This window comes from Lonchura striata, chromosome Z (assembly GCF_050655825.1).
Source record: "Lonchura striata isolate lonStrDom1 chromosome Z, ASM5065582v1, whole genome shotgun sequence".
Classification (NCBI taxonomy): domain Eukaryota; kingdom Metazoa; phylum Chordata; class Aves; order Passeriformes; family Estrildidae; genus Lonchura; species Lonchura striata.
This window is the reverse complement of record NC_140740.1, coordinates 43,212,449-43,284,537: the sequence shown is the minus strand read 5'-3', so window position 1 is coordinate 43,284,537 and position 72,089 is coordinate 43,212,449. Positions and strand designations below refer to the sequence as shown.

The window sequence follows — 72,089 nt, the reverse complement described above, 5'->3', positions numbered from 1 at the left end:
CCCAAATGAATCAAACAGTTTAGAATGTACAGAGGCAAACTCGGGTATAAGCAGTGGTGCCATCTGTGCCAGGTCACAAGTCTGTGAGGCGTGAGTGCTCTGTGCCTAACAGGCACCATTAATGCAGAATGACAAAGGACTCTCCCATGACATTACACACCACAGCCCTGAAACACCAGGCAACCAGGCAGACCTGTAACAAAGAGGTGTTTCAAGTGCACAGAGATAAACGTGCATAGCATCCACTCAGCACCCATTGCCTGCTTCCAAAACACCACACTTCTGATTGGGGGTGTAAAAGATCAGCTTCAGAATCAAATCTGATGAGATATTTTTTCACCTGAGCTCAGAGGGAATAAGAGCTCATAATTCTGAAAAGATACAGAAGAAAAAATAAATTTAAATTTATTCCACCAAGAAAGTTTTCTTTTTTTTTTTTTTTTTTTTTTTAATTGCTGTCATTATTTTGTTTGGATGTTTGGAATTTTCTTTAATTTTATTTTATGCTATTTTACATCTGTTTTCCAAATTATCCCTAACATATCTGTCATGTTGCTAATAAAAGGCTGAGTGAAGCCCCCAGTGATGTTACCTCTGCTCTGTGATGAATGGTAACAAACTGCAGCATCTCATCTCTGTGTTTGATCTCTACCCACAGAGGCCAGATGGTAACATTTTCTTGCTAAAAACAAAAAGAAGATTTCTGAAAAATCTGAGCAGTTATGAATTTGGTTGTTCTCTTATCTGCATATTTCTTATGGAAGAATGAAATATCCATTTTACAAAAAGGGGAGTTATGGTTTTCAACATGAACTTTCTAGGTATGAAGGATCAAATTTTAATATCAATAACTTGATTTTTAAATTATCTATTAGTAGTTCTTTAGTTATTTTGACCATTAATCATTTAATTGTGTAATTGTATCCCTTTTTTGAGAGCTATCTATCCAGTCTGTGGACTTGCCAGTCTGTGACATGGAACATTATTTTAAATACGTTATTTAATTGACATAGGTACAAGAATCCTGGAACAGAAGTGTTCCAGAAAGTATGCTTGCAATTCTTACATCTGACTAACAGTTATCCATGTCTCCTAACCAGCTTTGTCACAAGAGTTGAATAAAGGAAAAGAGTAAACTGTCCTGATAGTTATAGATCTTCCAACATATAGGGTTAATACAACTATAAAAATATTTTATGGATAATTTATTTCTCTGTATTCCAGGAAAAAGGATTTGGAAGACTGTATATAAATGCATCATCTGGTGACATTTACCCTAATAGTATAATTAAGACAGAACTAAATTAGTAACGCTCCTAATGGGCTTTTTCCATGTCACTTATTATTTATATAACACTTCCAGTTCTGTATTTCTTCATATTTCACATTTATATTTTGGAATCATTGGAAAACATTCTGCTAGGCATTGTACACAGTCATCATGCTAAAAAATATCTTTTGCAAGTAATTTTTAATCTGAAAGAATACATTTTGTCTTACTCTCCCTTCACAATCGTCACATTAAGAACATAGTCTTGGTGACTTTGTATCTGTGACTGTGCCCCCAGCTTCTCTGCATGAAAAAAAGACTAGATGTGAAAGCCCACAGTGGTAAGAGACCTGGAAGTGCTTCTGGAGATAAAAAATGTCAGTAGTCCAAGCATCAGCCAACTCTAGTTATTCTTTCCTAATGCCAGGTGAATTACAGGTGGGAGTAAGGACTGTAGAAAACAGAGACCTAAATAGTTTTCCAGTTTTTTAATCTCTTCTCATGTGGAAACCTTAGTCACTCTCATTGCTTTTCCCAGGACTTCTCTATTCCTGCCATGTTGAGTTGACCAAAGGAGAACACAGTGTTCAAGGTGACAGCAGACTACACCACTGATTTATCATTCTTCTCTTTATGGCACCTAGTACAAATGAAAAAGTTACAATCATGAAGTAAAGTTGCAGCTTTCAGCTCCTGGTATATACTCCCTGCAAATATGGCCTGTGAGACTCCAAATAAGAAAAGAAAAAAAAGAACACGCCATGCAATGGATATTTAGTAGATCAGAGGATATTTTGAATTACCTTTGGCCAGTTTCTTTCAGCAGATAAATCAATATTCAGCCTTTTCTTTTGTCAGGTTGTGATGGGCTTTTGTTTACATCTTAAGATTAAAAGCAGCACGGTGTTAGAATATTCAGTGGAATTACTGTGATAGATAGGATTTCAAGGAGAGCTCCAGGAACTACAACAATGCTTTAAAAAGATAAATAAATATACAATGTTATCTTCTGAGTTGAAGCCTCATACAACTTCACTTGTATGTATGATCAGAACCACTTTTGTTTGTACATTTGTGGATGTTCTCTTACAAAGCAAACCAGCAGAGGATGGATTAGGTTACCTGTAGAAGTAGCCCCCATACCACAGCCAAGTGGTAAAAACAGCCATGAGGGTGGGCTGTAATAAGTAAGTGTGTTTAAGAGGACCCAAGGGAAATCTTGGTAAGCTTTAGGGTTTCTGTCTTTGGTCTTCCCCAAATGACTGACTCTGCACTCAGATGGCAAGACCTCATCAGCATCTGAGGGAAAAAAATCTTCTGTATTTTTGAGGAAGATCTCATATCTGTCTGTCTCATATGTGTCATATTTTCTGCTGTTTTTCTGGCATCTTGAAGAATTCAGAGTTGGTTTTGTGTGTCTGGTTTCTCCAGCTGGGGTAGCCCAGAGGTGGAGGTGATGGATTGATGAACAAAAATGAATCAACAATTATGGACAAGCATTCTGCCTTGGAGAGTATTCTTCAGGCTATTTTTATATACACACTTTTTGTTCTTACTCTACACCTCATACTATGGCTTATTTTCAGATGCAAAATGCTAGGAGAAAGTAACTTGAGTTTTAAGTTAGCGTAATTTTAGTTTTTTACAGTTTTGGTCTTAAAATGTGGTGATGGAAACAAAAAGGAGATAATGAATTTACAGTTCTTTCTTCCTGTGGGCATATTATATGTTTTTATTTTTCTTTTTTCAAGTAGTTATGCCCTCTGTCAAAACATACACAATATGCCACCTGAGGTGTTTAACAATTCAAATACCATTGAATAAGTAATATATTCCATTAACATTGATATCTCATTGGTGTCTCATTTGTAACATAACAATAATACATGTTGCAGGAATTAAAATTCTTAGTCACATCATTAGAACAACTTCCCATGCATCCGTGAAACACTAACCTATTCCCTCTATATCAAAAGATGATCCTGGTTTCTTCACTATTCAATGTAAATACAGCTGTTATTAGAAAACATGTTCATAACATGAAACTTTACACAAACAGGCTGTTAGAGATGTGCACAGAGTAATGAAATGGGAAATGGTCACAGTTGAAGTGGAAGGAGCCTTCCTGGACATGATCATTCTTTTAATGTGGACTAGGAGACCAGAGAGAATTTGGCTTCTTACCACTTCTGAGTTGGTTCTGAACTTGTCCCATAGTTGCCAGAACTCATTCTATGGGGCAGAAATTTCCACAGAGTGCTGGTAACAAGAAGTATGGTCAGGTTTAGTGGATGAATTTGAAAGTCACTCATAGCTGCTTGGCTTCTGCAGAAACAATAAAGTACCAGCTCCTGCCCCAAAGGGTTAATTATCTAAGGGACACCTGAGTGCCATAAAATGTGCAAAGGGAAAGCTTGCAAATGGTACCAGATTCTGTAGTTACAGGAGCTGCCTGAAACTCTGCCACAACTCAGTTCTTGAAAGTGGTAGTGTTTTCATGTCAAAATAAAAGAGTTAAATAACTTTATCACAATGCAGAACTCTCTTTGAGAGAAAAAGCTGTTTCTCAGTAAAAAAGACAATATTTTTTTTCCACCCTCCACTACATCCCCTTTAAAAGTATGCAGAGAAATCAAGGTTAACAGATCCTTATTATTTAATCAAAAAGTCCTTCCTATGATTTTTATTGAAATAAACAACTGATTTTATTATCTATGTGACCTCCAAGAAATATATTAGAGCTTGCCCCATGCAGTGCTTATGATTTCAACTGAAATGAATAATTCAGATATCTGTCCTAGCCACTGTATTTTTGTCATCACTTAAGTCATCTTTGGCTGTATTTTCACCTCTCTCTCAGTCAGAATCTTGCCCTCTCTTACTCTTTGCTTTCTATAGCCAGAAAGCAGATAATTTAAGAATAGAATATTCAGCAAATTGGCACTAGTGTTAAGTTAAACATTACAATATAGGCTGTGTTCTTTTTGGTCCAAACAAATATTTGCTTTATTGTCCATTTAAATGTAAAATCAGGAGAAAAAAAATGAAGCAGAAAATTTGGATATTACAGCATGTAAAATGAAAATTTATGGTTAATGTATTGCATATGTAAAGGGGTCAGACACATTTCACATTTGGCAATGCCAAAACACAAGTAAATTCAATTGACTTTACACATATCACATTTATTGCTCAATCAATCTAATGTTTATTTTACAAGGGTGCTAAATTATTTGGTCAAATCAGAGAACATGAAGCTTTCCATGGGAACTCAGCTAAGAGTATGCTTCAGTTCAACAGAGTTTTGAGGCAAAACACAGAGCCAGCCAACAATTCTGGGGGGGAAATAAAATAAAGACACTACAATAATTTGTATAAAATAATACACTACAATACTAACATATGTTTTGCATGTTGATCATATTTACAAGACTTGAGTAATTTGAACATATTTATTTGATTCTGGAGAGTTTGTTATGTGTCCATAACACTGTGAGTTTGCCAAGGGAGGATAAGAAGCACTGCTAACTTAATTAATTAAGTTACAGGCTGACTGACCCCAGGTGTTCTTTGAAATCTGAGGCAAAGTCTTTAAATTGTGAAGTTGTTTCCTGCATTTTGTGGATTGAAAATACATGAAGGATAAGAAATTAACTTCTGATGCACTATCCAAGTTTAACTGAACTAATTTGGGGGTTCAAGATAATCCTATATTCATATTTGTAAGGAGGAGATATAATTATATTTCAAATATAATACCCTATATTTGTATTTACTTATCTGAAAGTTATAGAAAGTCACACCTACAATAAGCTTAAAGTAGTATAAAGACTGCACAAACTGGCACCATTACCCAGACTTGCAATAATTTAGTAACCCAGAAGAAATCTTATCTAAATCACATTCTCTCTTTTTGTTTCAGTTTGGTCATCAGGCTCAAACAATCTGTGGACATGAGAAGCAGGAGAGAGATATGGGTGCTACCTCAATGCAACTGATCTTTATACGGTACAGAAGGAGATAAAATATCTTTCCTGTTTTCTTTCCTTCTAAGTTAAAACACAATGGAGATAAAGAGAGATATAACTCTCATGCTTGAACCTTTGATAGAAACCACAAGGGAAGCAGAAAAAGACAAATATCCCCCTAATGACAGGCTCCTGATAGCAGAAGTCCAACTAATTTATTTTCCAATATACCCTGGGAAAAAAAAAAAAAAACCTTAAAAAAAAAAAAAAAACACCACCAAAAAAAAAAGGGTCCATTTGTGGAGAGACTGGGAGAAGGAGAGGAGGCAGACAGCAGAAAAGAAATGAAGAGAAGAAATACTTAATTATGAATTAGCATAACTCCAGATGTGCCTTGCAGTTCACCATCTTTTCATTTACTGGGATCAACAATCAGGGATTAAAGTACACTCTGTGTTCTTTATATGAAACCTGTGGAGCAGTTTAGAGAGGTTATATATAAATTTAATTTAAGGGCCTACACAAGTAGCTTATGTTTGTCTCTCTAATCTTTTGCATATCTCAGTATCATTTCCACATGGCCGACACTTGACCATCAATCACCTTTATTCCTTCTTCATGTTTTCCATGAAAGGAAAGTAAAGCAAGAAACAAAGAATGAGACAAACAAAGAGAGAAACTTAAAATGGTAGAGTACTGATGCCTCAATAACAAAACTTCACTTGATGAAAAAGTAGTTAGAACAGACACTATCTGACTTTGAAATATATAAAGGGCTGAGCTGGGCTGTTAGAAGTATGTAATGACTTAGAGTTTCAAGTTTTGGTGAGGCTTTATTTGTTTGGTTTGGTTTTGTTTGTGTTTTTTGTTTGTTTGTGTTTTTGGGTTTTTTTTGGTTGTATTTTTTAGGTGGGTTTTTTTTGTTTATTTTCGTGGGTTTTTTTCAAATGTACCCACTTTACAGCTAAATAATTATTTTAATGTTTTAGCTGAAAAACAGTAGTGTTGGCTTCCACAGAAAAGCTCTTAGATCTCCTAATGAAACACATTTTGCCAGAGGTGTTATCCCTTCTTAGGGGCACAGTCAGATTCAGAGGGGGACTCTTGAGCACTGTAGCCATGTTTTTGTAACACCTGCGATTCAATCCCTGGGTCACCCGAGGTGTAACAACAGTCTTTGTCTCATGTCACCATGGCAAGGGTAAAGGGAGACAGGAATAGGGGATGGAGATGTGGAGGACAAGGAAAAAAAAAGAAGGGAAGATGAGTATCTTCAGATTGAGGCACTCATGATACAAAGATATTTTTCATTCTAGTCCTGCCTTCTTTTAGAATTATGGATTTAAAACAGATGTAAAAGCATTGTCACTGAGAGAGCTCTGTACTGTCACTTACAAGCTCAAGTAATAAACTTAGGAGTAATGTTCACATAATTTCTCTTAGTAATAGCATGCAAAATGGACAGTTTTAATATAGACAATTGAGAATACACCCATACCTACCTCAAACATCAGAAAAATCTGTAACTAAGATGAAATTTTTAAGTTTCTCTCTAAAACAATGTGGAAATCAATCTCAAATCTATTCCTGACCAAGTAAGAAAACCATGGATTCAAAGAGGCTTCTCTTCAGCAGGCTGTCCTTTAGTCATGTCCTCTGAAGTGCCTGGTCTGTCTACTCTGTTAATCCCAGAAGAGTTTAGGAATGATAGAGGAATGAAAGGATAGGAATGATGGAGAAGTGAAAGGATAGATTGGGACAATATGAAAATCATGAGGTAGTTTCAGAAGTGTTAGTACATGTGACTGGAGGAAGCCAACAGTTGGTCAGCAACTGGAATACTGTGGTAGTGTTTTTTAGTTATATTTGTTTAAGTCTTTATTCAAACTGTTTGTAATGGTTCATTCTTGTATACCCTTCATTCTTTTCAAGTCCTAAGTTGTGCCTTCCCCTTTCTCTGTCAATCAACCCTTGTACCTACTCCTCTATCCAGATCTTTCTATGTCAATCCTTGTAACCCGGCCCCTGATACCCATCCATCAATGTAAACCTTACCCTGTTATCTAGAATCTTCCCTGTCATCTATGAAATCCTTAAACTCCCATTTGCTGTGTGTGTATGCTCTCCTCCCCTCATGTATCTCCTTGGTTAGGTGCTGATGTGAATCCCTGCTGATGAGCCACCCTGATGCTAGTCCATTGGTTGTAAGGCCTTCTTCTCCCCAGAGACAGCCCAGTGGGATAGAGTGTGCTCCTCTTGGCCCCTCCTGGGACGGTCCCAGCATGCTGGACGAACCGCTACCCTGTGCTGCCAGTGCACGAGGCAGGTAGCAGCCACATGAGGAAAGAGACTGAGCTAGCTGGCTGGCCCCTTCTCCCAAGATCAAGGCATGGTGTCAGAGTACAATAAAAATATTAGTGCGTACCTGACATTTCAAAGTGGAAATGTTCTGTAATATTTTACCTTCATTGTGTCCAAATAAGTTTCACCACCTCTCTGTTTACTCTTTATATGTAGTGAAGCAGTGAAAGCTTTTTCCAGAGAGGGAATCAGATTATTTTAATAACTGTCTGAATGGCCCATCAAAACCTTAATGAAACAACTCAACGAAGGTGAGGGAAAAGTACCGGGTAAGGCAGACTTAAAATCAGTATTTTGGAATATTTGTAGACAAGAGATGTTAAAAGCAGTTATGAAAATATATCAAAAGAAAGTCAAAAAAGGTTACTTCTTCTTTGTCGCTTAGTTACTGGGTCAGACTTATGCCTTCATTTTTTTCTGTAAGAAAAGATTTTATGAGCTTTATATTCTGACCCAAAAAATCTAGTTTGCTTTAGAGTTGCTGGCTGTTTCTTACTCGGACTAAGTTCTCAGTGCAGACTACTTATAAGCCTGTTTAAAGATAAAATGAGTCTCCACCTGCTTGAACGGGGATGCTTGACTTTATATATTCTCACTGGAAGGAACTGGGGCTATTCTCCCCTGTATTGCCGCTGTGCCAGAGGCAAAAGTGAGGAGCAGTGAAGGAGAAGACAATGAAGATAAAGGAAAAGAGGGAGAATGAGGAGGAAAAAATAAAAGGAAAATAAAAAAGGGGAAAAAAAAGAAAAATAAAAAAAAGGAGAAAAGGAAAAAGGAATATGGAAAAAGGAAAAAGGAAAAAGGAAAAAGGAAAAAGGAAAAAGGAAAAAAAAAGGAAAAAGGAAAAAGGAAAAGGGAAAAGAAAAAGAAAAAAGAAATAAAAAAAAGAAAAAGAAAAAGAAAAAGAAAAAGAAAAAGAAAAAGAAAAAGAAAAAGAAAAAGAAAAAGAAAAAGAAAAAGAAAAAGAAAAAGAAAAAGAAAAAGAAAAAGAAAAAGAAAAAGAAAAAGAGAAAAAGAAAAGAAAAAGAAAAAGAAAAAGAAAAAGAAAAAGAAAAAGAAAAAGAAAAAGAAAAAGAAAAAGAAAAAGAAAAAGAAAAAGAAAAAGAAAAAGAAAAAGAAAAAGAAAAAGAAAAGAAAAGAAAAAGAAAAAGAAAAAGAAAGAAAAAGAAAAAGAAAAAGAAAAAGAAAAAGAAAAAGAAAAAGAAAAAGAAAAAGAAAAAGAAAAAGAAAAAGAAAAAGAAAAAGAAAAAGAAAAAGAAAAAGGGAAGTTCCGGGAAGGGAAATTCTGGGAAGGGAAGGGAAGTTCTGTGAAAGGAAGTTCTGTGAAGTTCTGTGAAGGGAAGGGGAGGGAAGGGGAGGGAAGGGGAGGGAAGGGAAGGGAAGGGAAGAGAAGGCAAGGCAAGGCAAGGCAAGGCAAGGGAAAGGATAAAAGAAACACAAACAACTTTCAAGGATTGAGCTGATGAATATTTTGCTGTCTGCTCTTGCTCATTTTTGCTCCTAGTTTAGCTAATTCTAAGTTGAAATATCTTTAGTACCTGTGACCCTGGATATTGTCATAAGTATCTTTCAAATTAATTTTTTTTTCCCAGCTGATTCTAGCAATAATATAACACTGTGTAAGTTCTTGCTAAATGTGTGGCAGACTTAGGCTTCTGCACATTCTAGATTGATAATATCATCCAAATTCTTGTTGAATAGCAATTATCTGAGAGTAGGAAATAGCAAAAAAAGTCAGTAAAAACAATTCTCTGCTGCTCCCAATACATAGTCTTTTGTTTAAACCAATACTCAATCTTAAAAATTATATGTTTAATTGACAGCTCTCTCTCAAAGTTACAGATATGGAAATGACTTCTCTCTGCTTAATTCTCTGGGTTCAAGTTCAGGATTTACAGCTCTCTCTGTTTTAACTAAACAATTTAAATAAAAATCTATGTAGTCAAGTGCTGATCAAAACATTAGCCTGAGTTCACACCCTTGGTCTGCCACAAAATATTGTTGAGAACCTGGGCATGTCACTTAGCCTGTATTTTAACTTGATTTTCATCTCCCTGATGTGAACCATAAGCCATATTGCCTCTCTGGGGTGTATGTTCGGTAATATTTTCAGCGAGCTTCTGTGATGGTTTTTCAAACCACATTATTACCTTGATAGATTTCAGATTGAACTGGTGCAGCACAGTAGGTATTTCTATTGTTTAGACAAGTTATCTTTGTCAAGCTGAAAGGAAAGAAAAAGTTGAGAGAGAAAATGAAACCTACACCTCACTAAATAACTGGCATTAGGGATTTTATAATTTTTGTTTCTTCTCTAAGAATGACTGGGGTGTTGTTCTTATAATCCTTCACGTAATTTTCATGATAAGTGCTTGACTTTTCTAGTTAGCTTGAGTTTGCCCTGGGTGAGAGATGTGCATCACCTTGGGAATAATATCTTTTTGTTTTATGCATATTGCTGGTTGAATACCAGTGCTGAATGCTTTTCACAAATCCTGTATGATTTGAATGCTCTATCTGAATACTGACCTGCCATTGTTACTTGTGTCTTTTATTTCTCCTTTTAGTAGCACTCAATGTCTTATTTAATTTTTTTTTTGTTTGTTTGGCTGGTTTTGTTTTCCTTTCTCTTTTTTTTTCCATGCTTTTATTATACCTATAAAAATGAAAAATTATTTTATTGTATATATACACAATTTCTTTTGAAACTTTCTCACTCATGACTGACTAATCACTGCTAGGGGATTTGGGAATCACTCTCAATAATGTGTTTTAAGAAGGGTATAAAACTACAGTGGAACAAAGAAAGAAATATTTACCACAATACAATTTTGCTAAGATCTCTGTAGCATCTTAGTACTGGCAATATTTTCTTTGCTGGCATGGTTATAACTGTATTACATACAACAGGCACACAAACCCACCAGCACAGTCACATTTTACCACCTCATGTTTCTCAGGAATACGACCCCACTAATCTGTCAGTATTTACCTATGTCAATGGCTGGGAATGCATCTACATATCATTTTCATTCCAGGGGACAACCTCAGTGGGGTCCTGAGGCTGCACATCTGTGGGCATTTGCACTACACTGGTGGTCTGCAGGAAAGGTTTAAGTATAACCATCATCAGATCTAAGTAGACTGGCAAGGGAATGCCAGGCAATCCACTGAAAAATCTGACACAGAAATGTGAATGTGGACAAACCATGTCATCTTGGAATTCACTTACTTACTTTTAGATAAGTACTTTCTGGATTTGCAACGGGATTTTAGCATTGTACTTCTATTTGGATACCAAATACACATTTAATTTTGTAAAATAAGAGATTTTAATAAGTCTGAGTTAAAGGCAATTTTTCCCAAAAGGATAAAGAAAGTCCCTCCTACTAGAAATCCTGACATTTTTGAAATTAGTTTCTTCTGATAAGCTGTGACTTTTTTGTTGTTGTTGTTTTCATATAAATATTTTTTTTTCAGCATGGAAAAAAGAAAATCTGAATCCTAACACCTCTTTATACCGTCACATCCTCCTTATTTTTAAGGAGGAAGTATTCGAACAGAACATGCTCAATGTTAGGCATTACTTTGTATCAAAACTACATGTGTACTGACAGAAATGAATGTTATTCAACATGTGCACTTATATACCTTTATTCTAACAGCCAGAAAAATATGAATAAAATAATAAAACCAAATTAATATTTTTCTGCCTTTCCAAGATGATATAATTTAGCCTACAAAAACCTAATGAGATTGTCTAAGTTTAAGGAGAGAGATGGGCATCTTGCAAGGGTGTTTTATCTTTCTAATCTCAGACATCAGCCCAAGATTAGAGCTTTATGAACTGAATCCACCCAGGTTTTTTCTTTTTTTTTTTTTTTGTTTTTGGACAGTTTCCTTTCTTGACTCATAGAATCACAGAATGCTTTGGGTTGGAAGGGACCTTAAACGTCATGTAGTTGTTAATTCTCTTGCCATGGGCAGTGGTGCCACATTCTTTATATCCCTTAGAATGTAAATGAGATTCCATAAGGTAATTTTGAATTTCTTTTTTCCACTCTTTCAAAAATATTTAATTTTCCTTATTAGGGGTTTTACATATCTTCTCTATGAGATGACATCCTTTGAAGTCTCTGGTTTACAAAACCACAAGAGTAATCCTCTTGTCCATGCTCTATCTGCTGTTTCAGTGTTTGAAGCAGATGCCTACCACAACCTTTGGTGTGCCCAACACAGTGAAATGAATGCCTGCCCTCCCCTTGATGACATTGGAATCCTCTCTGTGTGATGTCTCAGCCACAGAGGAAGGTCTAAAGTCAAAGGTCTGGCTTTGGTAACAACTGCCACAGAGAGCATTTTTAACCAGCAGTTTTAGCAGTGCTCCTGGAGGTGCCAGTGAGCCTATCCTACACCATTCCGCAGAAGCTCGCTCTGCATCTATTTCTCTATTGTTTTGTTTCTTTTTATGGTTGCCTGTTCTCTGCAGGTAGCTCAGTGATTAGCAAAGCAACCGACTCTGCCTTTTTCAGCTCATCTCAGGGTTCCAGGCAAAACAAGCCCATTTGAAGCCGAGCCTGGTGCTCACAATAATTCTCCATATGTTGATTTTCACACCAGCCTTGGGTGGCTGCACCTCATTATTTGATTTTCTCTGCATCAGTTTTGTTTGTGAGATCATGTGCATGTGTGCCTATGCATGTGTGGCTTTTTTGTCTCCAGTTTGAAGTCACTCTGACCTAAATAGAGGAAAGTGTGGGTGGCAGTTTAGTTGTAGATGCCACTTCAAAGACTCAAAATGCTACAATCTGCAAATGAGTACTTTCAGGGAGGGGTGAGGAGTAGAAGACATCAGTGTATATTGAGGGATGTTGCTTCTGACAGGACGAGCAACAGAGGAACCCCAGAGGCTCTGATTTCTGTGGGTATCACACCCCCTATGTCTCTAGAGCTTAGAGGGTGGATTTTTAAAGGAATCATTTGCATATCACTAGAACTAATACAGTTAAGTTTATAACTTAGTAAAACTGAGCTGAAAGGGAAATACAGCAAAAAGAAAATAAATGATTACACTTAATTAAATCAAAGAAGAATCTCAGCTTCCCAAAGAGCATTGGATTAGAAAAGAGGGGAAAAAAAAAAAGAAAAAATGAAAACAAAAAGCCAAATATTCTTAAGAACCATGATCAAATACTTTTAAACCTAGAGTAAGAATTACCAGGAAAAGCAAAGTACATTAAGCAGACAATATAAGTTTGTCTTCTATACAGACAATATAAATATCATAAGATTCAGCTGTATACGTAAAGCCAAAGTATTCTTGGGATTTGCAGATATGTGTGGTTAAGGATGACAGTCACTTTAAACTGTTACTGCTGTTAAGTACAAGCCAGCCACTCGGCCACATCTGCTTACTCTGTGTAGTGGGCTGTGACTTTTGTGAGTTTAAAGATTAGTAGGAACACAGAAAAAAAAAAAAAGACCTGTGGGCAAGTTGTTGCTTGGACTGGGTCACAGAGCTCTCCACAGCTTCCTAGTTGTGAGTCCAATTTATCACAGTTAACTTTCACATTTCCACTTTCCCTGCAAATTCCTTTGGGAACACCAGGCATTACTTGTCTTTCAATTCATGTTTTCCAGTCACTTCCTCAGAGAATCATTTTCACTGTGTAAGTCACTTGATGAAAAATTATTCTTCAGGAAATTAATACTGAGAACATGTTTTAGAAGCTGGAATTGTAAAACTAACACTGAGAAATGTGCTGGTTTACTGTGAGAGAAAGAGAGCTGCAGCCTCTGCTGCTAGGTGAGAGAGACAAGCCCATTCCAGTCATAGTCACCACTGGGCTGCATCCTTACAGTTCCTCACTTTTTGCAGCCACTAATACAATGATGTGACAGGAGTGACCTCACCTTTAGCTGTAGGTGACTCCATTTCAAAGCCAAGGGGGTATCCCTTAAAGGTGGCCAGCAGATGTCCAGCAGGTCAGCAGGGTTATTCTTTCTATCTACTCTGCTCTTATGAGATCCCCCAACTGCAGTGCTGCCTCCAGCTGTGGGACTCCCAACACAAGAGAATTGTGGCCTTGTTAGTATGACTCCAGAGGAGGCCACTAGATTGGCCATGGGGCTGGGGCATATCTTCTAAGAGAGCTGGGATTGTTCAATCTGGGAAAGAGAGGGACATTCTTGTACATTCTGGTACTAAAGGGGCTATCAGAGAGCTTGAGACAGAATTAATAAATTGCATGTTGTAACAGGACAAGGGGTATTGTCTTTAAGATGAAGGTGGATAGAATTAAATTAGATATAATTTAGACTGTGAGGATGGTGAGGTCCTGGCACAGGTTGCCCAGAGAAGCTGTGGCTTCCCCATCCCTGGAAGTATTCAGGCTGGAAGACCAGGCTGGATGGAGCTTAGAGCAACCTAGTCGGGTGGAAGGTGTTCCTGCCCAGGGCAGGTGGTTGGAAAAATATGATTTTGAAAGTCCTTATCAACCCAAACTACCCTATGACTCTGTGAGTGAAACTATCTCCTGAGTATTCCAAACAATTTATCTATGCCAATCTAGGCTTGTTAACACTGGTTTTATACTAATGTATTTATCTTATTTTTATTTATCTTCCACCCTTTTTATGTCTATGTAAAAATTTGATAATATAAACAAGCTTTCATTAAATAAAGCAGGGATTTTCTTTACAACCATACCTGATGGTAAGTGCTTGTGTGTGATCTTTTTGTAATGAGAAGCTCTTTCACACAGGTGGGGGGAAATACAAGTTATACAACAGCTGTAGTAGAGTTAACATATTCTTGGGTGGATGCCCATCTGCATTGTACTTCAGCTTGTATTACCTTGTTTGTCTTTCCCTAAATGTAAAAAAAAAAAAAAAAAAAAAATATCAAGTTTAGGTAATTCAGGGGCCATAAAGACCGTAAAGCAGGATTATATTAAGGCCAGCCATTAAGGCATTCAGGCATTCTCATGAGTTCTGAGAAGTAGAAGTTGGAAGTTTCTGATGCAAGGGAGGGACATCTGTGTAAAACAAAAAGTGAAAACTGACTGCTGCAATTGGTGGTGTACACTGTGCACTTCAGAACAAGACAGACTGTGATTTGTACATAACCCAGCACTGCTGCCTAAGCAGACTGAGATGAAAGCAGCTGCTGGACTGCTTATCTATGTCAAGATGATGGCTTTGGCTACAGGCAGTAATGGAGCTTTATGGAATTCTGTAAGTCTTGTGACAAAAAATTGGAGACACCTGTGAATAGTGAGATGTCCAAGCAGTTTGGATAGGGTTTTGTGAGCAATTATAATAGATTTAGATGTTTAAACTGTGTCTAAAGTTAAATTTTTCAGTCTACATTGTTGCATGTATGAGTCTTACTGGTTCTGTTCTTTTACAATGGACAAAATCTCTCAAACATCTATTTTTGTTGTCTCTTTGACATTTCTGAACGTTTACACAATATCTCTTTAGGATAAAGAAAGAACAGAAGAAGGTACAACACTAATTCTCTGCTTTTGAGTCAATAAAGAAGGCAACAATGATTTCTCCTAATACTCCTAAAAGCTTCAGATAATTCATTTCCTACCAAAACTACAAACTCTGCTGGCACTGTCAGTGTAGTGCAGCCCCCTTTTGCTCATGCAAAAAGCAATGCTCTGCTCTGGTGCATTTTGAGCGAGCTCTGTTGTCCATCAGGGATGCAGAGCTGACAACAACACTGGCTTGTCTACAGAGTGAACTCAGCAGCCAGCAGGGAGGGAGATTGATGTCTCTGCACCAGGAAGTTTTGGCCAGCCAAGTGCTTCTGCAGCACGACAAGACCTCAACAGCAGCTGCTTAAGTTACTCTGTAGAAAGGGTCATTTTTAGCAAACAATTTTGGTGGTATAATGGGCTACCCACTGCCATGGTTAGACAGAAAATTATTCAATTACATGGAATTAAATTATTATAGTTGCTGTTTGTTTTTGTTGTTGCTGCTGTCATCATTGCTATTTATTATTTACTAAGTGCCAAATTAGCTCACTAATGTTCATATCTGCTAAATGTAGAGAGGGGAGTTACTTTAACACATACACAGGCAGCTACGTAGGTGTGCACAGCCATTTGTTCATAAAGGGCTGGGTCAGGATGTTCTTACAGAAGTCACCATAGAAATATCTCCTAAATGTAAGCTTAAATGGAACACATGACAAGGAGAAATACTGTCTTGATGTGTGTACGTGTGTGTGTGTGCGTGTATATATGTATATAAAGTATTTTCAAGCTTTAAATAAGTAGGAAGACGAAAAGGGTTCTTAGGACCATTCTCTGGAAGAATAAAGAGAATGAGGCAGAAGAACATGCTCCTGTAAAAAAAGGCTCTGCTGAGCTCCAGAGGTCTCCAACAGTAAATGTTTGATACTCCTCATTCTGTGATCAGGCCTCCTGTAACAATGTAGGGAAAATATTCCTTCTAAATCTTAATATTCCCAGTTTGTTTTGGGGTGGAAGGCTGTACAAACTAAAAGATAAGACCCTATATCCATAACAAATCACAGAAATATTGTATGAAGTTATTTTTCTCTCTACTTCCTTCATCTTCTGCTATTTAAATTTATTTGAAACTGGAACTTATGGAAGTAGAGGTTCTTAAGCCTCACATCTTGCTTTGAAAGTTTAAAAAGTGCTGTAGTGCAACTCAGGTCAGTTAATTACCCAAAGCAGTATTTTAATGCTTTTAAGCAAAATACTCACCTTGTGAGAGGTTGAAATACAGAAAGAATTCTGCAACAAGTATTAAAAACCACAGACTACTTATTTAAACAGTTAAGTCACTCTTCATCTTTTTATCTGGTTTTTTTTTTTTTTTTTTTCTTCCTGGGTTTATTTTACAATACATATATCCATCTTTTCAGGAATTGTTTTATGTCCTTTGAATCCATGTATCCCAAATGGTTTATTACCACATTTTGCCTGGGTCACCTCTTCAAATGTCCTTCCTGAAGTTCTTCACTTTGTTCACCCTCAATCTAGTTTCTTTTATCCAGCTCCCAACTTTCCAATTCCAGTTACTCACACAGTTTTAAGGATTAAAGTATCATTTTATTTAATGGAGTGTGCACAGCTATATTTCATTATTGCCAGAAAAATCCATATGCCACATTTTTAAAAATAAATCCCCACTAGAAATGTTGGAAACCTTACAGACTTTGATTGAGTTGCCCCAGGTCAAATTGAGCATCTGGGAAAGAACTTCTGCCTAGGAAATGGTTGTGCATCCTTGAATACTCCAGTGGCTTAGCTCTTGGAATAGGTTTTGGTGATGCTGTGTATAAAATACAAGAATATCATTAAATATTTCCATATCCCATGTCTTTTCTTCTTCACTGTTCTGCCAGCCCAATAGCATACATATGCCATTGTGGTACCAGTTAATTATTAATACATATATCAATAGAATATGGTTAAATAGTGTTCACCAGATACATAATTTTTTATAGGCTGGCTTTTTTCTATTCCTTTTGGCATTGCATGCTATTCACAAATCAGTTGCTAATCTATTCAGTGTTTAAGGATAAGGGTCTGAGCCAAAAGCCCTTTGAAGTCAGTGGAAAAAAACCCCATGGACTTCAAAGAGCTCTAGATCAGCCCCTAACAGAAAAAGATCACAAACACATATTAGACTATCAAGTTACTTATAAAGCCATTCGCATATCTTTAGACACAGTAAACACATTGCTGTCAGAGCAATTAAAAGCTTGCATCCAAAATCTAAATGTTAAGATAGTCTGTTACGGAGAACATCTTATTTTCTTTCTGGGGAAGAAATGTAAATCTAGGTAGGGAACAAATGGATTGATAATATGTACCAGACACTGTATGTGCTTTACATTACTATATATGAAGGATCTGATAAAAAGAAGGCCTTGAATAAATACATTACACTGTGTCATGCAGGTTCATTTGAGTGTTTTATCATACTGTATGTTTGGAAAGGCTATAAAGGTTTGAAAATAATCTGATATTTGTAACATATCCTTTTCCCTCTTTTTTGTATAACATGATATATATATAACTTGTCATACTCTCCTTTTAATATTTTAGATTTATGAAATTAGTTAAAAACTCCTGCTTAAAAATCCTTTTTCTTAATATTCATGCTGCCTCAAAATATCTCATGCACAATGTAGAGCTCATCCACTGTTGCAGATTCCCCATAGAGTTCTAAAGCTCCAGGATTTGGATCTTAGTAATTTTTGTTTGGAAGAATCCCAGAATATTTATTTTTATGCTGTACATTTAATATGGATACTCATATGACTTCTATCTTTACCATAAAGTCACTGCTAAGAAGCCACTATCATTGTCTTTTACAAGTGTCAGAAAACAGTGCAGCTGTGTAAATGGAGAGATCATTCTCCCTTTTTGTGGTCTAGAATTTAGGCATGTACATAGCTGGGGCATAGTGAAGACAGAAGTGGAAGCAGACACAGAAAAAATGGATGAACAGAAAAGAAATATTTAAGCAGATATTTCCAGAAGGTGATTTATCCCTCCCAAAACCTCACACCTTTTAGAAAGTGTGGAAAAACCTTTGTCCGAAGATCAATATTTGTCTAGTCTGGCTCTCAACAGAGTACAACCACTTTAATTTAGTTTAACTATCTCATTGTAAGATAGTGTGAGTAACTAATAATCTCAGCAAAGAGTGAGAAAACTGTTAAAATAGGAAGAATTTTCCTTTACAATTAAGTGGTAAAAAATATAAACCAAGGACATGCAAATAAAGCATAGCTCTTAGAACCCTTAGCTTCTAATGGCAGTGCAGGCAGATGCCTCTTGGCCAGCTGGGCTCCACATAAATATCTATATCTATAAAACTGCATATAAGTATGCAATATTTGTAAACATATACTTTAGATTAAAGGGCAGCATTAAAACACAGGAGAAATGAAGAAAGAAGCCTTCCGAAATTGCATTTTTTGCAGAATGGGGACAGAGATGAGCTGATACAAGTAAATGTCAGAGAACTGCAAACACCCAAGCTGTAATCTACCAGCTCGCGTCTGGTCACACATCTTAGAGAGGAGACTGATAGGAAGGCATACATAAATCTCTGGGACAGGGTTCAGTGAGGAGTGTTTTACACACAAGGGGTTTCAGCACAGCATCTTAAACACTTAAATGCTGACTTGCTTAGAAATATGTGTGGAAACATTTTAAATACAAAAGTTTCAAGGATCTTTCTCTGTGAACATGAATGTTTCATTGTGATTTCCTTGGGAATATACGATTAAAGTTTAGCTTGTGCTTGACCTTTACTGAGCAACAATAGAGCTAACAGAAGTTCAAGTTCAAAATCCCTTTCATCACAATGAGGCTTATTTCAATTTTCATTCTTGTTTTTTTCAAAAAAAGTGGAGAAAGAAAAAAAAGAAAACTATTCAAGTATAGTACTATAATCTATGTTCTTCATTTTAATGTCTTTATTACTTATTTTGTTCTTTTTTCTCCTTTTTCTCTTTTTTTTTCCCTATTTTTTTCTCCTATTTGGCCTGCTTTTCTTTTTTATTTTTCCTTACCGATACTCACTTCCCCAATCCCAGGAAAAAGGAGTAAGTGTAAGTGAAAAGGAAGTGAAAGGGAAAAATAAATTAAAATGTTGAGGAAAAAGAAGCATTTTTTAAAAAATAAAGACATATTTAAATGAAGAAAAATTAAAATTCAGGGGGAAAAAAATATCTTTGGAAAATACTTCATTGTATTTTCTCCAAGTCTGTCACCTTCTCATAATGTAATATCATTTTCAATTCCATTGCATGTTTTGTCCTATAATATTCTGGACTGTTTGAATCAGTGAATATTCAGAGAGATGTAGGGTGTGTTTTTGACATCAAGAACTCATGCTTAGCACAAGATTCTGCTAAAATGTCTTTAGTTTCCAGCATACTGCTAATCATAGCCTTTGCCATAGAGAGGGAAAACCTTTCCATTTGCTAAAACAAACATTTATTTAATTTGCCTTGTTAAATTTAAGCCATTCCCCATTTTAAAACTTCTCATTGATTTTACATTCACTCCTCTGATGTAAAATCATCAGCTACTGATTTTACATCTGTCTTTTAGCTGCTGCTGCTCCTGAGCTAATCTCAGTGACTGGCATATTGTACCAAGTTAGGATTTCTCATGCTATTGAAGCTGTGGGTGGAATTGAGACAGGCTGAGACACCTCCAGCCCCTCACTACTGCAGACACTGCAAAGAAGGAAGCCATGAACAACAATTGCAAAATATTAGCACAAAACATCACCCTACTGCAAGTAGCGGGGGGGATGATATTTCTTTGCTATATTTCTTTGCTGGTGTTTTGTCATGTGCCTTGTCTCTGGTTCCTTAATGCAAAGTCATTAAATAAAATGTAAACCTCCTGGGTGAGATTCATCTGCCAAAACACAGCTGTTGACATCTGAGGCAGTCACTTGAGTCTCTATAATTGATGGAGAATCAAGCACATTTAAGGCACAATTCATCCAATCCTAAGGTGCAAGTCAAAAATGGGTCATTGAATTGTGCCCTAAATGTTCCTATTTCACTTTATTAATGGAAAGAGAGACTGAAGTATGGACTCCTTTACTTATTTCTGCTCTACAGACACTTCACACAAGGTGAAATGCCTTGCACCCCTAGGCCAGGCCCTGGAACAGGCTTAGCTGAAGGGAAAGCTGATGAATAATTAAAGCTCATTGCAAGACAGTATCCTCAGAGACAAAGTGCTCTGAACAGGAGAGGATGATCACCCGAAGCAACCACATAAGGCTCCCGTGGATTGTGCTGTGGTGCTGCAAGTTATGAGCAATGATTTCCCACAGTAGGTTCCAGAGGTGGCAAATGAGACTAGTGTCAGAGATACTGCCTGAGCATCCAGAGAAACTCATTCTCCTGAAGAGATCTGAAGCTCCTGAGCTTCTAAATGAACTCATGCAAGTCTCATAGATTTTGGAAGGTAGGTAGCTTGCCAAGAATACTCATGATTTTTCTTTTAATAGCTGTATATTTATAAAGAGAATGCTTTTTAATGTTCAAAAGATTTGCCTCAGAATTAATTGGAGAAAAATAAACCATGCGAATGCATCTATATTTTTTCTTGCTTTTTTAACACATTCTAAGTCACTGGCAAAATGCTACAGTTGATTTTGTCTAATCTTATGCTTGCCACAAAATAAAAAGCCCAGGGTATGACTCACATACTTTCCTTTCTGAACTTCAAACAGTAGAATAAATGGGGCATTTGGCCACAGTGATATGTAGGTGTCATTTGGTGTAATTGATCTCATTTCTTATCTCTTCTCTGAAAGAATATTTCTAAGAAATGGTGCTTCCTGACATTAGAAGTAAAATTTATTATTATGGCACAGAGATATATTACAGATAGTTATTTAAAATGTCTAATGATACAGAAATCATTTATTTGTTGTGTGTGTGAATTAAACCCATCACAATGCCACAGGACTAATAATAATGTATCTCCTATTCCTGAACCTTAGATTTCTTATACTTTCCAATTTTTGGCTTATTTTTCTTAGAGAGCAGAAAATGTTGAAACAGAAAAAAAAAAAAATATATTAAAATGGGTGAGATGCTTTCCATTCTGTTTAATAAAATAAGTTTTTCAAAATAATACTGAAAGCTTGTAAACTGCTTCTATACAGTGATGGAAAGAATACAGAGAAACATCAGCTGAATTGCCATATTAAAAAGGACCTATTTCCTTACATTTTTCTTTCCCAGTTCTGTTAACTCTTGTACAAGGTAACTGCAACTTATGCATCTGAGCTGAAAGAATCTGATCAGTGGCATGTGCTAACCAACCTCGACACTAAGATATTTAGGGCAGCTGTCAAGCACCACAATGATATTTAGGGCAGCTGTCAAGCACCACAACTATCTTCCATACTTCTTTTCAGAATTAATTAGTAGAAGAACAGCCTTTAATACACATGTTCTTGCCAAGATGAACTTGGAAGGAATCTTGTTCTACTCCCCACTACTTCCTGTTCCCAGCAAACCTCTAGAGGAGATAAATGTGCAAAATCTTAAGCTATCCACCTCCTGTTACTGCAGGTGTAAGCCAGGAGTTACAAGAGGTAACTTCTAGCAAATATTTCTGCTGCGACAAAAGAAATCAGCCAGTTTGGTAATACCTGGCTTCAGAAATCCAAGCAATTAACTATTTCAATTGATTATATTGAAAATATAGCTACTTGCTCCAAGTACTAATTTAATTTGCTTTAGTTGTATTCAGAGTGTGAATCTGAACATCTGTCTTGTGCCAAATAATTTAAGGAAGTACTACAGAGGTTTCAAAACTCACCTGTAAGTCTATGGTTAGAAGGGAGGACTGCCTGCACTACCCTCAGTCTCCATTTGCTTCACAGGCTGATGGGACTGCCTTGAAAATTTTCAAGACCTCCCCCCTGACTTTGGCTGATCCTTGAAATACCAGAGGTCTTCTCAGTACTTCAGCAATCTTTTTTCTTCTATCTCATCCTTACGCCAAAGGGCACTGACAAAGGAAAATAAATAAATTTAAGGAGGTAAGTTTGAAACTTGAATCAGATTGAAGCTGGTACAGATATTTGGAATAATTTTCCTTTTACCTGAATGGGTGACTAAAATAATTCAGACAACCTTGCTTTTACTGGAGTTGTTTTGCTGTTGTCTCATTTTATTTTTGTGGTTCCATATCAACTTGTTTTTTTTTCAGATCCACTCAATCCCATTTTAGTTCTATGTGTATTTTATCAGTCCTCCTTTGGCTCACATTGTGTGTTTTTTCCTGAACAGTTTTATTTATTTATTTACATGCAAACAGACATATTTCAGGATTTTTTTCTAGTCCTGTGTAGTCAAGGAAGTGGAAAAAAAACCTTGTTCACATATTGATACAGAAAACAGTTGCCACCATAGTCAGACATGAGCTAAGATTACAACAGTCCAACTCACATGATTTAATTTTAGCTGTCTATAAATTATAGGCTCCATCAAAACTGGTCATCTAGTCTTCCTTGATAACAAAAAGAGACATGTCAACATCTCCACATAGCAGTTAATTTAAACTGTTTTATATGCCTTGTTTTTTTAAGATTGGAAAAGTCATCCAGAAGCAAAATTATTGCTCTCTCTTGACTGAAGAGGAAATTTGTACATGGCACTTTTATCTCTTAGAAAACGAACCTTCAGTGAAATCATTCCAATGGTACAGACAGGAAGGCACACAGGAATTCCATTTCACTCTCCTGACCAAAAAAATGCTTGCATTTGACTTGATTGGCTATTTTAGTAGCTCCATTTGTCTTTTTTTTTTTTTTTTTTTTTTATTGTGTCCACCTGAGATTCTTGTAATAAAACCATATCATTCTTGACAAACTTTATTCTGAAGGTCTTGCAGTAGTTAATGATGTAGTTCTTACATTCCTGTTCTCTTTTTGGCCTTGCTGCTTTAAAGCACAGTCCTCAATGCAATCATGTCAGAAAAAGGAAAACATTATCAACTACCCAACACCCTCAGGATTTAACAATGTCACAAATGTTGAGTAGAAAATTTTAACTGCCTGTCTCCCTCCCCCTCTCACCACACCCTTTCCCTAAATCTGTGGGTACTTGATGCTAGTTAGCTCCTGGTTTGGGTTTTTTTTTTTTCCCTTTTTCCTCCTCAATTTCCATGCCTAATGAGCCTGAGCTGAGTTAATAATGGATGTAATAAGTAATGACTCATTGTTTTGGGGCCTGTGTGTCTCTGTGTGCAGTAGAAGAGGAAGCCAGGGCTCCGATGCCATTTGTTCTGCCATGTCACTTGCCGCCAAGCAATGCCACTCATCAATAAAAGGCAAGATGACGGATGAGTTCATTTAATGGAATTCCTCCGAGTGAGCTGCAGCCACTGCTCTTTGTAGGCTTGTTCTCTTGTTCCTTGAGCCTCTCTCTTTCTCAGTCTCTCTTACCCCCTCTCTATTTTTTTTAAATATTCAGGACAGTTGGAAAGTGTGGCTGGCTGAGACAGCTGCCATTCTTGCCAGCAGCTCCTTCTGCTCTTAACAACTGCTATCCTAAATCAAATCAAGAGCTCTGAGCAGGGAGATTAGATCAGCACCACCTCATAATGACATCCAACAGTGTTGCCTGCCCCTCTCCCACTTCACTGGTCAAGGTGAGTATGGAGGGAGGCTGGCTAATCATTTGAGGAGGAAAAGGGTTTGAGTGTTCTCAGTACGGCCCTGTGCATGCTGAACAGTTAACAAAATCCTGTTTCTTTGGAAAAGTATCAGGCTCTGTCTTCATGCCTAATCTACAGTACTGCATGTTTCCAAAACCCTTTTAGATTAGCTAAACAGGGTATTATTTCAGTTCCCACATACATGCATCTGCTCAAAACAATGAATGAGGTTTCCTTCTGTCTCCCTGTTCCCAGGTTCTTCTTCCTCCATCTGCTTCTTCTGATTTGTCTTTCCCTATTTTTTAATTCCAAGTATAATTTAAGAAAATATTTTTTCCCATACTATTTATGCAGGTGAAAAATGCTGCTGGAACAGACCTTTAGCTCAGGATAATCAGGAGAAATTCACATGTCTGTAGGTTAATGGATGTCTGGTCCCATTAAGTTCAGCAGGTTAGGATAAAACATGTAGAGTAGAAGAAAAGTCAGGACAACTTTATCCAAAACTGTCTCACATCTAAGTTTCCAATTCAATAAGAAACTTTGTTGAACAAGAAGTTCCTTCCTTCCATTCCTGGTAACATAAATAGAGGTAAAACCATCTGCTCTCACTAGTTTTTACCTGTTAGGTTAATTCCAGTACAAACTGGGTATCAGTAGATAACTCAGTTTGTGATGGAATTAATATTTTGTTGAAGCTAGAATAAGAACTTTGTCCATTTCTGTTAGTAAATTCAGAAAGTTTATCATGTTGTGTTGCTTTTTCATTTTATATACGTATGTACATATGTGTAATATATGGTGGGTGTGTGTATATTTACATAAAATAAGTAATAATACTCTGGTTATTTATAATTTCTGGGCAGACACCCAGCTTGGGTGACCCTGCTATGTTATCACTGTACAATAGTTTGAGATATGTTTGATGTGAAAAACCATAATATTTATTTTTAACCCTGCATTTTTATAGTATAATGGTTTGGACTCTGATCACAGAAGGCCAACAATCAAAAAAAGGCAAACTTACCAATTTTACTCTGTCACAGCTTAAAATTTTCTGGGTCACCAGAGCTGAATCTTCCATTTACTTTGCTTTTGTGAAACCACTTTTGCAGGTGCTAAATCCGGCTCTTGGGGCTTCAACATAGGAAGGATATGACACTGTTGAAGTGAGTCCACAAAAGATCACAAAGATGCTCAGAGGGCTGAAGCATCTCTGCTATGGAGACTGAGTGTAGAGTGTGTTCACCTGGAGAAGAGAAGGCTTCAGAGTGGCATTAGACACCTTTCCAGCGCCTAAAGGGACTCCAAGAGAGCTGGAGAGGGACTTTGTCCTGTCACTCTAGGCCCTAGTGCAAAGGGGAATATCTTCAAACTGACAAGAGTGTAGGGTTAAGTGAGGTATTAATAAGAAATTATTTACAATGAGGGTGGTAAGGCACAGGCACTGGTTTTCCAGAGAAGTTGTGGCTTCTCTGGAAAACCAGTGCCTCTGGAAAACCTGTGCCTTCCATGAAACATTCAGGTCTGGGTTGGCCAAGACTTGGAGCAACCTGGGAAGGTGGAAGGTCGTTCAGCCCATTGCAGGTGTTTGGACATTGATGAGTTTTAGGGACTCTTGTAATACAACCCAACCTGTTCTATAATAACTATAGTATGGTGTACAAGTGCAAACAACTTTAATTAAAAAGAAGATACCCAGATTCAAGAGATTTCTGCTCTTTGAACAGCTAAACAACTGTAGGCTTGTGCAAATTTTCATGTCAATGTAGATTTTTTTTAAGTATCAAAAATCTGGGAATGAGAAGCAATTCCCCAGTGTCAAAACTGGCTAAAGAGAAGGTGTTGGAAACTGCAAAGCTTCATCTTTGTTTTCTTGTTTATCATGATAGTGCCTTGGACATCACTAAGAATGACATAGGTAAGAACTTTAATTAATCAGTGGGAAAAGGGTAAACTATACTAGGGTGGATAATTAAAAGGAAGCACTCGTGGAAGGAAATATTTTCTTTGGTCTGTAGCACATCTAAGAGTGCTAATTAATAACTTAAGCAGTCAGCTTGGGAGATTGTTTTATATTTCCTAGAGCATGAGTGCACGTTAGACTCAATCTAGCTGCCTTGGAAAAAAGATTGTGGGTTTTTTTTGAGAAGGGTGTGTATAGGTAGCTTAGCAAGGAATAAAGGACGATATTAAATATCCCATGGACAAAAAGTGTATTAAATAAACTATATAGTAATATACAAAAGTATATTAAAAATCCTATGGAGTATAGACAGCCAAGAAAGAGATTAACAGAGCATCGCATTTTATTGCTGAGCACAAATGTTCCATTCCTTTCTCTGAGCTCCTAATCAGCATTTTTCATTATTTCCCTTCCCCTGTATTTGGCTCCTGTGCCTCAGTGCCCATAGCAACACTTCCAGTAGTGTTAAAAACTAGATACTGCAACCACATTCCCAGGCTGAGAGCTTTGCCAAGGCCTACATTTGATCCAGCTAGGAGCACATGCCTGCTCGGTGGTACAAGGTCATAATAATAATTCTCCCTTCAGGGGCAAACAGTCTTAGGAATGATCCCCCACTATTATCCTCTACTATCTTGGCTCATTTTGATCTCAGTTGTTATTAAGCTCATTTTATGCTGCAGTAGGAGCAGCTTGTTTACTTACAGAAATGGTTATTCAGAAAGTGGATGCCTACAATGAGACCAGAAGCCTGTGTGAGTGTGTCTCTTCAAGTGTGTGTGTGTGTGTGTGTGTGATGTATGTAGGGAGAGAAAATTGGTTTGTTTTAGGGACACACCATTCCTTTGAACTCCACAAAAATACGAGCCCTTTCTTTGATGGGCTTTCCTTTGGTTTTGGTTTGTTTCATTTTTGCCTTGCCCCAGTTTTCTGTCTGTAGTGTCTAATGTACATTTCAATGGATGGGAATGATGACAGAAGGCATTTTCAATCCCTTGAGGCATCGTTGCAGCCTCTGAAATGCTTTGGTACTGAAGCATTCTGAAGAGAAGAAAAGAAATCTTTTATTCTTTTATTTTTCTTCTCCCCCCACCCTGCCTTCTACTTATATCAAGATGGAATCTCAGTTGCTGGGGAGAGAGAGTGGGGTGTTCTTTTGATTCTAAATGGCATCTTTTTCCTCCCCAGCCATTTTCTTGATTGAGTTTTTTTCTCATTTCCCCCTTTCTCCTCCACTCCCCAAATTTTGACCAGACTGGGTCCCACTACTGAGCACTCAGTTGTATAAATGAATACTCCATCACAACTGTCTCTTCATCCAAAGGAGTCAGGAGAATATTTAAGTTTATTACAATGAAGAAACATGGTTAACAGGAACACTGGGGGTCAAGCTGAGTGTAGGAAATGGCACAGTAGCAGAAACTATTGGCAGAGAAGACAACAGAAGCAAAACTGGATGATTTTGTAGTTGACTAGAACAAGGAGAGAGATAGCTGTATGATCGCATTTGTCACTGACTCAAACTTAACCAAAATATTTGCAAGGTTGGCAAAAAGAATCCACAGCAGGATTTGAGCCAGTAAATAAAAAAGACTTCCCAAAATCTTTGTAAATGAACAAAATCACTTAAGATGAGGCACCAAGACCCAGCAACCAAGTCACTTCTGTTTGAAGCTACATCACTTTTGTTTGTGCAACTGGTGGTGGTGGTCCCAGTGTATACTAAAACAATGTATAGATTTGAAAATAACACTGACATGAATCTGGATATAGCCTGTAAGCTGGCTCACAAGGTCAGAACTCAGTATTAGATACAGGTAATATCTGCAACATCGATGGTCATTTCCCTTCTCAGATCTAGGAGGAGAGAGAAGTCAGTCTCCTTTTGATTTCAGATTTCTGCTTGTCACTTTTCTGTAGAACAAATCATAAGGTCAGAGAGTTTTCTTGACCGTTGTGTTTCATCCAACTAGATTGCATCATTATGACAAGAATGTTTAATTTCCAGCATGAAAGCCACAAAAGACCCTGTTTACATAACCGTAATATTTCACATGTGTGTATTTGCAGCTAAGCATGCAAAGTAGGATAAAGCTGTAGATAGTTTCTTAGCCTTTGTGTGGATGAACAGAGATGGTGTTCTGGGTGGTCTTGAAGGCACTGACATGTCATAATCATGTTGATAGATAATGGCCCTGTATAGCCAGGATAACGTCCTTCTTTTTTCAGTCTGTTCTTTTATTTCAGCTCCTTTCTACAAAGTTTAACATAGGATAACCTGAGGTAGCACAGCATTTCTTCATCTTTATTTTTAAGGCAATTTAGGGATTTATATAGTTCAGATGTAATTCTGACAATTACAGAATTGATTTCTATAATATCGCTGTGTTAATACACATGTGCAAACACATTTGTTGTAAGAGTTACTATACATTTGAAAAACAAAGGATGGTTCTGAGCCACTCTGTCTCTCCACTTTTTTGCAAAAAAAGTCCATACCTGGCTTGTGTGTTAGAAAACTTGAAAAAAAGGCATCTTCCTCACTCATATGAAAATATATCAGCCTCAATTTCCAATCTGTCACATATTGTGTACTATATTTCTTAGTCATACAATAGTGTTTTTTAATTTACTCCACATACACTGGTCATAAGAGTTGTTTCATATTCTTAAGTCCATTTACACCTTCCTTTACATTGAACATAAGCTTATTTCTTACTACAGTTTTCCACTTAAACTTGACCACTTAGCAGAGTGATCCAGAAGAAAGCAAGATGTGATCTCTACCTATGTCATTGAAGTGGCCATATTTGGAAGCTAAGATTGTCCTCTACTCCCAACATATGGTTTCATTGAATTTTTCAGATCCTCAAGTTTATTTTAGCTCTGCAATGTGACTCCACATTAATGGATGATAATCAACAGAGTGAATTTCTCCATCCTCACCATCAGCTGCAAGACCAAATTTACACTAATGGCTCTGTGACCAACTAAAGGAGCCCAGGCACTCATGAAGAACATCAAGTTAATTGAATGCATCAGGAATATTGCATGCAAGTAGATGGACTCCTTTCAGCTTCGATTAGTTAAATGTTTGTAAAAGATATTAATTTAATTCTAATGTGTATGCAAAAAGAAAATGCAACATCCAACAACTATGAAAATATTTATGCACAGTTTCCTTATTTACCTTCTATGTCCCTGTGTCTGAAGAAATAATGAAATTATCATATACCCCAATCTAAAATATTTTTTTTATCTGCCTGGGGTTTATTCCCACCTTTCTTTCTTCTTTGCTGTGCTTTATGTGATGTACTGTTCATCCCTATTACCTCTTTATAGCTGTTTTGTTAAAGTTCATACCACAAAGACCTGTAAAAGAAATTTATGACTCTTGGGTTTTCAGCAAATTCTAAATAACCATAACATGAACATGAAACATTAATTAAAGACACTGGAGTCTAAGTTATAACAGAGATGCTGACATTTAAGCCCCTTGTACCATGTAAATTAAAAATGGTATGACAAACAGTGAGTAATTTGATGGTCAGGGGTTCATATAGATAGCTTAATATCTTTGTCATGAAAAACAGTCCGTCCTTGGTTTAACCCATACTGAACAGCCCAGGGGTCTGGTTCATAAAGCATGACACTGCCTAAACATTTTTGCAGTAATTCATGCATCAGTCTGAGACTAAAGTCAGACTTAGTCTCATCAGTCCTTGAGACTAAACAAATGCACAGGAAATTTCTGAACTAAATGCATTAACGCAAAGCTAAATTCAGTGTGTCAGTCTTGCCTCTGGTTTGGCTACCAAGATTTATGCATTCTTGCCTAGAAAATCCAATTACACACATTTAACATATTTTTCAAATCTGTTTAATTGATTGTTTGTTTAGTTAACACAAGTCTTCCACAATGTATCTGTACCACTGAAACCTCAAATTGCTGGTCGCATCAAAGACACCCCTTGTCTTAATCAAACTACAACAGAAGAGGCAACACATGTTTTTCAAATTGTGGAACATGCATGCTTATATATTCTTTATGTTCATATAAGCAGTGGTCTAGCATATCCAAAGAGTTACTGTTGAGTTATTTCATGACATCTCCTTAACCAAAGCAGATCTGAGTGCCTGAGCAGGGCACAACAGGGAGGCTGGAATAGAATACCTCTAATAGTCCCATAACCATTCTTTGATTCTGTGATTTTATAATCAGTGGGAATGCAATTTTCTCATATGCTAATGATATGAGGAATATACGCATGAGATACATAGATATCTAGAGAAGACCAGATCACAGTCATGGAAACACAGAACCATTTAGGCTGGGAAAATTCTCTAAGAACTTGGAGACCAGTCCTTAACCTAACACTGCTAAGCCAAATCTCATTGTCTGCTGAATACCTCCAAGAATGATGACTCTGCTACTTCCTTGGGAAGTCTGAATCATGGAACAATTCAGGCTGGAAGAGACCCCAGGGGGTCATCTAATCCAATTTCCTACTACCTCTACATTCACTTTCATTAGGGTCTTCAGGGGTTTCTCTGATTCCCTATAAAATCCTAAAAGTACTGATACCTTATCCTTACAATTAGAATTAAAGAAGTGAATTTGAACAAAATGTGGCTGTCAGAGGAATGGTTCTTCAGGCTACAGGCCATGTATATATTCTTCCTCCCTTGGAAATGACAGCTGAAAGAGGAGATATAAGGGAATCTAGGTTAACTGAACATTCCTCACAATTTTCGTGAAGCAGGAATCAGGTCCTGTGTGTTAAGCAATGAAAAATAATTTTCTGAAATAATTGCCTCAACTGCTTGTAAAAGGGAAATGTACCCTTAATCGCATATTTAATTTTGACTCTACAGATAGTTAAATTATAAGTCTCGTCAAGCACTTAATTAAATATTTTGGTAAAATGTAACCAAGAGAAAACCTGAGACAAAATCAGCAGTTATTTCTTGTGCAGAACCAGAAAATGGGTCCAATATGGGTGGTGAGTCCCTCCTAACTCAGAATACACTATGATTCCAGGATTCTAAGTATATTCAGAAAATTTGTTTAAATTCAGTCTAGAAAGAGAAGTACCTGTATTTTTCCAGGTTCATAATGCTTCTGACTCTAGTTGCTGAGCTGGATTGGCATGCTACAGAGACTTTTCTACTGAAGAATCTAAAGATAAGAACTGGAAAACAAGGAAGTTGTCTTGATAACTTATTCTGAGTTCTTCACCTTTACTTCAGATTTGTTCCATCGCTTTCCTTGCCTTTACCTCCTGCTTTGTGCAGTTATTTAATATCACTAGTTCTGTAATTTCAGAATTTCTGTAATTGAATACGATGTTCCCTCCAGTGGAACCCTCACCTTGATAAATTGCCAAATAGTAATTATTATTCCTTACAGAGCCTGAGATATGGAGTCATGGCTGTAATTTCTAAGGCTTGAGTGCCAAGAAATTTATGCTATACTTCTCTTCATCAGAGTTTTCATCTGAGATCATATTTCAAGCCCTTTCCTTTGATGATATGATTAAGATAATTCCTCTATGAAGTTCAAGCCTCTGTGAGATATTCAAGAAGGAACCTGATAGTTCTTAAGCTTTATTTGCCTCCCCTATGAATATCAGCAATGTATGAAGGGAAAAAAGCACACAGACATGATGCCTGATGGTTTCAAATGCTCCTAATTTTTTAATGTTAATTATTATATTAGCATCTGCTAGCCTCAAATATAGGTCCTCTCTTTTTGTGAATGTAATATAAAAGTAAAGGAAAAAACAATCTCTTCCCCAGTAATCTTATCCATATCAAGATTTATTTTGTTTGCATGTTTACTTATTTCTTTTCTATTTTTTATTTTTAAATTAAATGTTGGTGTGAAATGTTTAAACCCATTTATTGAGATGATTATTTGAACTCTGACTGGGCCCAGTTGAAAAGTGTTCTTTTGTGAAGATTGTTCATCGCATCCCTCCTGGGAGAAGGAAAGAAAAATATTATATATGTTTTAACACAAATAATCCCCATTTTCTCACTGGAATGCAGGGAGCATTACACACATCTAGGTATGTGCAGCAAAATTGACATGCTGTTTGAATTGGACCGTTGTGTATTATTTTGGTACTCCTAGTCTGAAGACAACAAGTAGTTTGGGAAATAGTATACCGTTATCCCCATTTTACAGACCTCTACCTAATGGTTTACAGTAATCTGTGTTGATTGCTGCTGGTTTCAGGAGAGCAAGATATTCTGTAGTAAGGGTTTGTGGAACAGTAATAGAACATGAACTTGTCCTAAGCTTTCCAGTTTCTGACTAGCTTATGCACTGAACCTGAATGTTTATGTTCTGTTTTATAATCTTATCCTTTATTCAGTACTTTTGAAATTCTCATTTGGAACAATATAATATGCTTGTTTCTTCAATATCCTCTAGCTATAATGTAAGGATTGATACTAAATCCGTCAAGGTGTTACTGTCCTGCAGATACAAGCATGCTCTATACAGATGTTTTCTCATGAATATAAAATATATTTTTTTAAAAAAATTAACTGTTTCACTACTGAGATGTATAGGAGACTCAGCCTCCTATTACTTCCAAACACTTGTCCAAATAGTCTTCCCACATAAGAACAAACTCATTCCATCAGCAAGGAAGGAGATAAAACATCTCTTTCTTATACATGCAATGTTCAATTTAAGTTAAAAAAAAAAAAATACTCTTACAGTGTTATAGCCTAATCTTAATAATATGTACATAAAAGCTTTCTTCCTGTTATGATCCTGTTTTATAGGCTCATTGTTGATGACATGTCCTTACTGTTCACGTACAAGACAGATGAACACATTTCTACCACAGTCTCCACTACTTTAATAAACTGTAATTATCGATTGAAATACTGTATGCCTCATTATTTATTTATAGCTCTGAAGAATTCTCAAGAATATTTTTCCTCTATTTTGTGTTATTTTGTTTTAACAAAGGTGAAAGACTGTAGAAAACCATGCAAGCAATCCAAAGCCCTTTCTTTCACCATGAAATGGCTTGATGTGTATCGTAGTGTCCTTTCTTCAATAAGCATTATTTCCTGGCACAGCAAAATCTCAATAAGTCATCACTTTGCTCAATGTTTAGGCTTCAAGTCATCAAAGCATTTAAACACATACTTAACTTTAGTGCCTGATTAAGTGCCACTGGAATAGGATTTAAGGACTTGCTTAAAATTTAGAGGGTGTTAACATGCTTTGCTGAGTAAGGATGAAATGCTAAATTGAAATCATATTTATGTTGGAGTTGAAACTATTTCCAAGTTTACTAAAAAATAAAAGAAAGCAGATTTGATCATATTATCTGCATATTTACCTGTTTCATTCTCCACTTCTTCCCAAAAAAAGTGTTTGGACCTTTGATTTATAAAACCAAATGTTGTTCCTAACCTGATCAAGCAGATGGAAATTTGTAAGCAAACTGATGTGAAGAAATTATATTCTTTTGCTGAAGGACTAAATTTTCATGGTGAATGCTGTGCTATTATGTGAGGGGAGAAGAAGACATTGAGAAAAATCATGGCTGGTCTCTGTTGGGAACAAGAGGAAGCCTTTTCATCTCTTCGGGAAGAAGATAGGACTTGAAGGCACAGGTTGGTAGCATATGAACAGAAGATTCATTCTAATTTAATTTCCAAACTCAGTCATCTTGAAGGCATGAGCCCACTGGAAAACATTCTTCATTAGACCTGATGAAGCAGAGGTTCAGAATATATTTGTATGATTTCTTTGCAATTTTGTAGATGGTCATGGCAAAACAGAAGCCGATGCCAAATCTAGCTCTAAATCTAGCTCTAGAGGAAATGATCAGGCATCATTTATCATGACAGAGAAAGTTTTTTAAAGGATCTAAAAAACCCTTACAGAAAAATAAAACTATATTGACTGTGGTCTACATTGATATAATTAATTATTTTCTAAATATTAAAAAAAAAAAAAACCAAACAACCAAAGATATTCCTAAATCTGAAGACAATAATCCTAATTATGAAGACAAATAAATATCACCAAACCATTCCATGTGACCTCAGAGAGCATTTTTTTAAGGAATTTTCTTCCAAACTTGTCTTTGACACCTTAAATTCTGAAAACCTTTAGATACATCTATAATTATCACCTGTATACATCTGAACTCCTTCTCTACCTGTTTATTTTCAGGCCCCATGCACCAATTTCCCTATTCCTCTGCCTACCTGGATGTGGATACAGTTAACTTTATCCACCATTTGATGCCAACAAAATTAATCTTGAGATAATTTCACTTAGAAGAGACTTGGCTTGGAGCAAGCCGAGATTCTGGAGAGCTTCTTGGTCCAGCCCTTTTTTTCACCAGGGGTGCAAAACACCCCTCCTGTCACTGTGTATTAACTGTTGAGCATGGTGAGGTTGTGGGCAAAATCCCTACATGACCTGGCAAGGGCAGTATTTCAGTGTAAGGTCCCTGTTACTCAATCATATTGCTGGGGCTGGGAGAAGGGAAAGTGCAGACTGAATTTTCTTGTCTTTACTCCCATTTTCTTTTTCAGCGTATTAGTTCATACTTAGAAGGATTTTTAACTAGTATTCCTAAGACAAGTTTGGGAGCATTTCTATTGATCAGCAACATGATTACTATTTGTATACACTGCTGGGATGGAAAAAACTGGTTATGATTCCTGCTATTTTGGTTATTGTCAGTATTGTCAGAAAGAGATAAAGATTTTTTTTCTTTCTAATACTTATGTTCTTTTTTTCTCTTTCCTATCCTTCAAGAAAATGTTTATTTTTATTTATTTTTATTCTATCCAACAGTTGCAGCTGATTTTGAAGTGTTGGACTATTATTTGGGGTGGGGGGTGGGAAGGTGTTTGGATGTTAACAATTTTTGCAAAGATGATAAAATCAATGTGACATTTCCAGAACAATGATAGATAAAAATGATGAGTGATCTTTAAAAACACAAGGCCAATTTTTAAACATGTCACTACTGTACTATTTCAGAGTTTGTCAAAGATAAAACAGTAAAAGTTATAGATACGGTAACTAATAATATTTCACTGACTAAACTATAGATAAGCAGGATGTATAGTATACAAGTTCTGTATTCTTTTAAATATAACAGGATAGAAATGCTGCAGAAAGGGACAGAATTAAATCTAGTTACTTTGGGTTATTTGATTAGACAGGTCTAAGGCTATGACCTTGCAATCAGTTGTTGTGAAAGGGACTTACAGCATTTTATACTATCTATGGAGGATTCACATGGGTTGAAGTGATTGTGGTTTGATGACCAAGTTTTATGAGTCACCTGAACAATATAGTCATGCTTTTAAGGCTATTAGTATGTCATGCTGTGAGTGCAAGACTCACTTTAGAATGATGGGACAATGTGTCTCTTGCTTTGAAAGGGTTTTGGGTTTTGATATACACGCCCCTTTAGTGGACTTTTGGCTATAAGAACCTGTGTTCATAAAGTGTGGGAGACTCGTGATTTCCTGCAGCTGACACAGACTTTAACAATAACATGTATTATTACTTCTACAATGGTTCCTGGTTATTTCATTAGCAAGCTATGGATAAAAGTCTGGTTCTGGAGGTAAAGATCTTCACCATTTGATATCATTGGTGAAGTGTTGTCAAATCAGGGAGCTGTATCTGCTCTGTTCCTAACGGGGTTTCACAGTCAGGAAGAGTTGGTGTGACTCAGTTGTGCAAGCCTGGAATGAGCCCTTTGGTTAGCATGGAGAAAACAGAAGCAAGAAATGATCAGTAGTGGGGTTCTTGCAAGAGAGTACTTGACCTAAGTATGTGACTGAACCAAATTTAATAAACCGAGAGGTATGGACATCTAAAATTTAACAGGCTATGCATCCAGAAAAAAGGGAATTGATAATAGCAAATATTTGCCAGTTACTGGACACAAAAAAAAACATGGCTTCTAATGATCTTGGTAGAATTATAGAAATTAATTTATATATAACATTGAAAAAGGTGTTCCATTGCCAAAAATGGGAGCTCTGTGAAATTTCAGTAAACTATATTTCAAGAGAAACTCCAAGAAATTCAACTGATACTTGAACGTATCTCTGAATAACATATTAACACAGTTCTAGTTCAACTTACATAGTTTAGAAGTAGCTGCAAACCAGATGTCAGCATTTACCATGTTCAAATAGATGGCTCATTTTGCAGTTGTGAAATATTGAAGTTAACAAAACGAAAGAGGAAAAAAATCACACATAGCAGTTTAAACATGGTGTTGGTTTTACAACCTCATTTTGGGGGAAAAATAACTTCACAATTTAACTGCAGATTAAATCTGATCTGTTTCCATTCTAATCATCTCATTAGAAGCAAATGAACATAAATTGTGAATCAAAAAAAGGGTGTGGAAAGATTTATGACACATCCTCGCATCACTATACCATAGACACAAACATTAACCAAAATATGAGGAAAAAAGGAAGCACTAAGCACCAGTTTAAGGTCTTGTTTAGCCTTTTTCAAACCTATGAAGAGTCACAGTTTTATCTAAGAGCTGGAAACTTGATCAGTCTTCAAATTAAAGAATCATAAAATATCATGTGCTCCCCTCGCCGCGATTCCCCGAGCGGAGGCGTGCTGGGTGGCGAGAGGGAAGAGAACGGGCGGCCGCTCCCCCGGTGAAGCTCTGCTGTCCCAGTCGGTGGTGGGGAACAGACGGAGGCGACATGGGACTTGGGGGTGAACAGGATGGTTTTATTCAGTGAGCCCCAAGACCCCCCTTGAGAGGGGGAGCAGAGGTTTTATACAAGAATTCAGGGAGACGGGTGTAGGCACAGCAACCAATGAGGGAATAGCAGGGGAGGAGTTTAGGGCAGAATTAACCCATCACAAACCTATCAGGGGAAGCAGGGAAGTGGAATAACACAAAATAAGCAATAGGGTTTTGAGTCTCACTAAACAGACAGGAAATGCTCTGGAAGCAGAGGAGGGGGCTAGGAGGAATGACAGGGAAGGTTCCAGGGAAAGGGGCAGGGTAAAGGAGGATTGACAACTTGGAGATGAGGGGGTTAGGGGAGAGCTAGGGAATACTGACAACTGGGGAGAGGAGGAGATTAGGGATGGGGGGTGGAAACAGATATTGAACAAAAATCAAATTAAAGACACACCACCACAAGATAGGTCTCATTTTTCTACATCACATTCAAAAACAGGTGTAATAAGATGTAAGACTCAATGTGGGTAAATATTGGGATTAATTCTGATTTTATGCACTAGTTACACTTAATTCCAAAGCACTGCAATTCATCCAAAATGTTTCTAAATGTCTACTTAACTATAAAATGTATGTGTTTCACACAATCCACATTTTCTGAAGTTTTTGAACAGCATATGTGCATAATAATGGGATAGTCTGCTCAGTCTCAACTTCAGGGGTTTATCTTCAAATATTTCAAACCATGTGATCATTAACAGAAAGTACCTTTCCTTCCTCCAGGATTTTTTCTATGATTTGAAAAGAAAAATCATGTGTATGTTACCTCATGTACACATTTCTCTTGGTCCATTATAAACACTTACCTCAGCTTACACACGACAATATGCATATGAAACATTTTATAGCAATGTTAAAAGCAAAATAAATGGATTTATTGACTGTCTATTTTTTCTCTTCAAGGGAGTCCCACACAACATGTATTTATTACACAAACATGTGTCTTTGAGTTCACAAATATTTGGACATATCAGAAATTTTCCTTGCTTTTGCTCCTCCCACAAATGTTACAGAAGGCCAAGGAGTACTTGGTTAAGGAGAACTCCTGCTTAGTATTTTCAGGCCTAATATGAAAATCTTCAGAAATGTGATGCAGCAGACAGCAGGAAAGGGAGAGTAGTAGGTGAGAAAATATGCAGAAGGCACAAAAAAACTCCAGAAAATAATTGCTAAGAATTGTTGTCAGTATGTATTGACCATCTGGGAAATGAGAGGCCTGCACATCATTCACCTTTTGTGGAATATGAAGAATTGTGACATGATCACAGTTATACTGCTAAATGTAATATTGTGTTATAAAGCACAAATAGTCCAGAGATTCCCAAATGTAAACATATTAAATTTACATTCCTTTGCTGTTGTTTTCTATTTTTTTAAAATATGGCCAAGAATAGCCTAACCTTTCTTCTCTTACTTTCTTAATACCAATGGCTACATCATTTAACCTGAAACTTAAACAAATAAATATAAAACAAATAATAACATAGACAAAGTTAGACACCAAAGAAACACTAATATGAAAAAAATGAAAAGATAATATGAATTGGTGTAAAATAATGTATTACTACTGAAACCATATGGATATTTTGTTTTGTAACAAAATATGATGTAAAATCTCATTTAGTACTAACGTCACCAGAATTCTCTATAATTTGGTGCCAAAGTTCTACCTGTGGGGCATGAATTACTTCAGAAATCTCAAGAAATTAATCAGTAATACTGTATCTGAGACCAGACTTTAAAATATTAAAAAAAAAAAAATCACTTTGAATAAGATATTTAATTTAATTTTTAAGCATACACCACAGGACAAACAAAAATAGTTTATAGGTCATAGTAAATGTGAAAACTCAAAAACTAACTATATTTTAGTTTGTGAATTAAAATTTTGATTATTAATTTACACTATACATCATCTTCCCATTGAAAATAACCTAGCCTTAGGAAACAGCATTATTTTCAAGGATCTGTCCAAGGAAAAATGCCTATATACTTTGATCAATAAAAAGCAGGGTCCAAAGGGTCAGGAAAAACCGTTGTGTTCCCAAATTAATAAGAAAGACATTCCTTTCTGCAGGACTGGCCATCTTAGAAGATTGTCTCCAGTGCACCTTAGAGACCTCAGTTTCAGGCTGGCTTGATGTCTTAATTGAATTGCCTTTGCTGTGGAGTGGAGAAAACAAAGCCTCAGAGACTTTCCCAGACAGAGAGAAAGAGGTGAGTGAAGGGAATCCATGATACCTGCTCAATAAAAAGGGATCATTTAACTCCAGTCTGACAATCAAAAAAAAAAAAAAAAAAAAAAAAAAAAAAAGGGGAGGGAGGAATTTATTGATCTCTGGTGATAAATTTCACAGTGTGTGTATGATACACAACATATGTAATAACAATAATTACTGCATGACCTTATTCTTACCTAGCTCTTCTCATTATTATGGCTCAGAGCAGCTTATTTAGAAAGTTTCCCTCAGTACTCTGTTATGCAGAGAAATGACTTGATCAAGGTCACCCATCAGTCAGTGACAGAGCAGAAATTAGACTTTGGACTCTCTTCATGTAATGCTATATCTTCCAGACTAGAGCTTTATTTGTAGATACATGTAGATGATAACATGCATATGTGTACAGTATCTTGATATTACCTATGAGCAGGCAATCCAGGATATCTTCTTGTCTTATAATTATTCTCTATGCCAACACCACCTCCTGTGTACTTTTACACAGTCTAAATTTGTATTCCCTAATTTTTGTCCCCAGCTACCTTAGAGATGTTTTCAAAGATCAAAGAGCCAGTACTTCTCAGCAGTGGCAAAAATACGGCGAAGGATGGTGGGAAGCATTGCTCTTTGTGAGTTTCAGATTGGGTACTAGGAAGGTTATGAAATCTTCATTTCTGCATATCTGCAGCACTTGTTTAGGCAAAACCATGTCTGACCTCTCCTTTTGTGGGTTTTAAACAGAAAGTTAGAAGAGATGACCTCCAGAGGTCTCTTTTAATCAACCTTTCTGTGATTATAGAATCATAAAACTCTTTATGTTGGAAGGCACGTTTCACAATCATCTACTAGAAGCCCTCTGCAGTGACCAGAGACATCTTCCAATACATTAATTTCCTCAAAGCCCTATCTAACCTGATGTTGATTGCTTACAGCTCTGGGGCATCCAATGCCTTTCTGGGCCACCTGTTCTGGGCAACCTGTTTTACCACCCACCAGGTAAAAAACTATTACCCCTGTTCCTAGCACAACAGAATGTGCTGCAAAATTTACACCACTCTTTCTATGAGCACCCTTTACCTTCATGATGATTACAACAAGGGATATATTCTGCTGATTCTACACTATTCCCAGATGGCCTCTCCTTTTGTGTCACATGGCTTTCCTCCCTCACTGACTTCCTAATCCCTTCTGCCATGGTGCTGCTCTATTTTCTTGTGTGCCTTTCTCAGCCATCTGCATGACAAAATGGAGTTAGCTTCTCCCAGCAGTGAGCTCCTGCACACACAGTATTCACCACAGCGTGCTACAGCCTTCCTGGCCATACAGATAGCTTAGCAACAGAAACCACTGCTGCCTATTGCTGAGGCAAGTGCTGTGGAGATCTTTCTGTATCTATCAAACAAATTATAGCCATCTTCAAGTGAGTGGAAGCAGACATTGAGGTGGGAATAAGGGGTAAAAGATGTCTCAATACCCCAGAATTGTGTCTTGTCGTGTGCCTGCTAACCAAAATATCTGGAGTTCTTATGCTAAGAAAACTGGTTTGCATGGCTTTGAAGACTGAATTAGAACATTTTATAGCACAGAATGCAAATAATCAGGTAATTTACTCTGTAGATGTACAGTAATTGCAGCATAATTAGAATAATTACATTTTACCTGCAGGACATGCACTTATGGCATGTTGTATTTGCATTAAATATTCAATATATACATTCCAGACCAATTCATCTTTGCAGCAGTTCTATGAAGAAGTCATTGGATACATTACAGGGATGAATTTAACTTAAGTACTTTATCTTATGAAAATTACCATCTTGACTGATATTCCCATTTTCAAAAAAAAAATCTTTTTAGGAGAATTTGGTGATGAAACTTGCATAGCCTGGGAGCAATTAATCTACTCAAAATTTAACTTCAAGTCATTGGAATAACAGGTGAACACAAAAGTACAACAACCAGGTAATCACTCACTGCAGTGAGCAATCAAGCAGTTCATTCTCTATTGAACACAGACCAAACTTTGGGGTCAGGCCAAGGCCTTAACTCCAGCTGCTTTGTGTTAATGAGGAAAGGAAAAGCAACCAAAAACCTGCCTGAAAAGAGTAACTATAAATACCCCTCACTGCGCCAGTGTTTTTGAGTGTCATGGGTCTGCTACCCTTGTCTCTCCTCTTTGTGCCCTCTTCCCTTGGCATAAGCACAGGAACCAGCCGTGACAAAAGCAGCAAGGGCTAAGGGATAATGTGTGGGAGGAAGGATGAGTCACTGCTTAGGGCAGAAGTTTGGTATGCTTGCAGACCTGGATTCAGGTCCTTGTTATGCAAAAATCTTTCCCCATGATCTTGTCCAAATCACTGATAATTAAACCTAGAAAATGTGCTGGTAGAAGTAAGTAAAGCAGGTAAGAAATACCCAGAACTATTGAGAGTTTAAAGTTTCAGGATTATCTAATCTAATGAGTTTGAAGTCTAAGAAACAGAGACAGTAGGCTAAGCAGAGTGATAGTAAGAGAAAAGAACAATTTGGGCAGTATTCCTCCAGATATATAACTTGTTTAGAGACAGATATGGCTGTCCCAGGAGTAGAAACTGTTTTACTTTTGCAAAACACCAGCCTGTTTTTTGGAACAAGGCATAACACTGGTGCTTTTCTACTTCCAACTTCTGTACCCTTGTTGCTCAGTTAAAACACCTTGGGAATTAAAAAAGAAAATAATCCAACCCTGGAAACGGCCTCTGAGGTTAATAGGGATGAGATTAAAATACTAGAAACACTAAGGTTGGAAATGATCTTCAAGATCCTTGAACTGAACCATGAACACGGTGAACCATGTTCACCACTATGCCATATTCCCAAGTACCACATCCACCAGTTCTGTGGCCACACAGTACCTTTCAAATACTTCCAGGTATGGTGATTCCAGCACTCACCTGGGCAGCCTGTTCCAATGCCATGCCTTCAGTGAAGAATTCTTTCCTAATATCCAATCTAAACCTCTGCTGGTGCAGATTGAGGCTTTTTCCTCATTTTTTGTCGCTTGTCACTTGGGAGAAGAGACCAAGCCCCATCTCACAACAGTGTGAGAGGCTCCCTGAACCACTTTTTTCTCCAGGCTGAGCCCTCACAGCTGCTTCAGCTGCTTCTCATCAGGCTTGTGCTCCAGACCCTTCCCCAGCTCTGTTGCCCTTCTTTGGAGGCACTCCAGCACCTGAAAGTCTATCTTTTGAGTGCCCCAGAACTGAACACAGGACTTGAGGTATGGCCTCAACAATGGCCTCAAGATGCAGAAGGGGGAGCAAAATCCTCAAACAAAAGTACACCAAACCCATGGCTCACTTGTTCCCTATCTGTAAAGTTTGCTTCCCTTCAGGCAGAACCAAACAGACCTCACTGTGCTGGAGGCCAGGTGCATGTCATATAGTACATGTCATATTTGCCCTCCTAACAATGCAATCTAAGCTGCATTAAAAGACATTTTGGCTGTCATGATAGAGGACTCCAGTACTCAGCCTACATTAGAGATGCAGAAGGGAAGTATGGTCAAATGGCAGAACACTCATGGTCTTGGGTTTAACAAACAGAACACTGCGGTCAAATAGCCCAGTGGCTATCAGACAGATCAGATATTTCCAAACAGACTGGAAAAAACAGTAGATATCATAAAGTCTTTGTCTCAGAGCTCTCTTAAAATTTTTGATCTCCACTTCAGATCTGACTGCCATTCCAACAAACACTAATGAAAACAATAAAAGAGAGCCAGATCATATAGGGACAAAGCTCTCTTAGCCTTGTTTGTTATGACAAGTGCCCAACTTAGTTCAGAAACTTTTACTGTGAAGTGGTGGACTATGACATTATTTGGCATTCTTTCTCTTCCTTTGCAAATTTTTAGTCCTCCATTAAGCTTTTGTCTCATGTTTTTCAAAATGCTTTCCAAAATGTTTTTTTCCTGCTCCAGTCTCCACTGTTGCACTTTTTGGACGTGTCCATTCAGCATGCTAATTTCCCTGTGTGTGTGATGAAAGAGTTCCTCCAGAGCCTCTTAGATCCTAGTCCTTTCTTAGCTAATTACCATGTGCCAGATACTGGAGTTATGGGGCCTCAGGGTGATCATTTTGTTGACAATGTGCGACAATAACCATATAATCACAGCACAATTATGGAGCATTTATGGAGTTACTTGTGTTGTGTCATAGATGAAGTTAGCAAATGTAATTTATGTCTCAACACTAAAGAGGACAGAGTCTTAAGGTCAAAGGCTGAGGTTTCAGTAAAAATTTCATTTTTTAAAGCTGCTTTTAGAAGGCCAAATTCTCTCAAATCAGAAAAAACTATGTTTGTTAGACTTCTCTTTAATTTTTCTTTCTATAAGCTCTAAAATTCCAATCCAAATTTGCCAACAGGAAATTACTTTCATATGGTGAAGGAAGATCAATAAAAAAAGCAAATCTTCATAAAACTTCCCAGAAAGATTCTTGAACCCAAATATTCTAAATAAATAAATAAATGCATTCATACATAAAAATGTTCCTCATCAACATCTATCTGTCTCTTGACACCACTTTCACACACTGTTCATATAAAACTCCTACCAGGTGTAGAGTGATTAAAAAGACCAAAAATAAAACCATTATCTATCAAGCTAACATTTCCTCACATCATCTGCAGCAGCACATTGACGGCCGCCTGGATGCTCAATCATTTCTTGTGTTCTAAGGTGGCATTTGGACAGGAGACACTCTGCCACAGATCAGAGGAGAGATGGGGCTTTAGCAGAGTGGCCTATGAGCACCCAAGAAACCTGATGGATAAGGAAAAGGGGAACAGCATTTACAAAAGATGTCATCCAGGATAAGTCAAATGGAGCAGAAGAGGGGCAGGATTTGGAAGGCTTATCAGAAAGGAAGCATATAATTCCTAATATCACAAAGTCTTTTTTTAAAGATTGGTGTGTGCATATATATGGTAATGGCATACACAAGGGATGCATATGCATTTTGCCATATTACCATATATACATATGCAGATATATGTTTATATGCATACAAACACACAAAACCTCCCAACACAGACCAACCCATAAATGTATAAATATACAATGTGTTTCTCTTTTTCAATAAAAGAGGATATAGGCTCCTAGACCAACTTTCATATATGGCAGCTTAGAGCAAAAATGTTTTATTCATGAATGATGTCTTTTTTCCTTTTTTTCCTTTTTTTTATAAACACATAAAAATGTGAAACAATAAAAGTGATATATACCTAATAATGAGTGAGCCAATAAACCCCACCAGGCAACTTAGCTTTGGAAGTGGAAAAATTGACTTTGTATAACAAATTGCAGAATTATTAATCCTGTTTGAAACCCTTTTTATATCAGACCATTTACTTTAATTCTTGCTACTTTCAACATTATCATACATTATGCATTTTTTCTTTGTAATTTTTTTTTTCTTTCCACAAGTACAGTGTGCTCTCAAACTTTAAAGGGCTGGAAGCATTTAAAAGAGAAGCCTACTGGGTAAAAAAAAAAAAAAAAAAAAAAAAAAAAAAAAAAAAAAGGAAAAAGGGATAAATTATTTAGGCCATTCTGAGGTACTCATGCCTGCAAAAACTCCCTCATAGTGGTCCCTCACAGACCACTGATGACTTAGACTTTGTGAAACCCCTGCAAGGCAAGAAAATACCATCTCCTTCCTGTTAAGTGAGCAGAGAAGTGAAAGAACAGAGCTATTGCTGTGTCTATAGCAAACTGAGGATGAAGGTTCCAGAGGGATGCTAAACCCACCAAACCCACCCTTCCTTGTATCTTCTGTCCTGGTGAACATCCAGGGCATCCTGCAAATGAATGAAGGGGGGCACATATGGGGATGCCTTACTTTAAGGGCATCTTTCTGAAGACATACAAGCAGGAGTAAATACTTTTTTGTATTCTTTTTGCAAAGTACGTTTTTGTACTTAAAAAAATCAGACCCTCTAAATGTAGATTGGTCTTCAGACACATCTGTAAGAAGGAATGTGAGTTGAGTGAAATAGTGGCTAAGGAGAAGGACATAGTGATTTTTTGAGGTAAAACCCACATGATTCATCCAAGAAGAGCCTCAGTCATGCTCCTGGTGTTATACACACTATGTGTGTGTGCCTGGACACGGGGTAAACATGTATGGGTGGAAATACCCAGGTTATGTTTGCAATGTGGTACGCTCAATGCCTATCTTTTTTAGGAAGTATCAATATAATCAATAATTTCTTAAAAGGCAGATTTTAGATGGGCAAGGTAGAAAATTACTCATTTAGTCTAGAACCTGAAATCTGAGGTCAGTGAGGACCTAGTGGTCCATCTGAGCTCTGTGAGCGCCATATATGGCGCCACACTGGATAAGAGTTCAATGCCAAGGACATCCATTTTACTGACTGAAACCAAACAACTGGCAAATATCAGACTAATATTTTTTTTCAGGCTGTGTTTGTCAGAATAATGGACAGCAACATGCCAAAGGTGCAAATATGGTAAGTGTATTGTTATATCCAGCACACTTTTTTTACTTCAGTAGAAAACTCCAAACTTTTGAAAAGTAATCTTAAAAGGAAAAATGTGTTTCCAAATGTAACCTGCTGTTAGCTCTTGAATGCTTATTTAACACCATTGCCTCTCTCACATCGTTCTGTATCTGTTCTTTTTGATGCACAAGATGCTTAATGCAAACCATGACAGCAATAATGCAGAGGATTTTACTTTTCATTGTTTTAAGCCTGAGAGATCTTAGGATCTCAAAGAAACCTCAGCCAATCACTAAAATCCCATGGAATTTGATAGGACTGATTTTGAACTGTAACCTCTTTGATTTAAGGTAAACAAATGTATTAACTGGTTGGATTTTGTAATTCAATATAGCAGGATGTTAAGCTTGGCTAGAGCAATAATATTTTTAGTCATTAGCAGAGCTTTTCAGTAAGAAGATATGCTGTCTGTTGGCAAGTAGCTGTCAAAATAAGGGAATTGGAGGTCATGTTTCTCTAGTGAATCTTAAAGAATTAAATTACTTGAATTTGGTTACTTTCTCTTCCAGGTGTGTTTAATCTTAACTTTTTTTTTTCTTTTCTTCTGATGTGTTTGATTTGCATGGCTTCAGCTTGAGTTGGGACTGAAGGTGTGGCTTCTATGAGAAGATGCTGAAAGCTTCACCCAGGTCCAAGAGAGTCAGTTCCAGCTTTCCTCAGCCCCATGCCCCATTCTTCTGCACTGCTGAGTGGAGAAATCAGAGAAATCCAGAGTGAAGTTGAGCCCAGGAATGAGAGATAGGTGGGCAAAGTTGTTTTCAGTATTTGATTTTATTTCTCGTTATCCTATTCTGATTTCCCCAAATCAAGTCAGTTTTGCCTGTGATATTAACTGGTTAGAAATCTGTCCTTGTCATTACCTCAACCCATGCCCCTTAACTATATTTTTGTCTTCCCTACCCAGCTGAGGAAGGAAGTGACAGAATGGCTTTGGCTGGCACCTGGTGTCCAGCCTGGGTCAGCCTACCACACCTGACTAACAGACATGCAGTTCAGGTTCAATAACACCAGCAACATCTGATTAATTTGGAATACTTTTGTTGGCTAGCAAACATATAAACATTTTAGGGGTAAGGTTTATAGAGAAGGCTATTCTAAAATATCATTTTGGTGTATTACAAATTCCACCTTTGGGCAAATGTTCCTCTAATCTTCCTCTCAATAGGTTAGATAATCAGTTTGAAGAGTACTTAAAGATATCAGGCAATTTTATTTTCCACATCTCTTCCTTTGCCAAGACTAACAATTTCAAACTTCCATACTTGCTAGCTATGTATAATGCATTTCCAGATGTGAACACTTGTTTAAACCAGTGAACTCTCTTTCAGAAGCATGATTTCCACTTAAAGAAACCTGAAGTTCCCACAACCTAAACTCTAATACCTTTTAGGCATTAGTTACCATCTCTGTGTCAATCTGTAGAAAAGAGCCTTAGGTTCCATCTGTAGTAAACCAAATATTATTTTCCCTCTGCAGGAAGGAAAGAAGAGGTACCTTTGTTGCATATTCTAACAGCACCTTTTTTTTATCTTTACTGATCATGAATTGTATAAAATTCTAAAGTTTTGCCCTGTATCTCATTGCATGTGTGGTGAATCCATGAATTTTCAACTGCACATAAAAAGTGCTTCTCATTTTTTGTGGAAAGGAATTAGTCCAAATGGGATCTAATAGCATATGGATTTTGAAAATACAATCAAAACACCTATTTTCATAACAATCTAATAATTATTCTATTTATATACAGCATTGACATTCTTTCTTTCCTGTTTTCCAAAGTCCCCCTAATTTGCTCCTGCATCTCTCCAAACTCCCTTTCTTCTATTATTTTGTTAGCTGTCTGTATAATGCTGATTTTGAAGCTGATCACAGCTGATGTTGCTGATAAAAAGCCCCAACACAACAAGCAAGAAACACAAGTCCAAATCCCCCAATGATAATGTCCAAAGGGGGCTGTACTGTGCTATAATACAAAGCACATGAAAAACTGATTTACATGGAGTAATTTAAAGTTTCTACTTCCAGACATGGAATGAGACAGAAAGAGAGTACTAGGGAGCTGAGATGGAGGGAGGCTTGGTTTAATTTATGGATTGAAAATGTTTCTAATTAAACTTTTCCACACAAAGAGTCATTTGCACAGAAAGAAGTACATTTGAATGAAGTGCTGAAGGTGTGACTCCATGAACAAATCTGCTCTTGTCATTCCAGTCATAGGTAGGAGGGTGATAAGGCCCAAGTGAAGTAAACAATTTTTTGGAGTGATGACTCCAGCACCAGGCAAATCTTGTGCCAGCAGCCAAATTTATTTACTTTTTTTTTTTACTTCTCTCTGAATAGAGTGGACAGTTGGTGAATCCTTATGCCTATTAATATTTCAGTGCACAATCATCTCTTGATATCTAACAAATATTTTTCAATCTTTGGAGCATCAGATGAAGTAATGAATGATTCTGTTATAGGACTGATGGGCATTACAGAATGACACATAAGGTTTGAGGGTGAAGAGAAAAGGGCGACGGGAAATGTTATTGCCTTTTGAATGTGCCAGACAAAAATAATTTTTTATTATCTTGTCCTCAGGGGATCACTATAAAACTCTGACCATCTAGGTATGTTTTGTGTGTGTGTTCTTGCATGTGAGCGTCGGAGTTAAACTTTCTTGCTGTCAGGTAGGATTTTTACTACTTCTAAGTTCTTGGTGTCTCTAGTCTTAAATGAAATTCGTGAAGCTATAAAAGTTTTAATCTCTTTTGGCCCAGAAACTGCAATTTCTCTGCCAGCTGCACAGAGCAAGCCATAGCAGTATGGAGCACACAATGTAAGATACTATGTGCTGTTGAACAATGAAATCAGGTACCCAGTCTTTTGCAGAAAAGGAAAAGAGATGAATACTTTGTTAATTCAATTGGGTTTAAATTGAAAGGAAGACACATTTGTTAGTGAATTGTGGCAGTGAAATTTATGGGCTTAGTTTTGGATGTGAGATTTTAGGCATTACTTATCAATGTGTTTAAAACTTGGATCTTGATAATTGCTCAAAACAAAGCACATCAGCCTAGAAAGTAGAAATAGCAGGATGAGAAAAAGGCTGAATAAATGTTCTGTGTGGTAAAGGGATCTTTATTACAAAGTCTTCTTCCACTTAATTTGGAGGAATGTTTAGGAAGGTTAAATAACTTTTCTTGGTCCCTTTCAATGATTGGCACCAAGTGCACTGTCTAAACACAGACCATGATGGGTTACAGTCCACCACAAATTCTGTATCACAGGAGCATTAGCTTTTGACATCCTTGTTCTAATGCTGCTGGGTTATGATCTGCAAATACTGTAGATCAGGATAAAGCAGACTGGAGAAAAATTTGGAGGCTACATGCTGAGGTGTTTTAACACCCTTCTGAGGTACATGTTGGGCATTGCTCTCTGTCCCTCTGCTCCTTTGCATTTTCTTTTACTACCTTTCCTTATTGGCAATGTGTATGATTCACCTCTAAGAGAGGACTTTGAATCTGTGACAGACAAACATGATTGAGAGAAGGCATGTATTTCATTTTAACAAAAAAATCAAGCCAAGCCAAGCCAAGCCAAACCAAACCAAACCAAACCAAACCAAACCAAACCAAACCAAACTGAATCAGTCCCTGAACAAGAAATAAAGTTAGACTTGTAACAGAGGCAGGAAGGTTTTTCTTGGCAGTAAGTGCATTAAATAATACCCCTTGCTGTGTGCTGCAGAAAAGAAGACACAGCAAAAAAATCCAGTGTTGAAAGAAAAGTTTGCCATTAAAGATCACAAGTATGCTAGCAATTCAATGTAGGTGTTATTATAGTTGTTGTTGTTGTTATTATTAACATTCTAGTTTAGATAAATTAGCAGTCTAAAAAAAGAGGAACACAGGCAGTATTAATCATTTACTTTACTGCAAAAGAGAGGTGCTTTTACAGAATTGGAAGCTGAGAACACTTCAAGGTATTACCCAAAGAATGCTGATGAATCCCTCCCCAGATCCCCCTTCAAACACAGGCAATATATGAGCATATAATTAAATATGTGTTCTTTGATTATCAGTCAAAGACTCATTACAAGTGGTACCAACCCCTTTGGAAGGCACCCAGCCTACTTCCAATTAAAAACCACCTGACCATAAATAATAAAAGCATATTAAACACACAGTAAATGATGGTTCTTAAAATAATGTATTTCAGGAGTTATATTTTAAGGACACCATATGTGTTCCCTGTATAATGAGCTCTTCCCTCTATCAGTCCAACCAGCAGCCTCTCAAATCTAGAGACTTGAAAACATCAACTGGTTGATTTAATTTTTTTTTTCTTCAGCATTAACTGGTTGTTTTTCTTTCTCCATTTAAAAAATTAAATAATCTGTTTTCTTCATTTACATATCCCCTTTATGATGAACAATCTGTAATTTAAAGGTGAAGAAGGAAAAGAAAGGAAAGAAGACAATGAAAAGAAGGAAAGAAGACAATGGTTTTTTTGAGATGAAATCTTAATGTATGTATGAGGATGTTGAAAAGATATATAGATATATATATGTGTCTATGTGACATGTGTGTGATGTGTCTAGCATAATGTTTATGTATGTGTGTATTTGTGTATATGTGCATATAAATATATATCTTATGTAGATATAGTGCTAAAAACAGCTTCAGATTTTAAATACACAATAAGCCCAAAATCTCATTGCGATTTTGAAGTGTAAACAAATCTCTTTGTGTGTGTGTGTGTGTGTGTGTGTGTGTGTGTGTGTGTGTGTATTTGGCTATTTTGAGGGAATGGAACGATCTTTTTCCCAGCTGAAAAGTTTAATTTTGGGATCAAGAAAGACTTTTCTCATACTGGTTGCAATCAAAATCTACTGCATAATGAGTCAAACTACTGGTTTTATAGAAATACTAACTCCTGCAAATGGTTTTGGAATCCTTTAGTGCTTCATGTTCTCCACAGAGATATATAAATGTACATGAACACAAACATAAACAAATACCCCTCTACTGTGCATATTCAAGGCCTTAAAAATATTTTGGATACTATGTAGAAAACAAACTAAGGGTCAAACCCTTACAGTTATATAATATCCGGAACTGAAATTAATTTTAAACAAAAAGTGGAAATAATAGAGTTATTAGTCCTACTTGAAAAAGGAATATGAAAAGCATTCAAGATACACTTTGTAGCCATTAGCAGCATTTATTTTTCCACTTTTGGAAAGCCTCATATATGACTTCAGGCTGTCAGCATCGTGCCTGTTAGTAGGCACCACCTTCTAGGTTATTCCATAACTGACTATTTAAGAGATTTCATTACTTTCTGTGCTACAGCAAAAAAAAAAAAAAACACAAATTATTAAATTTAGGAAGATTATCCAGAAAGGGAAACAGTGAAGATACACCAATGGCAGTCACAAACACTGCAGCTAAAGCTGGTTTCCAGTAGATCTGTTCCTCTTTTTTTAAATGACTTCATGCTGTATTCTGTTAAAATGTGCTGTTATCTTCACATCTACTTGTAATAGTACTTTTTCTTATCCCTTTATGGTTGACCTGTAGTGGTTTATGCTTCTTAGTGGCAATATCAATGTAAACAGCCACTGAGCTGTCTACACTCTTGAGACAGGGTATATTCCTTTGTTTCTGCATTCCTTGCCATTAAAAAAAGCTGAGTATTTGCAAAGCCAGGAAGTTCTGTTGTTTTTATCCAGTAGATGTTGAAACAATTTGTCTTGATGGTTTACTGTCATTTGAGAGGACTAGAGATTGAGGAGAATCCATGTGAGGAGTGGCTGAGGTGGCTTGGTTTGCTCAGCTGAGGAAGACAAAACTGAGGAGACAACTCAGTGCAGTTACATCTTCCTTGTGAGAGAGGAGGAGGGACAGGCACTGATCTCTGCTCTGTAGTGGCAGAGCCAGGACACCAGAGAACTGCCTGAAGCTGTGTCAGGGGAGGTTTAGATTGGATATTAGAAAAAAGTTCTTCATCCACAGAGTGCTTGAGAACTAGAACAGACTCCTGGGATAGTGACTGCAGCACCAAATGTGACAGAGCTCAAATGTTTGCACAATGTTCTCAGGCATACAGTGAGATTTGTGGGGGTATCCTGTGTAGGGCCAAGAGCTGGATTCAATGATCCTTGTGTGTCCCTTCCAACTCCATATTCTATTCTATCAACTTTGAATTGCTTTGGTGGTGAGAAGGGTTGTATTTGATTCCCAGTGAAGACTTTGCATGGTAAAACTATGTGTTCCATCTAGCTACTGTAATTATCTCATCTGCTTTCTCTGTTATTATTATTGTTGTTGTTGTTGTTGTTGTTGTGGGTACATTACTATCCTGAAACCATCATTTCTGAAATCCACTGGATTTAAAACAGTCAAGAAGTTCAGAAAGAAATAGTAAAAGGCTCACATACACCTACACACCAATTGATCGTGTTGCCAGGAAACCAGCCTAAACATAATTAAAATTTATTTAAAGAGAGACTGGAACCCCAATGTCCCACAGATAAGCATCTAGGCTATGGAAATGTGCCTCTGTGCCTGCCTTCTTCTGACCATCTGCCTCTCTTTCTCTGTTTCTCTTGTTCTCCAGCTCTTATATAACTAGAATAATTCCAACAACAAACACTGACAAGGAAAATTGTTTCACAACATTAAACATTCTTTCTTAATGTTGGAAGTTTTAGATCTCAGTAGACCCTAAGGAAGAGAGGGAATTTGATAATAAATATTTTTTAAATGTGCATGCTCACTGTATTAAAGGGGAATCCACTATGTAACAACTGACTGTAGACATTCAATTTTTTATGTTTTTTAAAAACTTTTGAGGGATTCTTCCCAGAAGTGGCATGGGTATTAGGTCTTAAAATAGAATAAGCTGTCTATTACAGATGGACATAGGCATTGTACTGTTTCCACTGTATTAAGAAAGTGTATTTAATGAGAGTTATAATCATGTCAGGAAAAAGCAAAGAGACATTGAGGATAGAACCATGTTTGAAGCTATCCTTCTTTCTTGAGTATCTGATCCCTTCTCCCAACAAGGCACTTCTGGAACCATGATCTCCAGGGTTTTAACTACCTGTGTGAAATTAGTCATGCAGGGCATACCCTTGGCCTTTACTTTACTGTTACCAGGCATTGAGGGCAATGTGGTGTAGCAAGCATTTTACATAATATCTAGCCATTACAGAGCCTGAAATTGAAACATATGAGCTTGGCACAGATCTCAGCTTCTGTGGATTAAATTCCTCATGTGTGAGGAACCTGGTTTAAAGGAGGAAGTTTGGAAGAGCATGTTTTGATAAGTCAATGGGCAACGGCTATAAAAAGGAAGAGGGTAGGTCTAGACTGGATATTCAGAAGAATTCCTTCTCTGTGAGGGTGAGGCCCTGGCACAGGTTGCCCAGAGAAGCTGTAGCTGCCCCATCCCTGGGAGTGTTGTAGGGCATGTTGGATGGGATTTGTAGTAACCTAGTCTAGTGGAAAAAATCCCTGCTCATGTCAGAGGCATTGGAACAAGATGGTCCTTAAGGTTCCTTTCAACCCAAAACATTGTCTGATGCTATGAAATGTGAAAACAAAACCCACCTTTGACCATGGGATATGCCTCTCCAGCTGAATTGATGGAATTTAACATCAGGAGCCATTGAAGGACACATTGGCTAGTTAGGAGAATACTATTTAAGAGAGACCTGGCTTTAAGAGCTAGTCTGTATTTTAATCACCACAATTAGTGAATTAAATTCCTTTGTGCAGGCAGTATTAAGCATGTCCTACACAGAGCTCAGTGAGGTGGCAGCAGGTCTCCTCTGCCCTTAGAGCTTCCACCACAGGTGCATCACAAACATTTCACCTGATGAAGGAGAGAACTCCTGTAGCTGTTTTTCATCCCACAAAACAAAATTATGCAGAACTGAGATCATTGTCACTCACACATGCCAGGCCCCCATACTTGTGACTACCCACCAACAAGACCCTAGAACAAACCCAACGATTTTAGAAAATGTTGTCTTATCCCTCATTCAGGTACCATGATCAGATTCCTGCTTCATAATACTCATATACACCTCAGTACCATGGCTATTACTTGACTGATGGTTATCTTGGATTCAGACGGAAAGACAATCTTCTTTTATTTTAAATCATCTTGTATTCCAGATTTATCATGTTTTTATATGATGGTCTTATGACAACTGTTTTATGTGATGTTCACATCCATTCACCTCCAAAACTCTTGATTAATCTGGCTCTCTGCAGGCATGTAAAAATTGCTACTGCTGAGACCTGAAGGAGATAATTCTTCTAGAATCATCCAAAAGATTTCTGGTTAAGCAGAAAAGACATATTGGTTGTCCCCTGTAGTTTCTCTACAATTTCATGGGAATTGATCCCATAAATGCTTATCCATTCAGGTGAATAAGGAAGGTTCTCAACATTAGCTAGTAGTTCAAACAATTTTTTCAAAGAATTGATATTTGGCCTGATTTTTTTTCTTCATTGTTTTTATAATTTCAAAGTTGAAAAGAATTTTTTTTTTTTTTTAATTTAGGTGTCTCAGGAAAATCCTTGCTACTTAGAAATATAAGAATATTTTACATCTGTAATTTTTAACAGCTCATTGCAAAATATATACCAGCAAACTTTTTTCGCATTCATTAATAAATTTTTTTTTGTTTAAAGAGAAAGAAGAAAAGAAGAAGGGAAAAATGGATCATGAGCAAGTCTTAGTTAGGAGATGATACCAGAAATCTTTCTGAGGATTTATTTTCACAGTTCTGTGCTTACTGCTACTCTGTGAATTTTCTAATATTGCTTAATTTTTTTCACATTCTTGGGCAATGGTTTCATTTGAAGTGAGCTGGGATCAGTTTTAAAACAGAGGATTGTTCCTCCAGAAAAAGAGTGTTTTAGCCACGTGTTGAGGTACACAAGTTTTTGTGGCCAGATGTGCTTATCTCAAAATTATGAAATTAATTTGGATATTATCACAAAGCAAATAAATACACAGGACCTAACCAAGCAAAAACACCCAACACAACATCAATAGCAAAATAATTTTGGGTATTTTTACCATTCTATTACTTCAGTATATTATGTCTCAACTCTAGATGAGCTGATGTGATACTTTTCAAAGTGTGCAATAGGAAATGAAGCAAGCAGAGCAGGAAATTTATGATTTGCTGTGATACATACTAGTGTGGCACATGGGCAGCTTAAAAGAAAAGGTTATGCAGAATCTATTGCAGAATAATCATTTCCTTTCCTCATTGTTGATTTACTAGTTACTTCCTTTTGAGAAGAAGAAGCTGTGAGAAAACTCATTTAGGGTCTCTGTCCTCTGTCTTTGCAGCTGCAGTCGTTTTCTAAGGTTTTAGTTCCTTGTCTGAGCTACACTGCAGGCATGCCTGTGCCCCAGCCATTAACAGTGCTGACCCTGACCTGCTGACCTGGGGTTCTGGCTCAGCCTCAGACCTGTCTCATCCCTGTGCACCTGTCTGGGATTCAGTACCTGTGGCTGGTGCTGGTTCCATCACTAGGCCTGCTTTTCTTGCTGCCAGGCTCAGCCCCTGGCTCATTTTCTCCTGCTTTTTTTGCTCCTTAGTGATATGTGAATACTGTTATACCATCTTGTCTGCTAGAAGGACTGAAATAAACAGGGCTCAGAAAAAAAATCTAAAACCCACAGTTTTTTTTTTCCAAATCAATTTATTGTTCTTAGGAGAAATAGATATTTATATACAAATATATAAACCAGGTGTGAGATATATAGTGTCCCTCAAAGCCCTAGGCCCTAACGAAATAAACTTGTTGATGATTCTCAATTTTTCCAAGGGAAGTGCCATAATAGGAAGGCTGAATCAGTGTCATTTCCATGTGGTCAATGATTTCTTTTATGAGGGCTCTTCTGCTGATAGTGGAAATCTGTGAGGCTGTGATCTCCATCAGCTCTATCTATTTCTGGAGGACCTCAAAGAAAATTTCTCTTTCAGTATTTTTTGTACACAATAAACTTTCTTTTTCTCTATCACATCCTTTTACTATGGTACTATATACACTTGTCAGTGCATATAGTCATATAGTTTTCTACCTTGGGGTTGATGTCATGTTATAATAGGACCTAGAAGAGGAAAAAACCCTCTTCACAAGGTGAAGCTAATGGAAAATCAGATGGTTAAGCAGCTCTGGTGGAAACCAGGTAGTATTGATCCATATCATCCCTATAATGTCTGGATTCAGAAAGTGTATATTGGAAACAATGTGTCCCCAATACCAATACAATTTTTTCCCATGTTTCCTTTATTCTTTTTCTATAGATCAAAATCTTATTTTCTATGTTTATTATGGCATGTAGGACTGAAGTACAGTCAATGCTTTCTTAAGGTAATTTATATTCCAGCTACTTCCATGATGAATAGACTCCACTTTCATTGTAGCTTCAGTTTGACCTTACATGTAAGTTTGTCACTTTTCTGGAATGTATCTAATGGTTGTTGCTGCTCTGGCATGGCAGCAACATATATATTTCAAAATCTGTTTCAACAGAAAACTTCCATAAGACCTTGGAAATTACATTTATTCCCTCTGTGACTTAATTTCTTATATTTTCCTACCCCCCAGTTAGTGCTCAAATATGGTGACCACAGGGCCCTGGACCAAATTATTATTTGGTAATATTTTTGTATTATTACCAAAAATTGATGTACCTAGGTATTTGTCCATTCAATCAACATGAATCATTGCAGTAATCTGTATTTGAGATTATTGCTTTTTCTTGCTCTATTCAGATCTTTTCAGTGCCACAGGCAGCATGATGCAGTGAAATGGTGGTTCTCCAGAACAAAACACTTAGGCCTTCCCCTAAATGCCAGGGGAAACTACAGTCTTGCTCTTGGTGGTTTGCACCATTTGTTTCTCCTCACCCCTCTGGCCTGGTGATTCTGTTTGCAGCATTAGTGAGGATAAAGACTATCTGGGATAGGAATGGTGTCTGGCACAAAGTGTGTGATTGGCACCAGTGATGAATTCTTATTGTGTTGAGATTTTGGTCATGACAGTTATTGGTAAACCAATCTGAAATAATCCCATTCAAACCTGCCAGAATTGTAACAAAGTGATGTCTTCCTGAAGATCCTCGCCAGAATAATGATGCCTGCTGCCAATCAGTGCTGAGACACAGTAGTATCTTCTTGTCATTTAACTATGGCTACACTCAGTGTTTAACAAAATGAAAGGGCTCATTTGATGTTTAATGGCTAAGGTTATCTACAGTTGCTCATTTAAGAGGTCCACACCTTTGTTCACTGGAAGGCAAACCTGGGCTATCACTTGACTTCCTTGTGTTTCAGTCAATGCATCACTTGAAAAAAACAATAAAACAAAGAAACAAATAAATTGAAAAACCCTATGAATGCAACAACAAAAAAAAAAACCACAAAAAAACCAAACCCCAAAACAAAAACAAAACAAAACAAAACAAAACAAAACAAAACAAAACAAAACATACCAAAAAAAAACCCCAAACAAAACAACCCAAAACCAAAAAACGCTGCTGAAAAGCAATCAGCATTTGAGCTAGTACTTACAAGGGAAATTAATATTAATTTCTCATGTTTTAGTATTATATCAAAGTACCTCTTATCCTCCTATCTTCACTAATTGTACATTACAGATTTCATCAAGTTACCTTTGAAGAAAAAAGAAGCATGTATTTGATTTAATATTATTTATTCTGTCATTTGCAAGTGAATAGAATTAATGGATGAGGAATTCTACTCTGATACTATTTTACTTAGCTTCATTAAGTAGCTGGGATGTTGTATTTTTTGTTGATCACTTTTCTTCATTAAAATACTAAATTTTAGGAAAATGCCTAAATCTCACTGGTAGAAATGGGATATCAGTCTATGCTTACATTTAAGCCTGTATTAAAATACATTCTGTATGAGGAAAATATTTCAAAAAATAAAAGGAAAAAGGAAAAGTTGAGACACACCAAACTCAAGATGCATAAATGCAAATGCTAAGATAAGAGTTTATAAACTGGTCAAAATATGTGGATAAGCCACTGTAAAGGTGGATACACTCATAAAGGTCCCAGTACTTTATATAAAATTCTAGTCTTAGCATACTAATTAAAAAACCCCAGTGACTCAGGACACAGCAATTATATTGATGCAATTTTTCTCCTTTATGCAAGGAGAAACTCGCCTGATAATACTAATAACAGCACCTGCATAGCACTTTACATTCACAAAATTCTGTAACAACAACACATAAACTACACCCTGGTTTGTATTATTTCTTTTACTGCTGCTACAAGATGGGTCTTAGAGGACAAAGAACAGGGGAAAAGTTGCTCTGTATTTGCTGGACTTCAAACTCATCTTTCTCCATGGATTCCAGCTAAGTGAGGGTCTTCTTCCTTACAACTTTAGAAGGTTTTCTACCCTAATTAAAAAAAAAAAACAAAAAACAAACAAACAAACACAAACACAAACACATAAAAAAAAAACAAAAATAAAAATAAAAACAAAAACAAAAAACAAAAAAAGAAAACAAAAACAAAAACAAAAACAAAAACAAAAACAAAAACAAAAACCAACAAAAAAACCAAAACCAAAAACCAAAACCAAAAACAAAAAACAAAAACAAAAACAAAAACAAAGACAAACAAAGCAACAAACCAGATGAAGAAACCCAAAACATGAACCAAATCAAAACAAACTCCAAGCTGTGACAATAAACCTCCCAAACATTTTTTGTTTTAATTATTTTACATATTCTATTTATCTTATACAACATCAGTGCAATGTTTGGACTGGGAATCCATCAATTCTGTGGATCCTTGCAAGCTGTAGTTAAAATATTCCAGGCATTTAGCATCAGCACAATTTTATACTCACCTGATACAAAATAGATGACATACAACATGTTTTTTAAGTTTAATAACACTTAACAGCAGGGGATTGAATTATAAAGTTTTCTGAGATACACACTGAGACTCCCAACAGACAACAAGATGCCAGTTTACAAGTCTTGCCCCAAAGGGTCAGTTCTCCTCAACATGTATTATTGCACTTATCAAAAAACTGGAGACCCTAATAATCTCGTTAAACCCTTTACACTCAACAGTAACTACAGATCATTATACCCTCTCTGCACTACAGTACCTTAAACCAGCTCTACCTTTCCGTGAGAACTCGAACTGAGGAGCTCTTTTACAACTTTTTCCACCCAGGTCAGGACAGAAGGGAATAAGCTTGTGTTCTACTTCTTTCCTCCTTTCATTTAAAACACTCTAAGCTTTATAGTCCTCATTGACATGAAGCTATGTCCAAGCTAGCTCCCAGAATCCTGAGTAAATGACCTCTCAAAATCTCCTGTGAATGTGGTCAATATTGTACAGCAGCGGAGGCTGCTCAGGACTGCAAGGAACTGTTAAAACTTTCCTTTCTCTCACTTCATAGTGCTCTGATATTTCCTAAACTTATTTACTCTGCTGAAATAAATTCTAGTCTATTTCTTTTTCCCTAGACTCTGCGCTTTAGTTCCTAATTTTCATCTGTGTCTAATAAGGGAGTCTTTTACTCACAGCATTCAGCTGACAAAGTCCAACTTCAATAGATCAGTCAGTAAGTTGTGCCTGCATTCAGCTCTGTCCTGACAGAAATATATACATTATATTACAAACTCTAATCTACATTAACCAGAAACATGACTTGTGTCTTCCTTCATAAGTAGGCTTTTTTTTGTAATCTTTTAAAAACCATTTGACCAAGTTCACACAAGTAACTTCTGCATTATTCCTTGGGCATTTTTCAGAGTCATGCAGCTTGCCAATTAAATCATTTGAAGTGACTGCGTTATTGTGCTGTGTGTGATAGTCATGTAGGTATATTCAGAATGTGCTGCATTTAATCTTCAATGGATGGAAAATTGCTGGCACTATGAATTTTGCCAACCTTTGCTTCTGCCCCTGCTCCCCACTTCGCAAATGGCTTTAGAATCTAAATGCAAACACATTAAGTGTAAAGAAAGAATTTGTCATTTAAATTAATGGTTTCATGTCAGACAGAATACAGGTTTTGTTTGTTTGGGTAAGAAGTTAAAATCTGCATTAAATTTACTGAATGGCTTTAGGTGATTGACCAGCACATTTTGTCCACAGGATGAGACTCAAAAGCAGATCTCAGCTTATGATATGGTTGGCTGACTCTCAGTTCTCAGTTCTGCTTTTTTTATTTTTTTCTTTCTATTAAAATATCTGTACCCATGAACCAGTAGAGTTCCTCCCAATGCAACCTATCAAGGATCACACTACAAGTTTTCAGGGGCAGCCAGTCTGAAGGACTGCATATATCTACCCTCAGACAGCTGTGTTATGGAGCTAAGGGAACTGTATCTAAATTCATGAGCTGATAAAAAGTAATCTGGCTAAAGTCTTTTTTATACCAGAATATACACTGATAATCACACCCCCTTGAATTACAAATGTTCCATAACCATTCAAAGTGGTACCAAGTTACTGACATTATTTGAAGTAATGGCATAATAAAACACATTTTAAAAGACAAACTCATAATTTATTTACTTCTCACTTAAAAAAGTTCGCTCCAGAAATTTTTTTGGAACATAATTGATGGTATATTAGACTTCATAGACCATCAAAGACTATGTTTTATTAAGTTAGAAAAATTAAATTTAGTTTATCTTATTAATTAGCTTGGATTTTATTATTACTATTATTTCCTATGTTTTCTCTTTTTTTTTTAATCTTTCTGCTCATTTGTCTCTCTCTGTCCCCACCTTATATTTTAAAATTCAACTAAAAAGTAATTTAAAAATATTTTGACTTGCTGCTTTATGTCACTAACAAAGGTATGGCTTTTTCTATTCTTCTAGGAGACAACAGGTATGTCTGCGTTCTCAACTCAATATTTTTTTAAGAGAAGTACACTGAAATGAGGCATTTCATGCACCCAGTTTAGTGAGCACATCTAACTTGCTTCATAATGGTGTGACTACCTACATGTCTGTGCAATGCAAAGCAGTGGTAATTAATAAGGCTGATCAGCATAAGGTCTTGGAGCAACTTGCAGTGTACATCTATCTTTCTAATTGTCATCCACCATGTACTCCCTGAGATTTCAGGGAAGTCAGTCATGGTGTCTCGTTCTACCTAATATATCAGGAAGAAGCTGAGCTAATTTGAAACCCCAGTTTGTGTTTTCAAGTAGAAGTAACTTCTCTACAGCTAGTTAAACTGAGAAACTAATACAAATTGAATAATTTCTAAATTGTTATGTTACTTTCTGTTTGCCTGGTAAACTAGGACACAGTTTTCTGAAAGGTGTGTTAATTCTCTCAAAGTCATGCGGTTAAATACTGTTACGAGGCTGATTGAACAGAAAATACAGCCAGATCTTGGTCTTAAAATAAAGGAGGAAAAATGGTCAGGACTGCAGAGCAAAACAAGAAAAAAAATGGCTACGTACTGCAAGTTATATGTTTTCAATAAAAATAAGGAAAAGGTAAACAAAAACATCAGACTTTTCAGCTACCCACAGCAAAGCTCAGAGCATAATAGTCAGCACGGCTAGAAGTTTCTATGTTCTTTAGCTGAAGATGGTGGAGAAATAATGAAATAAAAGCAATTTATTTTAAAGTTGCAGGGAAGTTCAAAGTCTCTTATGTGAGGGTTCTAATTCCTACAGTGTCCCTAGTGTATTCTGCAATTCTCAGTTGACTTTAGCCTTTTCCATTGAAAACCTCCACACCCAGTAATTGTGCAGCCACATCCTAGGTGTCCATGCCTGAAGCTGAAAGATCTTTATTGCAAGAAAATGGGATCTAATAACTTCACAGTTTGTGGTCTGAATTCTGCATCTGTAGACATTGTTCTTCTCTTGGGAGAAGTTTAGAAAAAAAAGAAAAGCAAAAGTAATTTGTATTTACATGGGAGAATAGGAGGTAAGTACTCTTAAAAATGTCAACAGATAGTAGTTTTTTTGCAATGAATATAAATATCTGTCTTTCCATACATCTGTGCTCAGATGTCAAGCTGCAACCCTGCAGCTTCATGCTTTAAACCTCAGTTCTCCACCCACAAACCAAGTACTTATTGAGAACAGAAGTGAAGAGCCCTGAGTGTGGAAATAGAGTGCTGATATGACATCAGGAGAGGGCAGCTCTCTGGCCTGCACGACAAAATTGTTACCCCTGCCTGGATCCCCAGTGTCCGCCAAAGCCACTCTATTACTCCTCTTTTTGGTTGGATAATGGAAAGAAAACATAACAAAAAGCTCTCAGGCTGAGATAAGGACAGGAGGAGATCACTCATCAGTTACTGTCACAAACAAAACAGACTCAATTTAGGTAAAATTAATTTCATTTATTTCCAAGCAAATCAGGGTAGAACAGTGATTAAAAACCTAAAATGCTGTAAACACTTTTGTTATGTGTAATAAATACAATTCGCGCCATCCCTTGTATGAAATATGTAATATTGGATACTTGTTAGATTATGCCCGTTTGTATTAGTTCCCCCCCACCTTTGCAGGCAAGACTGGGTGTATATTGGAAATTGATTTACAAGTAAAAGGATGTGGCTTGGCCAGGAAATGGGCCATGTCGAGAGACTCCATGGGACTCCAGGTGTTGATCATCAGGTGCTGATCATCGCATAAACAGCCCAAGATGGATATCATGGAAATCCTCAGACCGATATATGTGAATGCAGCGTTCCTGTAAATCTCATCAGGGATTCACTCCAGACGCTGAATTATTCCTCCTCATCACCAAAAAAGAAAATCTCATTAACCTATAGACTCTGAATAGAAGAAAAGACTGATTGCTGAAATCTTGGCCTCAAGCGGAATTTTCCCTATAAAAAAAACCGCCTGTGCCAGGATGGAGGTGTGTGGGCATAGGGGAAAACCTCTGCTGAGGCTGACTGCTTGTTGCACACCCAGGGTCGACCTCAGGCTTGGCTCTGTTCTTTCCTTGTGGCTGGCTAGATAGAATTTGACCGCTAACAAAATTATTTTTATTTTTAATCTGGCTGAATAAATTCTCATTTATAACACTTTCACACAACCTGTCTCTTCTTCCTGGGCTCAATTTCATTCCTCATTTCCCCTCTGTTTCCCTCCCAGTGGCACAAGGGAACAAGGAATGGAGGCTGTGGTCTGTCCATCACAGACTGCTGCTGCTTCCTCAGCAGGGATGGAGGACTCTTTGCATCCTCCCCAGATCCCATGGGAGAAAGTCCTGCATGAATTGCTCCATTGTGGGTCCTTCCCACAGGCTGCAGTTCTTCATCACTGCTCCAGCACAGGTCTGTTCCACAAGGTCAGTCCTTCAGGAACAGGCTGCTCCAGTGGCGGTCCTTGCCATGCGGTCACAAGTCCTGGCAGCAATCCTGCTCCAACCTGAGCTCCTCTCTCCTTGGTGTCACAGGTCCTGCTGGGATCCCGTTCCAGAACAGGATTCCCATGGGGTCACAGCCTCCTTTGGGCATCCCCCTCCAGCCTGGACTCCATCCTGGGCTCCCCCAGGGGCTGAGGTGGATCTCTGCTCCCCCGTGCCCTCCCTGGCTGCAGGGGCACAGCTGCCTCACCATGGGCTGCTCCAGGGGCTGCAGGGGAATCTGAGCTCCAGAGCCTGGAGCAGCTCCTGCCCCTCATTCTGCACTGCCCTGGCTGTCTGCGGGGCTACTTCTCTCACTTCTCTCTCTGGCTGTAGTTACCATTTCAAAGGGTTTTTTATCCCTTTCTTAAAAATGTGTCCTGAAGGTTACCACTTTCACTGGTGGGCTTGGTGGATCCACCTGTGGAGCCAGCTGGCATTGGCTCGACTGGACAGGGGGGAAGCTTCTGGCAGCTCCTCAGAGATACCCTTCCTATGGCTCCTGCACTACCAAAGTCTTGCCATGTAAACCAAATACTTAGGTGGTCCATTCAGTGGCTGTTCACAAGATGTTTCAAAGAAAAATACCAAAAATCCTGCGACAGGAGTGACTGAATAATCTGTCTTTTCAGATCTACTGTTTTTTTCTGACCAAAACAAACCTAAAGAACTATGATGACCTTGATGTGGGTCATCTTACCTCTTCCACCTCTTATACCTTTAACTCTGTCACCTGTCTTTTACTCCTTTCTTCATGTTATTTCCTCATTTTAATCAAGGAAAACACATCCTATTTCATGAACAGAAACAAAAGCAAATATTAATTTCTTTGAAATTTAGGTTCTTAATTAAGACAATTTATTTAGTACCTTAGTCCATTTATATGACCAAATAGAAAAATAGATGTCCTGAAATGACAATTTACTCTGCTTAGATCTCAATCACTCTGAAGGTTCCTGTAGTTTTCCAGCAGGTAAAAAAGTAGCAGAAAATAATTTATCTAAAGTATTCTAGCCTAAATACCTCAGTTATAAGCCTAAAAGTTCAGTTCAACCTGTGTCTTCACACTTACACCACCAGTAAATTGTTCCTTACCTCTCTCAACTAACTGCTTTTATTCACCCATTTAATTTAAAGGGTGATCTCATTGTTGTCTGGATACCACATTTTGCTCAGGGGGCCAGATCTTGCTGAAGTACCATAATTCAGCTCAGTGCAGAAGTCTTTGTAGAAATAATAACAGGTTAATAGTAAGAGAAAGCAGCATGATGCACCACTGATGGGATTATTCTCTCCTCAACTGTAGTAAATTGAGGAGAGGTAAACACTTGCTTTTACACAATCCTGGTGACAAAACCAAATTAATTATTAAAGGTGGCGGTATGAGTAAAACTGCTTTTCACCCAGGCACTTGAATCTTATCCCTTAATACACCAGAAGCTGGAGGGGGGAGGGTTGTTTGTTTGTTTTTCTTTTACAAGTCTATCAACATAAATACCACTTCCTTAGTTAGAATACATCTGCTCTGTTGACAGTGTACTCAAATTGCAAGCAAGCATTTAATGGTGTCATGCTGAAGCACAACAGAGTGGATGCTGAGAGAGTCTTAGGAGTCACTGAAATGAAAGAGCTTTTCGCTTAATTTCAGTCACCAGAAGACTTTGAAAAGAACATGACATCTTAGCCATCTGAGCTTTTTAAAGGAGACATTGGCAGATACACAATGCTCAGCTCTGTGGTACCTAAATAATTGAGGCTTTGAAACATCAAAGTGCTCACACCTTCAAACACTCAAGTAGCTTTATTTGAAAGATTCTTTTCACAAAAGAAGACTAACTCTGCCATTTGAGATCAATGGATCTCTCTGGAACACAGTGTCCCCACTTTAGATTGGAAGACATGGGTTGTTTACTACATATTGACTAGCAGTGTCCCAGGTTCAGAAGGCTTTTGATTAAATGGATGTCTTTGTGATGGCATGACACAATTACAGAATTAGTGATGACATTTAAAAAAATGGAGGAGGGGGGATCATTACAACAGAAATTTGAAATTGAAAAAATAGTTTGTTTTTTATTAATAAAATCTAATTAAATTTCATTTTGCTCTGCTTTGGTTTAGTTTATATCCAACAGACAGAAATCTTCTCTTTTGATAGTACCACACTCAAAATGTTGGTGCAAAAGGGAACAGTATCTCTTGTATTTGAAATGAAAGCTTTATTGTTACTTTAATTAATGTTTAACAGTCTAAATAAAAGCCTAATCCTTTTTTTCTTATTAATACTCGTACCAATGCACATAGTGAAAATTAACACAGAAATGCCCTTTGGAGCTAAAATTCTTTATTCAGAAAACTTGTGCTCACTTTACTCTGAGTTCCGGTGTTGAAAGCTTCAGTCCTTATGAAGAGGAATGCCTGAGGTGGAATTAAAAGTTGACTAGGTCCTGATGCAGGGAGGTGGTTGATGTGCAGAGGAGGATTCCTCTTCCTCTTCAGTTTTCTCCTCACTCAGCCCTTTAATTTTCCTTTTCCCCCATTTCCTTTGCATGACCTCTCCACTCCACATGACTTTCCAGCTAAGATTTGCAAGTGCACTGAAACACTCACTGGTCCTAAATAAATAAAAAGATGTTGTTTGTTGCACAATTTTGACTTTTGTACTCATTTCAGAAACACTGTACTGTCAGTTCAGTACAGACCTGTGGTATTGTGCAATGCAATCCAAAACTATTTTTACTGTGATAAACTGGGGGAAAATCCTAATTTTCTATTGTCTTAGTACTTAGATATCCCTGTTTTTGAAGCTCAGCTGTTAGGCAGCAAATTCTGTAGAGTACAAGGAAATAAAGCAGACTTTCACTTTAGTATTCTTCTTAAAAAGTAAAGGTTTAAAATGCCTTATCTCTTTGCAAGACTGTTCATTTATGCTATCCATTGATAAGTTTTAAATATACTATTAATTAGAATGCTCTTGACAGTAGCTGAATGTATCTAGGCGCGGCTCTCCGGTACGGAGGCTCCGCCGATACGGTGGTAATAAGAATGCGTACACCACGGCAGGTCGTCTCTCGGACGCTGCTTTATTCGCTGAGGGCTGGGTGTCAGGGAGGATCCGCGACCCGTCCGCTCGGCAAGGGAGCAGGCTCCGAGAGCCCCGAATAAGGGGCGGGGTGGGGCTTATAACAGGTGGCAAATAGGAGGGACAGGGTACAAAGGGTCCAGTAGGAATGGGGTTCGGAGGAGGAGTTGGGATGGAATAATTGGGGTACAGCAAATGGGGATGAGGGAAGGGGGCGATAACCGGGGAAGAGCCAATTACAGACAGAGAACTTAGGAACATTCTGGAACTAAAGGCAAGTACAAAAATGATTGACATAAAGATGGACATAACTGACAGTTACATAACATAAGGGGAGTGGTAGATTCGATGGGCAGCTTGGAGGCGGGAATTTATACAACAGCCTCCTCCCAAGGCATATTCGGGGGGGCTTTTCCCAAGTCCCCTACCACATCTCCCCCTTCTTTATTAATTAAATAAACATTCCCTAGAGTTTTAACTAACATCTTCTTAAAGATCGCTAAAGCAATAAAAATAATAAGAACGATAACTAAAATCCATAAAAGTCCTCTAACAATCGAGGCTGCCCATCCCGGGACGCCCCATTCAGATAGCAACTTGGTTGCAGGGTCCACAGCCGAAGTCTCAGTTTGTAGGTGCTGTACTTGCGTCTGGATCTGCTGGATGCTGGCTTGAATAGATTTGCTTCTCGATGTCAAGTTGAAACAGCACAGTCCTTCAAAGTCCTCACAGCTGTGGCCATGGGCTAACAGCAGAAAGTCTATTGCCGCCCGATTTTGGAGGGTGGCTTGCCTGGTGGTCTGTTCATCCACCAAGAGATCGGAGAGGGCGGCAGACGATGCGTTGGCATGCTTCGCTATCCAGCACTCCAGGTGAGAAAGCTCACCGAGGGCTTTAGCAACCGCATACCACGGTAGAAAAATGGAAGCGGCAACCCTCTTTGTTTTTCCCCAATTGTAAATTTTGTCATCGCAATTTTGATCAAATTGGTCGTATGATCTTTTTCGTCTGGCCAATTGTCTCTCTTTCTTCCAATCCGTAATTTGGGTTTTATTTGGAGTGAGGGTAGTAAGCTTGCCAAGGCTACACGGTCCTCCCTGGAGCCGAGATGGGATGCCTGACCATACTCTGTCCCCACAGACAAGAAACATCCCCCGGGGCAACGACTTGGGATGAATGGAGGAAACAGAGATAATTGGACTTGTATAGTATATAGCCGAATTGTATTTTTTGTTCAATGGCGTAACATCTTTTCTGTAGGTGTTTTTGGCCAAGTCAATCCCATGCCAATTCTGACTTGGCCTCTTAAAATAAAACTTTACACAGTAAGTGGCAGGAGAGGACCCCAACAGATCCAATTCTTGGGGCTCCTCTTTTGAATTTGGCAATATTTTCGTCCACGCGTCCCAAGTGTCGACCGGGTTAGGTCTCCTGCCCGTGGTTCGGAGCAGGTCTGAGTTGGAAACCGGCCAATCGTCGGCTACCAGAGGGACCCCCACCAGGCATGTGGACAACGGGTTGTCCACATTGCCCATGGCCAAACAGAAGTTCTCTTGCTGCAAGGACTTTGCCAGCGTTACCCAGACGTTTTCCTTCGGCTGTGGCACAATCCAGCCGTCCGCCGCCTGCAGCCACATGATGATCAGAAGTGTGAGGCTTGCGGCCAGCCGGATACGTTGGGGCGTCCACTCTTGTGGGTTGTTGGTGGATGTTCTTTGGGCGGCCATCTCTTGAGGCTCGCTGTAACAAAAACATTTAATATAAAACTTATACTGTGATTTTCCCCCAGCTCCCCCTTTTCTTATTAAGAAAAGGACTAAAATGAATTGTGGGGTAGGCAATCAGGGGCAAAGGGACGGCGGGTAAGGTAAGTGGGTAAGGGGAAGGGAACAGGAGGGGATGGAGTTTGAGGGGAGTCATTGATTGGTGGGGGAAGGTAGCGTCTGGTAAGCAGAGTTCTTAGCACGATGTTGGGTGTCCGTTGTGACATCTTCTTTTTTCGTCGGCACCAGGCGACTGCGGAGTCTGGTGGCAATGAGGTAGGCGTTGTTGTAGTTCTGGTGGGAGGATCGGCGATGGTGCTGTCTTCTAAAAACGGCTTGATGTTTTTCCCCGGGACCCATTTTGGACCTTGGCCTGTTGAAACACAAGCGTACCCTCTCCCCCAAGTGATGAGTGGGTACGGGCCGCTGATCTGCTTAGTCTCAGGGTCCCGGATGAGCACCGGAGGCCGCTCTTTTAAGTGTGCCCGTGTATTGTTAAAAAAGTGCCTAAGTACAGGAGGGTCAGGCTCTTTTTCTGAGCAGTTGAGGAAGTTTAATACATAAAGTGCTTTACAGACTCTTTCCACAGGGGTCATCACTAGAGCGGCATCATGCTGTTGTTCAATGAGTTTTTTAAGTTCTTTGTGGGTCCTCTCCACAATAGCCTGTCCTGTTGGATTATGGGGGATGCCAGTGGTGTGGGCGATCCCCCATTGTTGGAGGAAGTGGTTGAACCGGGCTGATGTAAAGCCTGGCCCATTGTCCGTCTTGATGGCCTTAGGCACCCCGAGGGTGGAAAAGGCCATGAAGAGGTGCTTAATGACATCCCGGGTCTTCTCTCCAGTGTGGAGAGAAGCAAAAACGGCGCCTGAGAAGGTGTCGACGGACACGTGCATGTATTTAAGTCGTCCGAATGGGTTATAGTGAGTAACATCTGTCTGCCACAGCTCCAATGCTCCCAGACCTCGGGGGTTGACCCCAGTGGGTAACGATGGTAGAGCAAAAGTCTGGCAGCTTGGGCATGTGGCAACGATGGATTTGGCTTGTGATAGAGATAGTTTGAATTGGCGAGTGAGCGCAGGCGCATTTTGGTGAAAGAACGCGTGGCTCAGCTTCGCCTGTGCAAAGGTGTCTGGCAAGTTTGTAGAAAGTGCAGGTGCAGTGAATGTGGCAGGCATGGCGAGTTGGTCCGCTCTCCGGTTGCCCTCGGCAATTGGGCCAGGCAGGTCTGTGTGAGCTCGGACATGCATTATGTGAAACAGTTGCTCCCGGTGGGAGATAAGCCAAATAAGATCTGAGAGCAGCTGAAATAATTTCTCGTTTTTGACTTCTTTGAGCAAGGCATGTTCAGCCCGCTCGGCTATCCCGGCGACATAAGCCGAATCTGTCACCAAATTAAATGGTTGTTGAAATTTTTTAAATGCTCTCACAACTGCAGCAAGTTCTGCGATCTGGGGGGAACCCTCAACTATTTGGATGTCAGACTCCCACTTCTGACTATCTGGGTCCTTCCAAGTGATCACCGACTTGTGGGATCTTCCCGACCCGTCGGTGAACAGCGTGAGAGCACCTTTAATTGGTATTTTACTTTTGAATGATTTTGGAGCCAGATATAGAGTATCTTTAAACAATTTGTGTTTAGGATAATGGATCGAAATTTGGCCAGGATAACTATCAATTGAAATTTGCAGATCTTCATTTGTTTGGAGCAATGATTCCAATTGTTCCAGATTTAAGGGTAAGTAAATGCATGTCGGGTCACACCCTGCAAGGGTCCGGAGACGGTGCCGTGCCTTGATAATAAGTTTTGCCATCAATTCTGCGGGAGTAGAGATCGTTTTGGAGGGCTGGTGCGGAAGGAACAACCACTCGATGATAAGGAGTGGGTCCTTCCGCCCAGCATCCCACTGGAATAGCAACCCATGGAAGTTGGGACACTTACCCAGGATGGCAAGGTCCAGGGGAAGCGACCGATCGACCCGATGAGCCTGGCGGGACCTGATGGCATCTGCGACTCTCTCCAGGGCTCCTTTAGCGGCAGGTGTCAGCTCTCGCGGAGAAGCCAGGTTACCGTCTCCCCGCAGGAGGTTGAAGAGGGGTGCCAGCTCCTCCGTCGTGAGTCCCAGGAGAGGTCGGATCCAGGTGATGGTGCCACAGATCTGTTGCAGGTCCCGCAGTGTCTTCGGCTGGTCCTTGATGGTGACGGACTGGGGTACGATGGTCCTTCCCGTGATGGTGAATCCAAGGTATTTCCATGGGGCCGTCAGCTGAATTTTCTCCTCTGCGATTTCAAATCCTGCAGCTCTAATGGCTTTTACAGTCTTTGTTAACACAGTCTTTAAGTATGAGGATGTTTCTGCACAGATAAGCACGTCATCCATGTAATGTAGGATGACGGCCTCTGGAAACAGTCTCCGAATCGGGGATAAAACTTGCGCTACAAACGTCTGGCACAACACTGGAGAATTTTTCATTCCCTGAGGCAAAGTGGTCCACTGATAGCGCTTGTAAGGCTCCGCCCGATTGATGGAGGGGACGGAGAAGGCGAACCTGGGAGCATCTCCAGGATAAAGTGGGATGTTAAAAAAGCAGTCCTTGATATCGATGACTGCGAGCTGCCAATCCCGGGGGAGCATGGAAGGGGAGGGAAGGCCAGGTTGGAGTGGGCCCATGTCCTCGATGACTTCGTTGACCCTGCGCAGGTCTTGGATCAGGCGCCATCTGTCTTTGCCAGGTTTCTTTATTACAAAGACAGGTGTGTTCCAGGGACTGGTGGAAGGTATTAAATGCCCCTGGCGTACCTGCTCCTCTACCAAGTTGTTGAGCGCTATTAATTTTTCTTCTGGAAGGGGCCACTGGTCTACCCACACCGGATCATCAGTTTTCCAATTCAGCGGTGGGGAGGTGCGCTCCGCAGTGGCCCATACTAAAAATCCCACGCAGGGCAAGGAATGTCCAGACGGGCACCCCACTGGGACAAAACATCCCTTCCCAACAGCATAATATTCGATGAGACGACAAAGGGTCTCACCGTGGCTATTTGTCCCTCCGGGCCCTCCACGCTTACCAGATGTCGGCTACGAAGGGAATTGACCGCTCCACCCACTCCAGAGATAGTGCCACAAGGGGACACCAACTCCCAGTCGCGAGGCCACTTTGCCCTGGGAATGATGGTGACATCTGCTCCAGTGTCTGCCATCAGTTTGAGTGAGATGGACTTCCCCTGCTGAGAGATGATGGTATCGATTAATGGTCTTTCTCGGCATACATTTTGGGTGAGGAAGACATATTTGTCCCCCCCACCCCGGTCCTGATCGAGTTCGTCGGCTGTGCTGTCCAAAATATACATTAGGGCGAGAGGAACTCCCTTCTCCAGCGTGAATGGCGGGCTGTGACACGTAACGGAGACCGTTACCTCGAACCCCGGTGGAAAGCACACCACTTCTGGAAAGATGTCAAGTTCCAGGGGTGTGTGCCTGCTATCGCCAAGTATAAGGACGGTGGTATTATGGCTGGAGTAAGGGGGCTCCAGGAACCCTGCAGAGACGTGTACCAGGTCCTCGTCCCTAAAGGTGACGTTGACTGAGCTGGAGAGGACCCGGCGGCGGCCAGCATCTAGATTGTCTGTCCTTCGGAAGAGGCGGAGTCCATCCTCTGGGCTCCGCCAATCCGCTGAAACTGGCCACTGGGCCACTGGTCCTCCCGGATGGTAGGGAGGCCAGGGCGCCGTGAGGGGCCACTTGGTGTCCTCGCGTGGCCCCTCCTCGCGCTCCGCGGCCCGTTTCCCGCCGGTGGATAGGGCTGTGGCGGGGGGTTCCTGGGAGCTGGTCTTGGGGAGGGAGCATATTGATGGTAATAACGGTCGGGGGGCCAGTGGGGACAATTGGCTTGAATGTGCCCCATCTGACCGCACCCAAAACACCGTATAGTGTTCATATTGAGCATCGCCTCCCCCACTCCCTTACTCACGGCCAAGGCGACGGTGGTTTCGGTCGACGTCGCTTTGGCGCAGGCTTCCACCATTTTAGCGATGGTCGGCTCGGGGTCCTGAGGCAACGTGCGTAAGATTTTCTTTGTCTCCTCGGCCGCGTTGGTAAAGGCCATCTTACGCAGGAGCTCCTCTCTTGCAGCCGGATTGTCGATCTGTCTGTCGATCGCCTCCCGCAGGCGGTCAACGAACTTGATAAAAGACTCGTTAGGTGCTTGTATTATGTTAGAAAAGCTTTGGAGGGGTTTCCCCCCATCTGGTATTTTTAGGAGAGCAATCCGAGCAGCCTCTCTGATGTCATTGAGAAGGTCCAGTGGCAGCAAAATCTGGTCCTCTGGCCTGCTCAGATCGCCCTCCCCCGCCAAAGCTTCAAGTCCTTCCTCTCCCTCTCCTAGTGTGGCTGCCAGGCTGTACTTTTTGAGGAGAGGTTTTAGTAACTTTTTCCACTGGACCTCCCACAGTAACAGTTCAGTCGGTGTAAACAGCG

The 72,089-nt window shown here is 38.4% G+C and overlaps 1 long non-coding RNA gene across 1 annotated transcript; it reads left to right on the top strand.

Moving 5' to 3' along the window:
• The first annotated feature begins 14,518 nt into the window (after positions 1–14,518).
• On the top strand, positions 14,519–30,869 carry LOC146763790 (uncharacterized). The gene is made up of 3 exons (XR_014951071.1): positions 14,519–20,597; positions 22,030–22,188; positions 28,639–30,869. It is a non-coding gene; the product is annotated as an uncharacterized LOC146763790 (long non-coding RNA).
• Positions 30,870–72,089: the final 41,220 nt, after the last annotated feature.